Here is a 72,089-nt window from a genome sequence, read left to right on the forward strand (position 1 = left end):
GATGATTGAAGACAGAGACATAAAGATTCAAATCAACGAATACCAAAAGCTACTTGAAGATATCAAAGCAAAGAATATAGCCTTGCTTGATGAATTTGTGTCTGAACTACTGATCGAAAAACTTCCACTATCTTGGACTTACTATAAGTAATAACTGAAGCACATACATAAACAAATATCACTGTCAGATCTGATCACCCATATCATCATTGAAGACACCAACATAAAGGAGTATGATGTTGCAAGTTCTAAAGCGTTGTTTGCCAAGGCAAACATGGTTGAAGACAAACTAGTTCCAAAAAGGTACAAGAAAAATAATAATGATAATAAATTTTCTTGTCCCAATGGAACTAACCCCACCTTCAAGAAGAAAGGAAATTGTTTTGTTAGTGGAAGATTAGGTCACCATGCACCTCAGTGCAAACATAGGGTCAAGAATGAAAATTCTCCCAAGACAAATATAGTCACCATTGTTGTGATTGTTTCACAAGTGAACCTTGTGACCAATGTGAGTAAATAGGTAGTAAACTTTGGCGCTACTATGCAAACAAAAATTTGTTTACCTCCTACTCAAGTGTGGGGGATAGAACAGAAAAAGTTTATCTCGATGATTTCAGGACTACCTATCTTAGGAAGATGAAAGATTCTTCTAAAGCTCACATTTGGTAAGACTCTCGCTTTAATTGATGTGCTACATATGCCATTGATTAGAATTAATTTGATATTTGTAGCATTGTTGGAAAAAGTTAAGGTTAAAGTATCATTTAAATCTAACAAGATTATTATGACAAAAAATAATGTTTTTGTGGGGAGGGATATTGTGATCAAGGTCATGGTCATTTTGTATTGAACATTTCTAAAGTTAATAATAAATTTGAGTATTCTACATCACTACTATAAAATCATTAAATAGAAACCAATTTTTGAAAAAACAAATTAATTTCTATACTAACTAAATTAGATAATATTCTAGAGACGAAAAAAATTATTGGTATCTAAACCCTAAACCCTAAAAAATTCTTCAAAGCGGGTCAATAATGTTTTTTTAAATAATAATTTTTAAATGTTTATGTAAATTTTTTTCTTAAATAAAAAATTAAAATTATTTATCATTTTTAAAAATTGTTATTTTTGAATAATATTATTATATATTTTTGAATCTTAAACCTAAATATTAGTATATATTTCATTTTTATATGTATTTTGTTCCGGCTAAGGAGATGAGTCTTAGAGAATTATTGAAGGCTTCGTTTTCTTCCTTCCTTCGGGCAGGTTGTTAGGGTTTCACTGCGATCCTTCCAGTCTTCACACTACTCCTTTGGCTCTCAGTTTTGGGTTAATGTCAAATGTGGGAGGTGCCTGTAAAAGGCACTCTGATGCTTAAGTCAGTAAAGAGGGTATTCGACACTCGGATGTGTATACAGTAATAATGGCGTACCCTAGCAACCTGTCCGAAGGAAGGAAGAAGACGAAGCCTTTAATAGTTTTTTAGGTCTCATCTCCCTAGCAGAAACAATTGGCGCCCACAGTGGGACCCGAAGAGGCTCCTTAGCCTCTCAACTAGAGGGATCCATTCCCCTTAAACCTCGATTGGTGGGCTTGTTCCGGTATGCCAATATAGTCCCGCATCGCTCAGGAATTGAGGTCAATGGTAGTTTAAATACACCTTCTTCCATTCACCCTTTGAGACAGGGATGCGGTGATTCCCCTAGAGATGTTGCCCAACAGACTTGAGGTCAGAACATATTTTGAATGTTAAAAATTTATAAAATATTGTTTTTAATTTTCAGTATCATCAAGTTATAATAATGTATTTTCTCTAATACTATTTTATATATTATTTAATTAGTTGTATTACTTTATTGATATTAGTTTAACCAGTGATTCAACCATATCCAAATCAGTTTAATAACTAGTCCGTTTTGCAAAACATAACTATTTTGTTAAAAATTCGTACATGCAGAATGCTACCTCTTCGTAGTTACTCACAAACATGTCAAGGATGCAAAACATATTATATTGAGCGATGACAAAATACAATTTATAACAACTAAAAGTAAAAAGATATTAAGAGAATAAAATTTAAAAAAAAAAGTAACGAGTACAAAAAATTGTTTTAGAACATATACTAAATAATACAAGATAATTATTAAAAAAATCCAATTAATAAACAGTTTCGACAAACTAGAGGATACTTTTGTTGTATATAAATATTAAAACACATCCAATTATATATAAATAACTTTTATTGTAGATACCAATGTCACACAGCTCAAAAATCCTTGATAAACTAAATATTTTTCTATACAATTAAATATCTGTACACATAAACGATGAATAACAGTTCAATAATTTTCTGACTTTATGCTAAATCCTTGTGCTATGTTATCCTAGGATATAGTAAACTAAGTATTTTCGCATATTCCGTATTAAAAAAAATAACTTGAAAGGCTTGATCTGATTCAAAATTGCTTTATAGAGTGTGTATTGAGTTCGTTCTGTATTCAACTTTGGGTCTCTACCAAGAATAATCTGCCTGTACAAACTGTAACAAAAAATAATTTGAAAGAAATCATATCTTTGAGGAAAACACAAGAATGAATCACTTGTTTAACTGCTAAGCAAACCATGGTGCTACTCCATGATATGTAGCCACCACCAACCAAGGCCAAAGAGGAGTACAAAGTCAATCAAATAATACTCTGTACCTTCCAATCACGTCAATCCTTACCACCCAAAAGTAGGAAATTCTCACCTTAATTCAGGCTTCAGTGATCAACTCAGTTCATCTCAATATTTGTGCCTCTCACAAAAACAATTTACTTAAGCAAGACTCAAAAACTGCTTAACCAAATCATAATGTGAGTAAATTAAAAGCCTTCTTTTTTCCACTGTTGGAACTTGGAACTATCTAGGATCCCCGCACATAGTAAAATATCAGGAAGGTGAACACCAGGATGAATAGCTATTGTTCCGCAACTCGAGACAAGGAACAGGGAAAACCTCGGTTGCAAAACCAGAGATATATTCACAACGCCATCTTGTGGATAAGGCTACACCATGCAGGGTAATGTTTTTGAAGCATAAGCCTTCAAATGATGAACCCTCTACACCTTCCAAAACTGGGGCTTTTGTTGAATTTATACTGACCACATTACTTACCAAAATATCTTTGAATATAGGAACAGCTTTTGGATCCCACCCATCATCAGGATGGTCATTTGAACCTCTACTGAACCTAATGGGTATCTTGACTCTCTCCATTCTTATATCACTTATAGAAACATTAGCTACATAGCCTCCTCTGCCTTTGTCTGATTTTATCCGAACACCAGCTGCAGAATCCCACACATGCAAATTCTCAATTGTGATATTTGAAATTCCGCCAGACATTTCACTACCTATGCCTACTCCCGAACAAGTGGGGGTAGTGCCTGATATTCTCCTCACTATAATATTTGTGCAAGGATGTGCCACCGTGATTCCATATTGATCCCAACCACTCTTAATGGCAACGAGATCATCCCCACTTTCTATGTAGTTATCTTCAATACATACGTTTGAACTTGAGTCTGTATTATCAGAAAGGAAATTCATTAGCAAGGTGGTTTGAGTCTACCACTTGCTCCCTGTCAAGCATGATAGCAGAATGGAAGAAAAGAAGATAAAGAGTAACAATGGAATAAGACAAACCTGGGTCTATGCCATCAGTATTAGGAGCATTAAGGGGGGCCAAGATTGTCATCCCTTTGATCACAACATTTCTGAAAGAAAACATGGCAGATTATTTGATCTCATGAAGTTTTTGTGGTTAAAAAAGCTAAAAGCATAGTAGTGTTAACTAGACCTAGTTTCTTACATGTTCCTACAACTATGATTAGCTAGGATGTAATTGCCCACAATATAATCAATAAATTGAACTGAACTATGGGTTAACAGCTTCCAAAAGGCACGAAAGATGTGTTTGATTAGGTACTCAATTCAACGAGATCTTATCCCATTATAAAACTTATATCTTGAGTGCTTAAGACAGAGCAAAAATGCTGCAACTGAAGGGGGCTGATAAACACAACTATTCCTCTGACAAAATGTGATTTTTTTTCAAGGTATGCTATGAAGGAGTGTTATTTCTGAGTAAATTAAAAAAAAAATGTTTTTAGTTAAATGTCAATATGTCTAGGATTTTATTTTTTTTAAATTCACAGAAATAAAGATGAAGTAAAATATGGAATCACTACTTTTTGGGCTTGAGCAATATGTAGGGGAAAAAAACCCAAAGATTATATGAAACATGAAGATATTAACTTTCCAAGTTCACATTCCATGGAATGATTTTGTAAACTGTGAAAAAAGATCAAACCTGCAGTAAACAGGATGGATAGTCCAAAAAGGAGAATTTCGAAAGGTGAGGTTTGATATGAGAACATTATCCGAGTTCATTAGTTCAAGGAGGTGCCCTCTTGTATGCTCCAATGTTCTGTTCCACCAAAGTTCCCACCACATCTTTCCTTGACCATCAACTGTCCCATTTTGTCCTACAAACCCAATAAAAAAAATAATACTTTGTTAAACCGTGGCGTACAAATATAGCAAACTTGAATTAAACAATCTCGTCTTATTCCTTTCTAATGTAATCACTAACAGCGTTGAAATCTATAAAATAGTAGTTAAATGTGTAACCTAACCTCTTGTCAGGAGGAGTAGTCTCTTACTATAATTAATCCAAATTGACATATCGTCCTCATAAACTGTTTTTCTAACATTGTTCATGACTGGAGGAAATTTCTTTTCTAACATTTTTCTGACATTTCCTCCATTAATTTGTTGTTGCACCATATGAATTGAAGAAAAAGAAAAAAGCCCTCATGTTTTACCTGTAATAACAACATTACTAATGCCATTTCCATGAATAAGGCTAATATGCCTTCCTCCAAGCCTCTCTCTCCCTCTTCCATAAGATGGCAATGCCTCAATTATCGGCCATTCTTTCGGGTCCTGTGGATCAAAATTTAAATTAATTAATAAACAAAACAGCACTCTCGTCATATTTCAGAAGCGCAATCAACGTCAAGGCATTTACCAAATAAACCAGAATAAAAAAGTCATTAATCAAGCATGATTTGGTCGGTACCATGTGGTTGCTAATTCTACCATTTGTCGCCCCAGAAGTCAAAAAGCAATTTTTCACCTCTTTTCTGAAGAAAAACAACAATTTCTGATAAAAATAATAATGAAGGTGACTTTTAAAAGGTCCTACTCTATTTTTTTTTTCGTAAAACAGAAGAAAGAAAAAGACAAATGAAAAACCAGGAGCGGAACCCAACCGCATATTCCTCCTCAACCAAGCCGGTTATGATCAATCTTTATCGAAAAGAAACAATTCAATTCGCAAATTACTTATGAACCACAATAAAAACGGAATCCAAGAACAAAGAAAAATCGAGACCTGTGAAGCGAGAATAACGGCACCGTGTTGAAGAAAAAGCGTGAAATTACTGGTGAGATTGAAACTGCCGGTGAGCCAGGTTCCAGCGGGGATATTCAGCTGGCCCCCACCGCGGTTCTGGAAGCGCTGCATGTACAGAATCGCCCTCCGGAACGATTCAGTGTTGGAAGTGGTGCCGTCGCCGACGCCGCCGAAGTCCTGGATGGACCTGACGACCTTCCTGGGCGGCCCGTGGCGGAAGAAGGCGGCGCATGTTGTGGGATGGGGCGGAGGGTGGGGAGCCGCAAGGAGCCAAACGGGCCTGACGGGAAGGTGGAGGGAGAGAAAGGTGAGGAGGGTGAAGAGGAGGAAGATGAGGGCGAAGGAGGGTCGCTTGCAGGTGGCGAGAAGCAGAGCTGGAAAGGTTGTTTTGTGGGATTCCATGGGTGGATGACGGGTTTGATTTTGTTAAGGTTGGAAGAGATTGTGGTGGTAGGGTGTGGAGAGAAGGAGCATGGAGTGGTGGTGGTGTGATGTGATAGGTTGAGGTGAAGGTGGAAGGAAGTGCGTGTTGCACTACTATTTGCATATCGGTGGGCGCGTTTCACACCAGGGGAGGGTGGTGCCTGCAAGAAAGAGGAAAATTATAAATTAAGAAAATATTAAAGTAGGGTGGTGTGGGACCCAGTTTCCAAATTCAAAGATACTTGGATGTTCGTTTTGTTTTGTCTGGTGGTGTGTGCGTGTCAAACTCCCCCTAACACAAATCATGTGCGGCCGTTACTCGCGCTTCTGCTGCCTCCTCCACCCTATAAAAATATCTTTTTCTTTTTTCTTTACATATTTTCATATAAAAATTGAAAAAAAAATAAATTGATAAAGGTTTATTTATGTTTTTTATAATTTTCAGTGAATTTGTATTAAAATGTATTTCATTTTATCTAATATCCAAACTATTTTTATTATCTGTCAATTGAGTCTCTGTTCTGCCATCAATTAGAGTGGATAAAGTTTGGTTTTCAAACAAAATATCATAAATTTGGATAATACTGATTTCATTTATAAATTGAAATGATGCATTTTTTCAAAGATAATTATGATTTCAAAATTTTATTTTTTAATTGTTCGTCTGAGAAGTATTATGTATTTAAAAATAAAATAACATATATTTAATTAAAAATATATAAAAATTAAAGTATTATGTGATCAAAGACTATATAAAAATTATGAAGAGTCAAAACAATGAAAACTTTTATAAGAATTCAAATAAACTACTCAAATTTACAATAAATTTGTAATCAAATTAAGCTTAAATTTAATTATTATATTGTATGATTAAGTTAATTATTTGTGATAATTTTTTATGAAAATTGATTGTATTGATCTTATTTAATAGTGAATTTAATGCCAATAAATAGCAAAGAAATAGAGGTTAAAATGTATTGTAGTAGTTTTTATATTATAGTTTTTAAATTTTAGAATGAATCTGATTTCACTATCTTAAGATGCGTATTTATTAGTTTGTTTTTTAACTAACAATTAGGTGAAGCCACCGTCGCGTGCGGTGGAGTTGACATGGGGAATCAAAAAGCTGCCACCGTCACGTTCATATCTTTTTCGCCCATTTAAATTCTTGTTGTAGGACATGTACGATGTATCCATATTTTATGTGACATACCTTTTTCTGTACCTGGATGCAACTTTACACATGAATACACCGTTTGATAGGTGTACACTTATTTTATTTTTATTTTTTATTGGCTTCGTTTATTAAATTTGAATCTTATTTTAGACTTAGAAAAACTAAGTAATGTTCTTATTTAATTAAAATTATAGAATGTTATCAGATTATTTATAAGTGTTTATTAAATAAAAGGATGGAATGTACTGCATTCTGAAACATGCAACCACAATTTGAAAGTAGGATAAAATAAACAATGTATCAAGAGGAGATCCACTTTTGTTTCACGAAAGTAATATTTTGTTTGTATTTTTTTTATATGAATTTTTTTTACATGTCCTTATAAATAATTAATCCATTTTTCTTTCGGTATATCAGTCTCTTATTGTTGATTTGTGTTTTCAGTTACTGAATCATCTAGTTTAAACTCTGTTATATGGATTTTAGCTTGTTTTAGGCTACTGGATGTGGACCATCACTCAGCTATTGTATTTGATTCAACTCTCAACTTCTAAGTCCAGGATCACTCTTAGGTGGGTGTATACATGCAAGAAGCTCTGATGATAAAATGAGAATCAATATGTTGTTGAACAAGTCACCTATTTATAGTGATAGTTGTTGAGCTTTGACTTGACTGTGCCTTTTCTTTTCACACCTTGCAATTATTAAATATATTTTAAGTATTTTGAGCCTATTTATTGAACTTTGATACAATGTTCTCTTATTCTATTATTTATTTATATTATTTTAACTTTTAATATTTTGATGGTCTTTCGGCCTCTCGGCCTAGTCAGTAATGATTTTAGAAAATATTAAATCATTTTTATTTGTTGGTTAACATTTCTAAAGTTTTATTTAGGTGGAAGGATCTTTGCATCAAAATTAAGAGAGTATTTATAAAGTTTCAACTATTTTTTATATATAAAAAGAAAGTTATAAGCAAGAATACAAAGAAGAAGGATAGATAATTATATATATATATATATATATATATATATTAAAGTTCATAATAAGTTTATAAATTAATTTTGTTATGATCGTAGGAGTAATTGACCAATGATAACAATAATTTAAAAATAGCTATGGAGACACTCTTTCACGCTGAGGACATCAAGTATAAAAATTAAGAGTGTTGATGAGAGGTAATACGATAGTGACTATGATAAATTTTGAATAATTTTAATATCATATTAAAAAATAAATTTAAGTTTAACTCATTCTCACATACGACTAAATTGGTGAGTAGTGTGAGATTTGTCATCACTTATATATTATAAATTAAATTTGTGTGGGATATTTAACATAAATGATGTTCATTCTCCTCCTCTTTTCCATTTCCATTTTTCTCTCCTTCTCTTAAAGTCATGCCAACAATATATTAAAGCCATGTTTCTTTCTTCTCTCCTACCACTCTTTTGTTCCATTGTTCTCCTCTAGTGTCACTCCTCTAAGTTAGTATATATAATTAGACTTTTTTAAATATGTATTTTATTTTATTATAGCTATAATGTTACAAAGCATTTCTAAAATTAGTTAGGCTTAGGATTCAATTAGTTAACACTAAGATTTAATAACCTTTTTGTCCTTTTATGATCATTTTTTTCAATTTTGTCATAGTATTTACAATTCGATCCCACTTTTTTTAAAAAATAAGTCAATGTAATCCCTTCCATCAAATATATGATAAGGATGGCAAATAAACTCATCATGCATGTATTGTTTGAACTCATTTCGATTTTGATAAGAAACTTCTGCATTGATTAGGTACATGTATGAGTATAGCTAATATCCAATATTTAAATTCAATATGAAAAAGCGTAATACTATGCACATATCTTTTTGTCTCCATTTTAAATTACTAAAATACTCATAGTTTATTAAACAATTTAAAAATATTATATTCACTACTCATAATTTATCAAACAACTTAAAAAAACTTATATTCATAATTCTTTTGGTACTTAGTTTTATAACCATTTTTTTTTGTTACGCAACTTTTTTTTTCTTTCTCAATTGTTCAACTTATTTAAAACTCATTCATAAAGTTTACTTAAATCTCTAAGATATTTTTCCTATTATTACAATCTTGGTTATATATTATTTGTTTTATGTGATTTCATTCAAATGATATATTACATTTAAAGAAACATAAATTTTAATTTCATTAAATTAAATAGTTTTTAAGACATACATTTAATTATTATTTTTTTATATTTTTTATTTATTGTTATATTATCTTCTCATGAAAATGTTTGACTAAATTTTAATTGTACGTAAACCTTAGTTTACTGGCTAACTATAATGTGACTTGTCAGCGTTCCTCGCCACTTATGCTTTGTTTGGATTGAGGTGGAGATTTGTGGGGAGGGGACGGAGTGGATTAGAGAGGATTAGAGGGGAAACGTGAGGTTGTTTAGATTGATGGATGATAGAGTGAATTTATGAGGATGATTTATTGAAATGTATGAGTGATGTGATAGTTAGGAGATAATTTAGAAATTATTTTAAAGGTGTAAAATGTAAAATGTAAATTTACAAATTTATCCTTGTAATTAAAAAATATTTTAGTAATGAGTTATGGTATATTTTTTTTGTGTAAGATTGAGTTAATTATTTTTTTCTAATATATAATATTTATAATTACTCTTATTTAAAAAAAATTAAAAACTTACTTGAAGGTGAAGAGCACTGGAAAGAAGAAGCAATGTGATGAAGAAAATCTGGAAAAAAAAAACATAACAAAATCCAACATTTTTCTCACACAAGAGAAAATAGATTCTCCTTCTACCTTTAAAAGCCACAAAATCGATTCTCCCAGCAAACACAACTTCACTTTCACATTCACGGGGTCTACCATTTTGGTTAAGATGCTTCTGCAATTGATAGCACTGGACAGTCTAATGAAAAGAAAAGTCATTGGCTCATAACTGCACCAGTATAACAGTGTAAACTCATCAACATGTGCACAAAGTGTTTAAAAGGTACAAAAGTAAAATGCTATTTGTATCGTCTTTGCCACCTGTAATCCTTCCAAATCTTCTCACTTTTGTGAAGACGAAAAAAGTTTTACACTTCGCTCTCGCATTCACACCCACGCCTTCAAATATACGGATCCAAACAAATATGAATTCCACCCGCTCGTCCCTCCCTCTTCTTTGATCACACCCAAAAACAAAAAGTGCCTAAAAAAAATGGCTGCCACCTACAGCCATGACGAACATCAAGTTTTAATTATTCCACACTCACTTTCTTTTAATACTTTCAATGTTTTTATTGTTTAGTTAAACTTCTATTCGGATATAAAAAAATTACATTATACTTTTATAAAAAAAATTACATTGTAAATCGACAGTAACTATGTATATTTGAATTTTGAATAAATAGTACACACATAATAAATTTGTTGATTTTTTTAATAATTATCTTACAAATATACTAACAATGGATATAAATTAAAGTCAAAACATTTAATTTATCTTACTCATTATCAAACCATTAATTGATTATTTACTCTCTCTTTTTGTTAAATCTTCCAATTTATTTGTTCAATATTTATCATGCTAAAGGTGGGTAGTGATAGTGACAAAAATGAAATCTGAGAATAATGATAATGATTAGAAATAATTGAGTGTCTGAAGGGGAGAAAAAAAGAAAAAAGTGGAACTGGGACCTGGTAATTCGGACACAGTTCCGTTTTATTTTCCTTGTTATTATTGCTTCCTGAATTCCTCTGCTACCAATTCCTCTAGGATTTGATCCTGTTAATAATCTTGGGTATGCTAATTTCTCTCTCTTTTAATCACTATATTTTTATGTCAATACACGTTTTTCTTATCGATCAAATGAGTTTCAGAATCAAATGTACGTTTGATTATTTTGTTTTAAATTGCTATTTTATCATTGAATCAGTGCGATGGATTCAAGTTCATCCCCGGAATTCGAATATTTGTTTAAGTTGTTGATGATCGGGGACTCAGGTGTTGGCAAGAGTAGTCTCCTCCTCTGTTTCACCTCTGATTCCTTTGAAGATCTTTCTCCGACAATTGGTTTGTTTATATATATGTATACTATTTTTTTTTTTGTACATTGTTTTTTAATCAAGGGTTACGCATCTCATTTTCATTGTCACAGACCATAGAATTGTTAGTGCTACAGTTTGCTATTCAGTGTGAAATGTCACTGTTGTTCTTGTTTATGCTTAATGTTCTCTGATTATTTGAAAAAAAAAACAAGGTGATCTAGAGTTTCATGCTTTTTTGCCTTGTTTGTTTGATGTCTCAATGTAGGGGTTGATTTTAAGGTCAAGTATTTAAACATGGAAGGGAAAAAGCTGAAGCTTGCCATTTGGGACACAGGTGTTCACCTATGTCTATTTATTGATTGATTGATGTTCCACTTTATAAGATTAGGTTTCCGCAATTTTTGGTTTAGTAAAGTAGTGCTAAGTATGGATAATGATATGGTGTGATTTAATTATGCAGCTGGTCAAGAGAGATTCAGAACATTGACGAGTTCTTACTACCGAGGTGCACAAGGGATCATTATGGGTGAGTTTCAATTCTCTGTTTCCTCATTCACCACCCTCCTAGTCATATTTATTAATTGGGTGAAATGTTTTTGAATTTGCATGAGAAGTTGAAATATCACTTCAATATCATTGTCACAGTTGAAAACCATTCATGAGCCTACCTGTACATTGATGATAAATGATAAAGACATTGTTAAGTAAATAATAAAGGAAAAAAGTGTAAACAGCTAGCTCGAACTATACACCTTTTATCATTGAAGTCTTCAACTTTTACTTTGTCATGGTTAATCCTCAAACTCCTACTATTAGATGTCAATAGACCCTTTTGTTAACTTGGTTTAAGTCACTAACAGTAAATGAATCATGACCCTTTTGTCATTGGTTTATTTTTTTTATTTTTGTAGATCACATTGTCCAATGAATTATTTTTGAATTGAGAATATAAAGAAAAGTCATTGATAGTCCATTTTCAAGTTCATGCTCACAAAAAACCATATCAAGTAGCAATTTTAGTTTATCTCTTCATGGAACATATCAGACCAAGAGCAAACAAGTTTATCTCTTCATGGAACATATCCCCAAAAATTGCATACCTTACATACTGACCAATGATTGTTGAAACCACCAAACAGAAAAGTAAGTCTGTTTTACATTCCTTCATGGAATTCTCGATTTAATTTTGCTTTTTTACAATTTTTCTGAGAAAGTGATTTATAAAAATATAAATAAGTTAGTGTACATGATTTGTTTATCATAAGTGACTTAACTCCCAAGTTAACAAAAGGGGCTATCAATATAGGATTAATTTAGGGATGAAATGAAAGGTGAAGAAGGGTAAAGATACGCTTCTTTGTGTCCACGTTTCTATACTTGAAAAATAATTCCTACATATATCAAGCTTTGGGTTATTAAGTGAATTTAACTGTTGTTCGTGGGAAGAATGCATTGGTTTGGAAATAAAGAAATAGAACTCTCCAGGAGATATATTATTGAAATTTTACTGGATTTTATTTTTCTCAAACTGATGCAGCTTATGATGTAACTCGGCGGGAAACGTTTACGAATCTCGCTGATATATGGTCAAAGGAAATAGAACTTTATTCAACAAATTCGGAATGCATCAAAATGCTTGTTGGAAACAAAGTGGACAAGGTATCTTCTATTATGCAGAGTGTTTTAGTTACATCGTTATCGGTATCTTAATATGATGAGAGAAGTTATAAGTGATCTAAGACCACCATTTATCTATGATGTTAACTAATCTCAATATGATATGCGTTTAAAATTTCAATCTGTGAGAAAAAATAATAATATATGATTACATGTTTCATGGAGATTAAGCATATACACTAGCCATAAGACGTGCTACGTATCACTCTTGAGAAGAGATTCAACAAACTTGAGATTTACTCCCGTTTACACTTAAAAAAAAGAAAACACTGATAGGACATAGCTTCTTGGGCATTGTTCTACTGTGCGATGCTCTTGTTCTTCGCTCAACACCCACCTCAAAGAAAATGTTAGTTCTAAAACGAGGGTTTAGGTAGTGCTGAAACATTGTGTTGAAGATTTTTCTCAAATCATCCATAAGTTCTGTAAAAGCGTTTCTCAAAAGTTTTCTAAAACATTCTTATAAATGATTAAGAGAAACACGGTATGAGTAATAAAAGGAGACAATGAACACTTCAGTTTTTATATTGATTCACCTTTAACTTGGGCTACATTCAGTGCAAATTGCAAAGAGTTTCACCAAACAATCAAATGTTTACAAGTATTCTTGACTATCACTTTTGGCTTCCATGAGTACATAAAGTCTTTATAAGCTATCTACTAAACTCCCCTCGTTTAGTAGTGAGTACACAACATCTCTCCAATCAAACTAAGTACATAAAGTCTCTCCAAGCTGTATAGAATAAAGTTGTTTTTAGTGGTTTCACACTCAATTGAGTGAATATGAAATACAATCATTCATTGTCTAAAATATAATTTCGCAAACATGAAGGATATATAATGAAAGCATACTCTTTTACAAGTTGTCTAAGATACAAAGTTTGTCAAGCACTAGAAGCTTTAAAGAATGAAAGCATAAAAGCTTATGCACATAAATGAGTTTTTTGTGAATGTTTTGTCAAGTCTTTATGTGCGTAGCATGCTTTTATTTATAGGTCACAAAAAGATCCTAGTGACAGTGCTTACGTGTTGTCCTTGGTATTAGAACTTTTGAAAATATGTTTGACTTTTGACTAAGATTTCATTGTTATACTCTTTTTGCTGAGTAAAAGGACATGTTTTTTTAGCAACTATATTGATTGCACTTTAATGAACATATATTGCTCAGGAGGGTAGGTTGTGCATGTATGAGGATCTTTTTTAAAGTTTGTGAGTCTACTCCTTTAAAACTTGTAGACAATCTTCTTGAGTGTCCAATATGTAATTGGAGTCACCTATAGACATCTTGATTGTCGAACACTTCAATCTTCTAATGCTTCTTGACGAGTTGTCTATTGTTTCTTTGTATGACATCCACATTTGGGTAGTTTGGCGATAACTCATGAGACTTCTATTTCCTCTTTTTGCTTGTCATCCAGTCTCTGGTCATTTGTTGGTTTTATAAAAGACGTCCAACAAAATCTCTTTGGACTAGGAAGCAATCTTAGGTTGATTCACACTTGATAAACTTGTTAGATATACCGAATATTGATACTATTTGTTATCATCAAAACTTAGGTTACTTATTAGCAAATGTGTAGACTTGTGTCTTATCTCTTATGTCTTAAAAGTGCCCATCTCACCAACTATTATTTTCTATACTTTGAACTCAATATCACCTTTGTTCTGAACTTTTCTCTCTAGAGCACCTACCCTCACTTGTTTGTTTTGCTTAAAACCCACGACTTATTATTAACTATGAATGTCATGAATTCTTTTTACTTTTTAATTGTTTTTAACATTAGGCCAATGATATTAAGTGTTTTATATAGCTGACCTCATTGAGTAAAATAAAACTTATTAACGTACATACCATAATTTATTTAATCTCTATGTAAAAACTTATAATAGTAGTCATCCTATTATGCACTATACTACTATTAGTATTCTTAGGGCGAGCCAATATGCATTTGTTATTTGAGACTAATTGCTATGCATAACCATATGCTCCCTCTTCATCTTTCTAACTAATCTTCATTCATGTCAAAAAAGAATTTTGTGTACTAAGAAGCTTTATACACTTTTCTGGTTTTCAGTTTAGATGTATATAGGGATTGGGGAGCAGTTTTAAATGGGCTAATCTACTTGTCTTAGTTCTGTTTTGTTTTGCTTTGAGTTTTGATTTCTGAGTCTTCTTAATTCCTAACCTTGATTGCTTACCTTCTTTCCTCTAGGAGGATTCTTTATGTATTTATTTTGTTTTAAAGAAAGATAGGGAGGAAGGTTTGTTTGCATGGCTTGTTGTGTTTAGGTTGATCGAAATCTTGAACTAAATTGAGTCATCCGCTATAGGTTACCATTGGCACATGTGATTTTCAATTTGGTCCATCGGTATAAAAGACTATTTCAAATCTTGGATTTACCCTTTGGTGTGATATTAGAACCTATCACCATCACTAAATGATTTTTTCACGCTCTCCATTAGAGGACATGACATGCAGGTGGATAACATTTGCTTTTCAGGAGAGTGATAGAGTTGTGACCAAGAAAGAAGGAATAGACTTTGCCAGGGAATGTGGTTGCCTATTTATTGAATGCAGTGCTAAAACTCGAGTTAACGTACAACAATGCTTTGAAGAGCTTGTTCTGAAGGTATGTTGAGTAACATATATATAGATATGCCCATATACCGAGATTCCATAAAATGGGAAACTTGGAAGGGATTAGAATTGTATGAATCGTGAGAATCAGATGTTATATAATAGAAATTGGCTAACCTTTTTATTGATCTGTGTGTACACACCCAGATTCTGGATACACCTAGCCTCTTAGCAGAGGGCTCTAAGAGCAATAAAAAGAACATATTTAAGGACAAGCCATCCAACAATGCCACAAGTAGTTGTTGCTGATATTAAGAGGCCAGCTATTTCACTCCAAACAAACTGCATAGATAGATCTCCACGGGCACTGAATGCATTTTCAGAATCAGAGTTCTAACACTAGTTTATTGATTATTCATACCAGCTGCTGAAAAAGCCTACAAAAATGAATGTTCCTGATTTGACTTGAATGTTACATGTAACATGATCATGATGGTTGCTTATCTGCATCTTTTGGATTTTATTGTTTATCATTGAGTCACATTTTATTTCATATATAGACATGCAAGAATCGTTGGTATCATGTTACGGAAACCAGTTCAGATTGTACACTACAATTAAAAAAGAGAACAATTGTAGAGGAATACAGTTTTCGCCAATATATATATATATATATATATATATAAACTTCACTTCTTTAATTTTATATTTTTAATCCATCTAAAATGAATACATTTTATTTTTATCCTCTTCAATTTTTTTACTCCTTTAAAGTTTTAAACTATAAAGTAAGCAAAATTTGATTTTAATGTCTGTAACTTTTAAATCTTGATTCTTAAAAAAACGATTTTTTTTTGGGATGTAAATGAAACAAAAAATATATTTAAAGTCATTGAACATTCTTTAGATCTTATATCTAAGTAAGTTAATAGCATATTTTATTACTAATTTTTTACATATGGCAAATTTAACAAATGAACTTTAAATTTTGCGACTTTAATTATTTTGAATTTTCAAAATTATAGACATTTTATCTTTTAATTAATGGATGATCAAATCGGTATCATAGTAAAAAAAAAGCAAAATGAGATGTCTTATAGTTATGAGTGAAATTACATTATATTTTCAATTACATATTTTACCTCGAACTTGTGTACTTTTGCACACACAAAAATGATTGAAAGTGAATTTTAAGTGAGTTTTCAATTATGTTAATTTTATCATTTATATTTCAAAATTATACTCTCTTTTTCTTTTTTATCAATTTGATGTTAATTTATTAATGGTGTGATATTGTAACCCATAAATAATGTGAAAAAGAGAATTATGACAACGAATAAATTACGTAAAAATACCCCATTATATATTTATTAGAGACATATTAAACTATTTATTTAATATATCTATGTTTTATTATAAGGAACCTATTTAGAATTTTAAAACCTATATTTTGTTAAGTACATTCATATTTAATTCTATTTAGCTTATACTTTTAATAGTTCATATCCAAGTTGAAATCTGAGATAATGGTAAAATAATTAATGCATCCACAAAAATAATATAACAAGATGGGATGAGAAAATTATATAGAGAAATTTAACAATATACTCAGATAATAAATATAATACAATAATTAATAATAAATATGTGAATTTTTTAAGATTTTATTGAAGTAGTTTAAAATATCAAGACAGTTTTTTTGACATAACTAGTTGCAACTAGTTAAATAAAAAGTTTTAAAGAAAAAATATTTTGAAAAATTATAATTAAATTATTTTAAGCTAATGCAGGTTAGCTTAAATATAAAAGTTTAAAATTTGAAAAAATTAAATATATTCGACAAAAAGTAAATTTAACTGTTGATTAATGCTATTTTTGTGAAAAATAATTACTACCAAATACTCTATAAAAAGTATAAATAATGAAAAATATTTCTAAGGATTTATAAAAATACAAATTGTTTTGGTCTAATTATTTTGGTGTAAAAATTCTTCAATCTTACGTAGATTTTATCAATGTTACTGTCATTTTTAAAACCTTATTTCAAGTTTTGTTTCAGCGTGAAATCTTATAAGAACTATTTTTTATTTATATTTTAATTTTTCTAAATTAAAAAATTAATTTATTTTTTATTCCTAAGATTCAGCCTATTAAAAAACCCTAAATCTTAGAGTCATAATTTTCACTATGTTACGTTAATATATTTCAATAAAATTCTTAAAAAAAATTCAGTTTTTAAAAATTGAAAATCTTAACTAAAACTTATTCATTATAAATTGTTGTAGTGATTTGACAGTCAATTACTCTAATGATAAAATTAGAAAAAGAAAATGTAAAAGTTTAGTAGTTAAAAAAAGAAGAGAAACTACATAGAAATTTGGTGGGTTGTGCCGAGGAGAAAGAGGAAAATTGGTGAGCATTGATATGAATAGGGTTTTGAATTGATACAGACAGTTACAGAGTAGTGAATTGGGTGAGGTGTTGAGGAAGATTGAAAATTGAGAAATGGGTCGGAGTGTTTCACGTTCTCCTTCTCGCAGAAGAAGATATTCTCCTTCTCCCGTTTCTCATCGCCACTCTCGAACTTCCAGGTGCCAATTCATCTTCTTATTCTCTTTCATTTTTTTTCCTTTCTCACTTTAACACTTTTTCTCTGTTGTTTCAGGCGCCGCTCTCCTTCCCACAAACGTCGCCGAAGGCACAGAACCTCTTCTTCCCCCTCTCCTTCTCGCAGCCCAACTCCTAAGCTCAAGAAAGATCAAAAGAAAAGGTAAACCATCCCCATAACCATTCATTTTCTTCTCTTTCGATTTGCTTTGAATTGATCTTAACTTTAGGAAATTTCATTACTTGGTTTTGTAGTAAATGCACATATCATGACTATTGTATGGCATTTTTAAGCTTGTGGTTGCTTGCTACACTCTTCTTGCATTTCCTGCAATATTAAAAATATGTGTTGTTTGATAATAATAATAATAATGATAATAATAATATAAAAAAATGTTGCAATTACTATGTGCAGATTTTTAGCGTTTATGCGATTGTTCGCTTGTTGTTTTAAAGGAGGAAACAAAGACGGAATTTGTTTGAAGGTGGTCTTAGATAATTCAAATTCATGAATACAACTCATCTATGGCCTGTACTTAGAGTGTATATTATGCTACTGATGCGTTAGATCTAATTAAAATTCTCTTTACTTATCAAAATAAAAAATGATTGCAACTAATCTATATGAGAGTTTAGAACAACTTGTTAGTCTATTCACTTGGTTTCTATATTTTTCTCCTTTTATAGGTTTAGTCCGTATGTGAGAAAGCTATAAGTTGTTGTCTTGTCTCTACACGTGGATGTTTGCCTAGTTTTGGTTTTTCTTGCTAATACCAGGGAATACTTTCTGGCAGCTGTGGGGATAATAAACCACTACGAAAAACTGTATAGGAACTAAAATTTAATAGTTTTCTTGTACAGGGATTAACTCTTAAAATGGAGACTATGTGGACCAAATTAATAGTTTCACCAAAATAGTGCTAATACCTCTTATTGTCTAGGATTATTCTTTTTAAGAATGCAAGGATTTTGGTACTACACTTAACCTTATATGAGTTAGAGACCGTTTGAACATCAGGTCTCTAGCTAGATGCTTATGAATCAATTCCCGTCTATACTCAAGATAAGTGATGTAATTTTAAAATGCAACAGGTTAATTTCATTCTTCACTGGCTTTTCTGAAGGAAGTTCAACTTGTTAAATATGATGAACAATGGCTGCTTCCATTATCTCTCCTCTTGCACTAGAAACTTCATTTGTTATGGATCAGAAACTTGCTAGAGAGGTATGCCTTGTAAGCATAACAAGCTCATATTTCCCATGTCAATGGATGAAATGGCTAGATAAATAATAAACAAATTTGAAAAAACATTGATTTTACATATTTATCAAATTTTCTTGTGTAGAAATTAGTATGACTTGCTCAGTGCTTGTGCATCTTTATTTTTTTCATCAATGACAATTAGTTTATGTTTTCCAACTTCAAACATTGGGCACAGGCGTCAGCATGAGGAAGAATTGAAACTGTTGGAAGAAGAAACTGCAAGAAGACTGGAAGAAGCAATTCGAAAAAATGTTGAGGAGAAGCTTAACTCAGAGGAAGTCAAGTTAGAAATAGAAAGGCGTGTAGCTGAGGGAGTGAAGAAATTGTTTGATGATGTTGAAGCTCAACTTGAAAAAGAAAAGGAAGATGCTCTTACTGAAGCTAGAAGGAAAGAAGTAAGTATTCTCACTGGAACTTCGTTTTTTTTTTTTTTTGTTGTTTTTTTTTTTTTTTTTTTTTTTTTTTGTTTTTTTTTTTTTTTTTTTTTTTTTTTATTTTTTTTTTTTTTTTTTTTTTTTTTTTTTTTTTGTTTTTTTTTTTTTTTTTTTTTTTTTTTTTTGTTTTTTTTTTTTTTTTTTTTTTTTTTTTTTTTTTTTTTTTTTTTTTTTGTTTTTTTTTTTTTTTTTTTTTTTTTTTTTTTTTTTTTTTTTTTTTTGTTTTTTTTTGTTTTTTTTTTTTTTTTTTTTTTTTTTTTTTTTTTTTTTTTTTTTTTTTTTTTTTTTTTTTTTTTTTTTTTTTTTTTTTTTTTTTTTTTTTTTTTTTTTTTTCCACTTTTCCCCTTTTCCTCTGAAGAAAAGAATCACGGGAAAGGTATTTATCATTCTCTGAATAAATTACATGAAAATGTTGGATGGATTTCAAGTTATTATTAATTGTATCATATTTTCAGAAATTGATAAATTTAGTGTTGAAAATTATGCTGGTCTTTGTGATACCTTTCAATCATGTTTTGTCTGGTAAACACTGTCACCCTGCCCGAATCCAAGATCCTAAAATTAGCTCAGCCCTTCAGTGTCAAAATATTTATCAGATCATAATAATCTGTCTGTCAAATATTAATCTGATTATATCAACGTTCTCGGATGTGTATACAATTTCCACATCTGATTTAGTATCTATATTTTGCACCAATTGCTTTTTCTTTTGGGATCTTCGTTCTTTAGCACTATAAATCATCAGGTAACAGTGTTGAATGCGTCTTTCCCTGGGAAGCCTAACAAATAAGCTATTTGTGTCTAAAAATAAGCACACTACCTTTAAGTTGTGAGCATGGTTATCACGAGTATAGTACAATTTGCGATGATGCGGTTTTTCAGCTTGCAATATGAATTGTATTGATTTTGTGTTTGCATCATGCATGAACTGTTCAATCACACATGAATTGTAATCATGTGAATCGCATCTTACATGCGAATCATGTAATTCTTCTGCGGTGGGCTGCAACACTTTGCTGTCCTAGGGCCATCTTGTCCCACCTGTCTGTTGTGGCTGGAGTAGTGATTTTTTTGCAGCCAAACTTGCAAAAAAGGCCAATGGAGTGGGAAAATCATGCTGCATTGAAGTTCTACATTTTCTATTCTAGTCGTGGCTGCACTTGCTGCTAGTGGGTTGAGAAGAGACATGATCCAATTCACAGCCCTAAACCTAAACAGTAGCGTTGTGTGTTTTTTTAAGAAAAATTGTGTTTTAGTTACAAGACAAGTGACCTTCTGACTTTTGGCCTTCGATTATCTATTGGACTCTTTTGTTCATATAGGACTTTCTAATACATAATCAAAATTTAGAAACAAAATGAAAAGTAAAATCTAGATTCACCATGTTTTATTTTCTAATTAAATTTAAATAATGATACTTTCTATTCACATATTTTGGAAAGTAAAATAAGAATAATGAGGCTTACATGTCACTTTATATTTGACTTCATAATTCTAATATATATGTTATGTTTTATTATTGATCATAAATCTTATGATTCCATTTGCGTTTTGGAAATGCACACTCCGATTAGCCATTTTTGTATTCTGATTCAACTACGATGTTTGTAACCTCTAGGAGAATATGGTGAAGTCTTAATTGGGTTTCTTTTTCTTTTCGTGGTCTCGTCTAATGTCTTTTGGGAATTTTGATTCGGTGTTGTCATCCTACAGGAACAAGCTCGTAAAGAAAGAGAAGAGCTGGATAAGATGCTTGAAGAGAATAGAAGGAGAGTGGAAGAAGCTCAGAGAAGAGAAGCACTTGAACTGCAAAGAAAGGAGGAGGAACGACAAAGGGAATTAGAGGTGATTCATAGACAGAAAGAAGAGGCTGCTCGGAGAAAGAAGCTGGAGGAGGAGGAAGAGCATGCGAATCGAATTAATTCTTTGGGTAAGAACAAATCTAGGCCTAAGTCTTATGGTTTCTAATTATATGATATCAATTGTACCCCTACTCATCTTTACCCTTGTGTGAAACCATGATCTTGAATGAAAGATTTGATACTCCTATAAATGCAACCTATTTTGTTAAAAGATATAAGAAATTAAAAATGTAATTTTCTCTTGAAGTTACTATTATGTTGAGGTTTATTTGCTTTATATATGGCGAAACGGCTACCTGCCTGTGCCTGTGTGCACTGGGTTTAGAACTTCTCAGTTAGAATGCAGTGAGTCAATGATCAATAAAATAATTATAGGTCTTATTGTAGTACACGAGCTGGTGTAAGTTGTAATCCCGCATCATGCCGTGGAGGACTGCTATAGAGATGATCTTATTTATCTCTCGCCTGTAAGGGATTCGTCCCATAGAGGCCTATACTGCTCTCTCTCGAGAAATACTGACGAAAGACAGTTTTTCAATAATTTAAAAAAAATCGATTTGAGTAAAAAATTTCTTTATGGATATGTTATAATCCTGTCATGCATTACCAATTCATTATAAAATGTTGATCTCAATATTTTTTTCCAGTACTTTTTAGCGAGTTATAAACATTATTGGATGACAATACGTTAAAAACGCTTCTAAGAGCATCAGATTCAAAGCTATTTTGATTGTGGTTCTGACCATAGGTGTTGTGCTTGTGATAACTAGTTAGTTTTCGATGATCAACAAGGATGATTGGTAGAAAATTTGCATCTGTCAAAAACACAAGTCGCAGTATTTGTTGCCGCTGTCATAGTTTGGTACTGTTATGATATCACCACTTTATCTACCAAAAGTAGGAAAAACAGAGGAAAACTTGTCTCATAATAGAAAGCGATAATTATTATGTTTAAACGCAGATAATTAAAACCTAATGGTTTTCTAGAAGAGCCTCCCTGCTCTTTTCTATTTATTAGGTGGGAATGACTAATATGTGTGAATTTATTTTCTAATATATTATGACAAAAAAAAAAGGCTGACCACAGTTTTACACATGCAATCACCGATCATAATATTGGCAACTTTTCACTTTTACAATAATTATCTTAAAAGTCATACAAATGGTAATCAGACAAACTATTTTACACTCAGTATAATATAACTATTAAACTCATTATACGTATTAAATTTATTTACATCATTTTTTGATGAGATAAACTTCATTTATTTTATTTGTTTAATAAATAAATATAATTTTTGCATGGGTACTTTTACAATAAATTGTCACATTTACTTTATTTGTTTCCCTTATTAACCATCACATTCTCGCAATTGTCTGTATTCTGCTCTCTGGGAATGTATTCTTAGAACTCATTTATTAATGGAGCTGAAAAGCAATCCATTTTTCCCTTTTACTAAATTTATTTATTTATTGAAAAGAAAACAAAGTAAATTAGTCTGAAACTCATTGAGAGTCTTTTGGATTTTGCACATAATACCTATTTTTAGGTCTATGAATAGGGATAGCAGTTGAATGGGGTCCCTGCAAGTTTTATTTTCTCATCCTCTTTATTGAAATAAAAATTCATTATCGTCTCCATCCTTAACTTAATTGATACGATTTTTTTTTTGTCTCATCTCCATTATTATATTCGTATCCATCTTTTTATAGTTTCAAATATCAATTTAATAATATTTAACAAAAGAAATAAGAATCATAACAAAAAAAAATTATTATCAAATATTTAATGTTAAAATATTTTTTAATATTAAATATGAAGAAAAAAAATTATAATCACATAAATCTCAAATTAAAATTATAGAAAAAAAATATAAATGATGAAATGTCTTAAAAGTAAATTATAAAATTAGAACAAAAAGTGATTTTTCAACTATGATGGGGTTATTTTTTTTTGTTTTTTACTAAAATGGGGTCTGTTTAAAAAAATTACAAATTTAGGCTGACACGACTTCATATGCACAAATCGTTCCAATTTGACATGACTATGTCATGTCATACTGAAGTCGTGCCAACTTGGCACGACTTCTACCATGTCATACTGAAGTCGTGTCAACTTGGCATGACTTCTGCCACGTCATATTTTTATTATTTTTTTAATTTTATTGTTTATATATTGGGTAGTAAGTTGTGTAATTTTAAAAAACTAATTTGATACATAACTTTCTAAGAGTGTTAGTTTTAAGGAACAAAAAATTGGATAATCGTGTATGGATTATGTTCGGTGCAATTAAATATCAAAATATCAAAAAATTTGCATACATGAGACATTAAATATCAAAATATACTTTTTGGCTAGTGGGAAACCATGTATGGCGGCAATGTCCTCAAGATTAATGATTCAAAGTTTGAATAAGTTGATTATCCAAACATGTTCCATACATGATTATCCAATTTTTTGTTCCTTAAAACTAACACTCTAAAAAATTATGTATCAAATTAATTTTTAACATTACATAACTTACTATATATAAACAATAAAAATAATATATATATATATATATATATATATATATATGACGTGGCAGAAATCGTGTCAAGTTTGCACGACTTCAGTATGACATGGCATAAGTCGTGTCAAGTTGGCACGACTTCAATATGACATGGCAGAAGTCGTGTCTAATTGGAACGACTTGTGCATATGAAGTCGTGTCAAATTAACACGATTTGCCTAAATTTGTAATGTTTTTTAAACGAACCTCATTTTGGTAAAAAGCAAAAAAAAAAAACCCATCATAGTCAAAATCCCACAAAAAGTTGATATAATTTTTTAGATTATCTAAGAAACTAAAGATGTTTTAATAAGTTAAAACAGAAATGTATACCCTATGTAGCACAGACATGGACATTGATACGAAACAGACATGAATATACGTATAATATCTAAAATGTAGGACACAAGAACACAAATCTATATATTATATAATTATGAATTATATAAATTGACAATAAAGATTTATGTGCACAAGTATGTTCCAGATTATTTTTTGGAGTAGAAAGATGTTTTTCATGACTGGTTCAAAAAGATGTGTTTCTTATTTTTATAATCATAATAAAAATTTACACAATAAATTTGAGTTTTTAAAAATTAATGTATTTTTGCTTTTTAAAATTGTGTTAGAACTGTATTAAAACTGTCAGAAATCCAACAAATATTTTTTGAATTGGACACTTCACAGATACGTGTCCTACAAGTGTCATACAGTGTTGGTGTCCGATATGAATATCTGACACCGACACGCCATTTAAGAGAAGTGTCTGAGCTTCATAGTGTATACCCCATTCTCATAGTCTCGGATATTACCTTTGAACTATGTTCATTTATAATTTCAATCATTTTCATTAAGAATGTATTTTATAAGTAATAAAAAATGAGATATGGAGCTAAATCTATTAAAGTAGAAGAGAGACTAGTATAATTTACTCAAAAAAATTATGTGTTACAATGATGTTGATCAATTTACGAAAGACAAGGAAACAACTTTAGTGTTTGATGTTTAGATTTTAAATGAATGGAGATAATAAAAGTGAATTTGTTAAATGAATTTCATATTTGATAAATTACCTTTTGGTTTTTGAGTTGAGACATATTTGGGGTTAATGGAGAAAAAACAGAAGCAGTAAATAGTGATTAAGTGTAATTTGTTATCCCAGTATCTGACTGAGTGAATGAAAGTGTAATTTACACCTTGATAGCAAAAAGTATGAAATTAAGTGATTATAAGAGAAGCCAAATAATTGGCCCCCACCCAGAAGTGAATGAGAAGGTTGCAGCATCACAGTCACAAAAGAAGAGGATACGAAACAACACACTTTCACGATTCAACGGCAAAAAATAAAAAAAATACAGGATTTAACGTGATTCGGTAGCTAATCTACAATTTATGTTCACGGACAACTAATTAAGTTTTCATTCTGTTTGTTACGATTTTATTACAAACACAAAGATCTCTTAAATAGAAATTATAAATGAGATACAATAATTAAGTTCACTTACTAAACATGTTTAATTGGTCATAAATGAGATACAATAATTAAGTTCACTTACTAAACATGTTCAATTGGTCATAACTTTACACTCAACATGTTGAGTTCAACCCTGACTAAAGGAAGGAGTGAGAGATGGTAGCCACCACCAATTATCATGCTACAATTGAGTAGGACGTAGCTTTACTCAAAGGGAACACCTCAAATATCACCCTGGACCACCCTCCTTTTTTACCCTTTTTTTATTTATTTTTTATTTGTGTTTGGGTTAATGTAGGTGATCTTCCTAAACCTATCACTGCTTTTGGATTTTTTCATTTCAAATCAAATCTACACCTGTTAACTAAAAACATATGTAACAAGTTATATTTGAGAAAAAAAGGAAAAGTTAATAAAACGATTTTTTCATAGGCTTTTTCTTTCTTTTATTACAATCAAGTAGCATTTCAAGCATAATCTCATCAATTACATATATTTTGAGCTGTCTGGGGACTTTAAGCATTATATTATCGTTAACAATGGTTATAATACTGCTGGTCGCAATACAAGCCACGCCTTCTTACCAATTATTATGATCATTTGGTTTCCAATTTCGACTACAATATTCCTTTTTAATTCCTAAGCTTTATTGTTTAAAATGCTGTACGTGAATGAGAATCCTACAAATCATGAATTGGTATTAAGAATGCATCAAAATATGGTGTGAAGAAAATATCAAACGTTTTGACCAATGTTATGGCAAGTTACAAGGCACAATATCTTTGTCTCTAAGGCCTTCTACCTAACCAAAAAAGGATCATCAACCAACCTTTTTTTCCCCTTGGATGCGTGGAATTGAAACAAACCTCAGTTTCCACTCTTTGGAGCAATTAGTAACCAGTTTGTCCACCCAACCTATCCATCCAATCCAGTCACTCCACAACTTAAACATAAAAATCAAATGACCAAACACAAAAAAGATATGAACTAGGAATATGTTTTATATTTTATAGGAGTTTAATGATTTATATAAATGGTGTATTTCCAATTCGTTGTTGATATCGAGTAAACATTTCATAATATATCACTAAACATTAATATATAAATAAGTGATTAAGCTCAAAAATAGGTATTGTAAGTGACAAAATAGTCATGTTACAATTCATTAAGATTTAGATTCGGCCATTATCGCTTTGATTGAAAGAAAATAAAAAAGAAAAAAAATTTCAAAAAAAGATAGTTTAAATTACAAATACAAATATATGATTTCAAAGGTAAGCCACACCTCTTCAAAACAATCCAAAAACTCTACATGTTATTTGGGTTGTGACTAGAATGTTGCCTTAGATACGTTTTGGAAGTAAAATCTTTACCAACCTGAACGCAAGACTCGGTACTTAATTGTTGCGACACAACGCTGATATCTCAACCTCCATTCATCATCAAACGCACGACCTCTCTCTCTTTACACCAAAACAAACTTCTCTCTCTCATTCTCACTCTTGCAACTCTTTTGTTTTTTCCCAAAGAAGAAGGAAAAAACTTACAAGTTAAAACTCCTCTCGGCCTTCTTCCCTTAATCATCTCCACCACATTCGAAGGGAACGTTACAAAACTCACCAATTTTTCTCATGTGTCCAGCAAGCTAAGATAAGATAAGATCTTTCCATTACCACAGTTCCCATCACTCTTGTCTTTCACTCATTTACTTTATATAATTCCCTCCACATTGTGCACCCTCATGATCATGGCTACATTGAAACACCCTTCAGTGTTTGTCACATTGGTGGCACTTTTAGTGGTGGCTCTTTTCGTGGCTCCAACATCCTCCACGTCCAGAAAAACCCTCAAGCACCACCCTTGTCCAACAAATGGGTTCCGAGTGATGCTTCGCCACGTTGACTCGGGGAAAAACCTCACCAAACTAGAGCGTGTGCAACACGGGATCAAGCGTGGAAAGAGTAGGCTTCAGAGGCTGAACGCAATGGTGTTGGCAGCTTCAACCACGCCGAATTCTGATGAGCTGGAAGCCCCTATCCATGCAGGGAATGGAGAGTACTTGATGGAGTTAGCCATAGGAACTCCACCGGTGTCTTACCCTGCAGTTTTGGACACTGGCAGTGACCTCATATGGACACAGTGTAGGCCTTGCACACGATGTTACAAGCAACCAACACCCATTTTTGACCCCAAGAAGTCCTCTTCGTTTTCCAAGGTCTCATGTGGTAGCAGCTTATGCAGTGCTTTGCCTTCATCTACATGCAGTGATGGGTGTGAGTATGTGTATTCATACGGTGATTATTCAGTTACACAAGGGGTGTTGGGCACTGAGACCTTCACTTTTGGAAAGTCTAAGAAGAAAGTTTCGGTTGACAACATTGGTTTTGGTTGTGGGGAGGATAACGAAGGTGATGGCTTTGAACAAGCCTCGGGGTTGGTCGGGCTTGGACGTGGTCCTTTGTCTTTGGTTTCTCAACTGAATGAACCCAGATTTTCTTATTGTTTGACCTCAATAGATGACACAAAAAAGAGTGTTTTGTTGCTGGGGTCTTCAGAAAAGGTGAAAGATGCAACAGAAGGGGTGACAACCCCTCTTCTCAAAAACCCTTTGCAACCTTCTTTTTACTACCTTTCTCTTGAAGGTATCTCTGTGGGGGACACTAGATTGGCCATTGAGAAGTCCACTTTTGAAGTGGGGAATGATGGGAGTGGAGGTGCGATCATAGACTCTGGCACCACAATTACCTACCTTGAACAAAAGGCCTTTGATGAACTAAAGAAAGAGTTCATTTCTCAAACCAAGCTTCCTGTGGACAAAACTAGCTCAACTGGGTTGGATCTTTGTTTCTCTCTGCCATCAGATGCAACAGAAGTGGAAATTCCGAAGCTGATTTTCCACTTCACTGGTGGGGATTTGGAGCTTCCTGCTGAGAACTACATGATTGGTGACTCCAGCTTGGGAGTGGCTTGCTTGGCCATGGGTGCTGCCAGTGGAATGTCTATATTCGGGAATGTTCAACAGCAGAACATTTTGGTGAACCATGATCTCCAAAAAGATACCATTTCTTTCATCCCTACGTCCTGTGATAAGTTGTGAGCTTGTGATGTATATACACTGCATATTAGTACATGCTTTTATTGCTTTCTTTCTTTGTTTAATCTTCTGTCGCCAAACTCCTATTGGTATGATTGAATTTCTTAGTTTTTACATAATATCAACATTGTTATTGTTTCTCCAATTCATCATACAAAAGTTAATAGCTTTGCATTGCATTGCATTGCATAGATCTTCGGTGGATACTATGGCTTAAACATTCAAATGATTAAGAAGCTCAACCACCCACCCACCCAAAAATTAAAAACAACTGTTCCACCAATTGTTACCTCTCTATTACTTAACAACTACGAACAATTATAGACTCTTATTATGTTCATGCCATGCTGCTATAAAAAAGCATCCTAAAAAACCCTACAACTTTCTAACTTACACAAATCCTACTCATTTTATCTTTTAAGAATAACACATGGCATTTGTAACTTTCATCAGTTTTTTTTATTTTTATTTTATATATTAACAATACTTATCCTCTGTATAATTTTAAATAATTTTATTTTAATATGACTTTAAGGTTCCATTCAAATTAATTTTTCCTTTTTCTCATGATTTTTAATTATATCAAATAAAAAAATCTGCAGCTAACAAAAAGTACTCACAGTTAATATTATATATATAATGAACCTATAATTAGAATAGACCTTTTCTACACTACTATTTAGTTATAGATTGTCATATATAATAATATTGTGATAATCATGGTCCAAACTTGAGTTTTTACATGCTATATTTAGCCTAACCTTTAAATAATTAAGTTTAGTTTTATCTGAAAAGTTAAGATCTATTTTATATCAAAGCGTTTAAATAAGTGGTTAATGAATTTATCTTTAAGCAACTCAATAGTTTTGAAATAGCTTTTACAACTAAATCTTGCTAACCAGTACTCTTGGAAGAATATTTTTTTTTAAAACAAAACATTAAAATCATGGAGGATGCATTATTACATTTGCCTTTCTTTTTAAGAGAAGTGTTAATAATACACTTTTTAGTCTCTTACATTTTTTCTAATACACTGTTTTATTAAGAGTTAAATTTATTAAAAATTACAAAATTAAAAGTGAGAGTCATTAAATAAAGAGTGATTCACACAATTTAAAAAGGCATATTACTAAATATTTTCCTTTTTTGTTGATCCTTATTCGAAGGGTCATATCTCTTGTCATGCAATGTATCACTAAATCAGTAAAGGACAATTTCTTCCTGCACCATATCAATTTTCACCTGCACCCTATCATTTTTACAAAATTCCAAAAACTACCCTTATTCCGGATTTGAAATTCCGAAATAGTAAATAAAATTCAAAAATAAATAAAAAATACATTACGGATAAAAAAAATCCAGAACACAAAATTAAAAATGTATTAAAAATTTCCAGAATTCAGAAATGTGCTCTGGATATCAAAATCCGAAATTTCTGGATAAAAGGTTCTGGAAGTGATTTTATTTACACCCTCCTTTTGTGCAAGGTTATTTTTTTCATTTATGAAAGGTATTTTTATCATTTTCAATAGTGGATTGGGTGCATGTTGTAATTGATATGGTGCAGGGAGAAATTACGTCAGTAAAGACAGACTGAAGATAATTTCAGGCCTTAGCCCAAAACACAGAAAAGCCTTTTCAACCCATAAAAATAAGGCAAATGCTTCCTACACCCAATCATTTTTAACCTGCACCCAACATATTTTTTTAATTTTCAAAAATGCCCTTAATTCTGGAAATAAAAATCCAGAATTGAAAATAATATATTCCGAAAAAATAAATCTGGAAGTGATTATTGAGTTTCGGAAATAAAAATCCAGAAACAAAAATTAAAATTGGACAAAAAAATCTGGAATTGAAAAATAATACATTCCAGAAAAAAAAATCCATAAAAGAAATTATTGTATTTCGGAAATGAAAATCTGGAAACAAAAATAAAAAACCCATTCTGAATAAAAAATTCCATAATATAAAATTTCGTTCTGAAAAAAAAAAATCCAAAACACATATTTCGGAAATTTTCTTTAAGGACAGTTTCGTCTTTTCCGTTAGAAATCGGGTGCATGATATGGTGCAGGAAGCAATTGCCTAAATATAAAATCTTTGTCCATTCAGTAATATACCTAACTTTACGCTATTTCGTTTTGCACCCCTATCTCCTCCTACGCCTCTAGTCTACGCCTCTAAATCTATTTTGTATTACACCATCTAAAGTCATTTTCATAAAAAAAGTTAAACTTTTATATTATATAATTTAAAATACAATATTAATTTTGGGATCACATAATCTAAAAATCAAAATTAATTTTCAAACTATTATTTTAAATTATATAATCGGATATAGTTTTTTTAAGTTCTCGATAACACAATTCAGGAAATTTTATATTGCACGGTGCAAAATGAACTTTAAAACAAAAGGTAAAGTGAAGATTTAAATATTTAAAATGATGTAAGTGCAAAAAAAATAAAAATCCTAAATTCATCTGCCCTGTTCATCTTCCGAATTTCTGGATAAGATGAAAATTCACCATCCATATATCCCCCTTTCTGTCAAAACAAATAAATAAATTGGTGGTGTTATACTCGAATCTATGTATCTATTTTCAGAAGAAAAAATCTGCATAAAAAGCAAAGACAGAGATAAGAGTTTAATGAAGAGGATTTATTAGAATAAAAGATTTAATATTAAAAATTAAAATTTGTTTAAATTTTAAAATGTTGATTATCAAAACTAGTAAATTTAAAAGGATAGGTTAATACAGTGATTAAATATCCAAACATACATGTTCACGATCGAGATTATTTATTTGTTTAGTAGATTAGGAAAAAAACCATGATGAGACGACAAAAATCAACATATATATATATATATTGGGTAGAGTTAATATTTTAAACATCTCAAAGGTCAAAAGTGTTTATTTTTATATTGTTATTTAATTAAAATTATATATATATATATATATATATATATGTATGGTGTCAATTATTATATCATGGAGTAACTATCGTTCCAATTTCTTTCTAAAAAAAATAATTTAATTTAACGATTTAATGGGGGTATGAATCCATATAATTCAATGTGTATGGACAAAACTGTTGAGATAAATCTATTTTAACGAGAATCTAATCAAATGAATCTCATTTAATCGTTTGAAATTTTTTTGGAATCATGTTAAATTTTAAAAAAAAATTATTAAAAAGTAAAAAGGAAAATTAACCATCTCTCCACTTTTTTTTTCTGACATGGAATTATCTCCCTGTCTCTGGTTCCCTTTCGCAGTCAACACCATCGTTTTTGGTTTTTATGTCTCTCCCTTTTTGGCACCTGCTTTTTCTCAGATGAATAATGCACTCTAGCTCTTGAATAAGGCGAGACATGAAGAAAATGAAGTTTTGTGTTTAGTTTTATGCATAGTGGGTTACTCTGATATGTCATATTTGTTGCTCTCATTTTCTTCCATCATTGTACGTTGTTGTGAACAAAATTACCATTAATAACTCAGTATTGTTGGAAGCTTCACATGGTTACTGAAGCCTCTTCACGACATATAGTTTTCTAATTCTGGCTGTTTTGTTTTGTGATGAGTGTGGTTCATTTCGTTGTACTATTTGTGCTGTGTTTTGTACCACTCTCTTTCCAAACTTGGCAAATGTTTTTGGATTTCAGTTAATAATAGTTATAAAAAAAACTTGCAATGTCTAAGATGCGGCATGTAAAAGAACTCTATATTTTTTGGGAAAATGTTACATATTAATATTATACTTAAGATATAAATAAATGATGTATGAAGAAATTAGAAAAGTGGAGTGAGAAAGTACATTGAAAAGCATAGTAAGCCGTACAAGGCGGTGGAGTGGGTGGTCCGATGGTCGGTCACATCCGGTGGTTCCAATGTCTCTGACATTTGCATCACTAAAGTTCCTTTGCTAAAAAGATAATGAAGGACGATTCCGATCAAAACCCATTCACTGTTGTACCATGTTATGCAGAATTTAGTTGTGTTGTGCATGCTAAAACAGTACTCTTACCCTGTTGACTTTGAAGATGGCACGAGGACTATAATATTTGCACCACAATTATTTTCTTTCAAAACTTCACAATAATTCCTAACCAACCATCTTCAATCATTGAGATATGAAACAGTGCGTTGACTTGTGTATGTTTAATTTCCAATACCGAGAGAGATAAGAGTCACATGATTCTGTTCTTGAGGCTTCTGCTGCTTTTGACCTATTTTTTGTAGACGTGTTGGTTTACACAAACTTTAAGCTGACTAAAAAATATCTGGCCTCAGTGATAGGAAAAGGGATAATTTCAAAACATTAATCATTTGGATCGGAGGATGTATTTGATGGAAATGAAAAAAAATTGATTGATTCGAAAGAAAATTGAACTTGTTTGAATTAAGATGAATAAAATGTAAATTGAATTTAAAATTTATGATAGTTTATGAGTGATATGTTAAGTGTGATTAAAATTTTAATTTTTTAATTGATAAAAAAATAAGATTATAAATTTATTTTTGTGTTTAAAAATTATTAAAAAAATGTAATTTATTTATTTGTGTGTTTTAATTGTTTGTAATTAAAATATTGTTTCTAATACCGTGGAAGAACTATAACTTTGAAAAAATACAAATTTTGTAAGATTTTCATAACATGAAAAAAATGTTATAGCATTTCTCCTAATGAGTTTGTGCAGGTATTCTGGACTATTAACATGCTTTTTAAAATTATTAGAGGAGGTAATGTGACTTACAAAGTTGATATTTATAAAACATTTGACACTATGAGTAGGAAGTTCTTATTGTTAGTTTTGACACAATTTGGTTTTCATCCATCATTTGTCGGTTGGGTTAGTATGTACAATCCTTCATTTATCTATGTTTTCTATTAGGTTAAATGACATTTTGATGATTTTTTTTCTTATAGTAGAGGTGTGAGACAAGGTGGTCTATTATAGTTGATTTATAGTTGATGTTCAAACTAATTAGGTGATTAAGTTTTATGAAGTTATATATGCTATTGAAGAAGATCAAAAGATGGGTCTTACTAATTTATGGTTTGATTGTGATTCTGCCTTGATTTGTGCTGCATTTACTGCTAGAACTAAATGTTTCGTAACAAGTGGAACACTTGTCTTAATTACTGTGGAAAAATCAGATTTAGGGTTTCTCACAATATTTTTCATGAATGAAATGTTTGTGCTGATAAACTTGCTAACTTAGGATTTATTTATAAAGAACATGAGAACATTTTCATTGGTACAATAAGTTTCCATCTAATCTTTTCTTAAAGTTCTTTCTGAATAGGTATAGACTACCTATGTATCGTTTTTGTTAATATATGAGTTTTGATCTAGTCCTCCCATATTTACTTCTATTTCCTTTTTTTTCTTTTAATATTTTTTTTTCATGTGGTGCCACATGATTCCTGTTACTTGAGTTATCAACTTAGATAAAATGTCAAATTTCATAGTGATGCTTAACGTGAGAACTTTTATAAAAACAAGTACTAGTATAATGAAAACATTTCATACTCTTAAATTACAATTAATTACAACAAAATCATTAAATAAAAACTAAATTCAGAGATAAAAAATAATTAATTATTAAATCTTAATAAATAATTAAATATCAATTTAAAATTATTTATTAATAATAAAAATTACTTTATAATAATATTTTATTATTTAAAATAATATCTAATTTAAACAGTAATTAATTATTATTGCTTTTAAAATTAATTTTTATTTGATAAATTTTTTGTAATTAATAATTCACTCACCTAACATCTAGGTTTATTGATTAAAATTTTATTTAGATTAATTAAAGACAAGGTATTGATTATTACGTTCCCTTTTTTATTTTACAACACATAAGAAGGGAAAAGAACTCCCAAGAAAAGAAAGTCATACAAAAGTAATTAGTAACTTTTTAAGCACGTCATTGTTGGAACATAAACGATGCATAAATTCACTTAAATTTTTGTTCAAAAATTATATAGCAATTAAACTCTACATCAGCTGACAATAAATATCTTAATAAATATAAATTAATATCTACAATAATTGAAAATGTGTCTTGAAATTTGAGTTTCATGTCATAACCAGCTATTTTATTGAAAATATGTGGAGAAACATTACACAAACAAAAAGGACTGAGTTACTTAATATTTCTATAAAACCATATACAAATATAATTAAAGTAACTTCCAAAACAATTTTGGATAAGTGGAGAGGGACTGTTAGTATACAGTACCTATATAATATTATAATATAGAGTATCTTGTACCCAAAATTTATAAAATCATTTTTTTGTTGACAATAATAAAAGTAAACAAAAATGAATGTTCCTTTATTTTTTTAGTTTAACTCTTTTAACAAGTCAAAATGCTCCACCATTTTAATATTATGTTCTATTTTCTAAACAAATATATATATATATATATAATATTTAATTAATTGTTCCACTTCTACCAACCTTTTTACAAGCACAACATATAAGACATGATTTACAAAAGCCTATAAATTCTATATTATTTCATATATTTATAACCATGCATGTTTTATTTTCTCCATAAACGGTACATTTCATATTACACAATAACAAAATATCAATAAATATGGCCCCTTATGGTAATTCTAATTATGTTAATCTATTTTTAGTTTGTGTAAAAGAAATGTTCAAACACATGCGAAAATTGGCTTCATGGCAGTGTAATTCTAATTCATTATTTTTTTTTAGATAAAGAAATTAAAAAATGAAGGTCAAACTATTTTTCCATATTTTTATTTGTTTAGTCTAATAGAGTAATTTTATTAATTAAAAGTAATTTTAATTTCATAATTTATAAAATTACACCAACAAATGTTTTTCTAGCTTCTAGCTAGCTTATTAGCAGTGAAGTTTAATTCATAACTCATAATCAATCCCTCAGTCTATTATAATTTTATATCATGAACTCAAAATTTCATAATATCACTCAACTGTTAACATAAATGGTTAAGCATCAAAGCATGTCACTTAAGTGAGGGAGAGACTCAAATAATCCTTTACCGTCTAGGTTAAGTGACATTTAAAATATCATAGCTCTCTCGAGCATGTGTTTTGAAATATTTGAGACCATGTAATTACGTGTTAACGTTTAGAAAAAAAAATGTAGTCACTTTAACATTGAGGAAGCAATGTGCATGATGTTTCTTGAATATGTTGAATTATACAACAAGTAATATCGTTCAAGCGATGAACGCTTAAGTGATGAGTAATGAATATTTGAACGAAGGAGGGTCAAATCAACTCTATTCTCTAGAGTTGATATTGTTAAATTGATGTGAGATTACATATTCAAGAGAGGAAGTCTTCCTCTGTCTAAGGAAGCAGATCGCTCAAGTGTGAAGAGTTTATTTAAATTATGTATGGTGATATGCATGTGTGATGAAAACTATATATTTATATTATTGATGATAATGAGATGTATGTATTTATGTGATATACATATTGTATCTGGTTTATATATAATAACTCTTTCTATAGATGTGTGACCATTTATGAATGTATTATGATCTTCTTATAAGTGTCTTGAAAGAGTATATGAGATGCTATCATGGTATTAATAAATTAGCATTAACACAAAAATCATTAAGAGAGAAATATCATATGTTTAACTAAACCCTAAATTTTACTAGGTAGAACATGGTTTTTTTGACCATGATGGGGTTATTTTTTTTTTTTGTTTTTACCAAAATGGGGTCCGTTTAAAAAAATTACAAATTTAGGCAAGTCGTGCCTAATTGGGACGACTTCATATGCAGAAGTCGTCCCAATTAGGCACGACTTCTGCCATGTCATACTAAATTCGTGCCAACTTGGTACGACTTCTGCCCTGTCATATTGAAATCATGCCAACTTGGCACGACTTCTGCCCTGCCATATTGAAGTCGTGCCAACTTTTAATTTTGTACCCAACTTATAATATAGAGTATCTTGTACCCAACTTGGCACGACTTCTGTCCTGCCATACTGTCATATGTTAAAAATTAATTTCTTCTCATTACTTGTTCTGTAAAATCATTACTTCTCAAGCTATTTATTTTGCAAATTCACAATAATAATTCTCTATTTATTTTCCAAATATAATAATTTTTCATTTATCTATTTATTTCCAAATTCAATAACAATTTTCTTTATTTTTTAATTAATCAAATAATCAAGTTATTGTATTACATTACCGTCAAACATGATCCATACACGATTATCCAATTTTTTGTTCCTTAAAACTAACACTCTTAGAAAATTATGTATCAAATTAATTTTTAACATTACATAACTTACTATCCAATATATAAACAATAAAATTAAAAAATATATATATATATGACGTGGCAGGGCACGACTTCAATATGACGGGGCAGAAGTCATGCCAAGTTGGCACGACTTCAGTATGACATGGCAGAAATCGTGCCTAATTGGAACGATTTCTGCATATGAAGTCGTGCCGAATTGACACAACTTGCCTAAATTTGTAATTTTTTTTTAAACGGACCCTTTTTAGTAAAAAAAAAAAAAAAAATAACCCATTATGATAAAAAAACCTAGAACATGTTTAATCATTGGAATGTAGTTACAAATTTTTATATTATATATAAAAAGTAGTTTAGGGAACTTAGGATTGTAATGAGTTGTATATTAGATATAGATGTAGCGTTATAGTGGATGTGAGTTTGTAGATTAGTTATAGAACCGACAAGGCATATTAAATAAAAAGAAATAGAAATGGAAGGCTCGAGTGACGAATTGTTTGTTAGATGCAAGGAATGAGCGGGATTTATGTGAGGGAGGGGCAATCCAGAAAAAAATGTTGCGGAGAGTGCGCCACGAAGAGCCGGCCAATGACAGATAGTCACAAATTCCTCTTCAACTCATTCATTGCCATTATCACAAACATCATTGCAAGAAGGACCATAAAGCTATGACCTAGCTGGGAGACTCTATGCCATGGTCCCATATATCCTTTTATAAATATGCTTTCAAATCTTCTCCTATCAATATGCTTCATTTCTTGACAGAGACACCTTCTTGCATCACTTCCTTTCTCTAACTTCCATCTAATACTAATCAATTATTCATTACTCCATTCATTTTGCCTCCTACACACAAAGATCACGGGCTGTCGGTAAACCCAAAAACGCTAATCAAACTTTTTTTATTCAATTCTCTTTTATAAACCAACATCACTTATAAAACAACATCGGATTCACTTTTTTCTAATACAAATCGTTCCAAAACATTCTCATTGTGTATTCAAAAAGTTCCAAAAATCTTCAAGAACTTACATAAAAGTTCATACACCATCTTAAAAAATTACTTTCAAAGTAATATCATTGACTAAATATTGAGACCGAGACTACTCTCATAACAAAAATACACTCTATTAATCTTTAATCATTTCAGTTCCACAACTTACTAGATTAACTGGTAGCTCCATATCAAGATAAAGCTGAAGTTATTGAGTTGTATTTACTTTAATAAAAATACATATTCTAGATTGAAACCTAGCTCAAATTTTCTCAACTTTATGTTTACTAAAAAATTTACATAGGATCAATAAACAACATTTTTGTCAAACTCCTTTACACAGTTATTTTCCTAATACGATTCGTATCTAATTTGATGGAAATTATCGTTGACCGAACTTGTTAAGCACAGAGTGCTTATTAAAGTATTGATGGTTAACACTATTAGTGACTCTAACAAACAACTTTTAAGTATATAAATAATATTTACGTAGTAAAAATGTAGAAATATAATTTGTTGTTGGTTAAACATAGTTAAATGTAAGAATGTGACGGCCACCAGTGATAATTTAAAAAAAAAAACTCTAAAATTGTAAAGTGATGATTTAAACGTTTTCCATAAACTAAAGTCGCTTGCGTGGTTACATTTTATAGAATCTTTCTCATCCAACTTCGTTAAAACAATGAGATGAATAAATCGTTTTTCGTTTAAAGAAAAAACTCAACTGATTTTCTTTTAATATAAATATTTATGAGAATTTTTATCAAACAAGGCCTAAGTATTCTCAACTATTTTTTTTGTTTGTTTATTATTATTTAACATAACTTTCTTGCTAGTAGTTCATTTTTTTTATAATGCTTAAAACATCAATATTAACCAAAATCTATATAGAGAACCACAGAATTATTTAAATTTTAGAAACTTACTCATAATTATGCCCTTTCTTACTAATTAATAAAAAATGTTAAAAAAAATGTTAGAATAGCATGTTAACATTTCTATTCTTAGGATGGTTCGTTGTCCTTTACTACATTTTCTGTATTTTTTTTATCAGAAAACAAAGTTATATGTAGAATAGACATGTAGAAGGAGTTATGTTGTAATTATGCATACCTATAAGCTACCAAATTGTAGCTGAACAAGTTGATTTGGTTGAAAATAATCGTTGATGTGCCCAAATTAGACAGTGGGTTAGATAAAGGTCTAAGTACAGAAATGAAGTGTTGATTTGTCCAAATTGGAGTGTTGTTTTTAGATGAAGGAAGGTCTTAGTGACTATGTTGTGTGATGAGTTACTAGTGAATAATTTGACTGATTCTATGGTGAAACTGAAGCTCAGTGAGAAATGGGTGGACAGAAACAAAAGGTGTTTGACACCTAATTAGTGACAATTCATTAAGAATGGTGATGCGTTTTGAATTACTTGAGATGATTTACTTTGGAAAACCTGTTTGGGAGATTGATTGACGATTAAACAGAAAGTTGTTTTGAACAATCGATAATCCACTACTGTTGGAAAAACGAGGAACCCCACAGCTTGATGATGACAAGGGATAGTAGGCACTAAAACAAATACAGTTCAACTTGAACAAAACCCTTTTGAAGGATTGAACGTGAGATGGAGTTGGCATTATAATAGAAGCATTTAAGAAAAAAAGAAAAAAAAAAGTGTGGAGTGTTGTGGTTGGGCCATAGTTTGAGCACATGCTATGGTTTGGAGCTTAAGACGGGAAGGTTTATCTATCAACATTATTCATTCTCCTTAAATTCCACCTTTCTGATGCGACCACTCACTTTCATAGAAAGAGAGCCTAGTCAGCGATGGATGACACAGGGAATTCAAATTAAACTTCTAATGGAATGAATCTTGGCCTTATTCAAATGTTTCACCTCACACTCGTATATCTCTGTCACTATGTATACATCTGCAACAGTTTGGTTCCTTTCGGTCGCTTCTTTTCAACCGTAACACAACACGTGTACTCTAGTTAGGCCTCAAGCATACACCACTTTTATGCCTCCTTTTCTTTTCCTTTCAATTTCTTCAAAAATGTTCTTACCCAAAACAACCAGGAGAGTACTGAAGTGGAGAAACAAGTAGCTCCTCTTGTGAACTGGGTTTTGCCCTTGTTTGATCACTAAAGAGGGAAAGGAAGTTCACTTGCATAAGATTCTCAAATACTTGAGTCAATTATGATATTAAGAGCTCGGTTACTGAATATTGATCGTTATGTTAAGTTTTAAATATTTTCGATTACATTACCGATAGATACAAAATTAACCATCTTTTCTAAATTATAATTTTTAAATATATATATATATAATTTTTTCATATTATACACAATTCTTCTCTTTACTCTCTCCATTGTATATACATACTTTTATAACGTTATGTAGCTCACACAATTTTTTTTTTTTATTTTAAAAAGCTTTAATTTTACATAATATATTTTTTCCAAGAAATACAAATTTATTATTTAATAAAATTAAAAAAAGACTCCACAATAGCCTAAACAAACCAATAACTTTAGCTCAATCACATAGAAATAAATAAACTCATATTAGGTAGTTTTCGCTCTAAATATATTCTATAAATTTATAGAAAAAGAATGAGGTGTAACCCTCTATGAATTGTATTTTTCGGATATTCTCCTTTGTCTCTTTTTTGAGTTGTATATATTTTGAGCATTGTTTTCGTAATAGAATCTAACAAACTTTTTCATAATTTTGTTGCTCTGAAGTCTTTCCCATTTTTACATTCTTTTCTCACATGGTATCAGGGCTCCTTTTGGAGCTCGACAAATACATTTTCCATGTCCAACGTTCACTCTCAAACTGATCCTACAATTTCCCTTCACAATAGGATTACATATCCTAATCTTCATCCCTCCAACCCTTATTACATTCATTCCAGGGAAGAACCCAATTTCGTAACCATTACCCCTATGTTAACTAGCTTAAGTTATCATTCGTGGTCCCGTGCCATTCGTATGACTTTAATCTCTAAAAATAAAATGGGTTTTTTCACTACGGCTATCACTGAACCTACACGCTACTTGGGAACAATGTAATGCCTTAATCTTGTTTTGACTTCTCAACTTTCTGTCTCAACCTATTTCTCAAAGTGTTATTTTCTTTGAGACTGTTGTAACTATCTGGAATGACCTCAAATAATGCTTTTCTCATAGTGATCTTCTTCGTATTTCACAGCTCGAAGAAACTATGACTTAAAATAAGACTCTCATTTTGTCTCAAAGTACTACTTCTCCCTCAAATCTTTATGGGAAGAGCTTGATAATTGTTATCCTTTCTTAGAATGTGAATATTCAGTCACGATATATCACCAACAAGATTTCGTCATTCACTTTCTTAAAGGATTAGAGGATAAATTTTTTGTCATTTGTTTCCAAATCCTCCTTATGTACCCCTTGCCACAGGTTTCCCATGTATTCTCCATGATTGTGCAACAAGAGCATCAACAATCTCTCCCCCCGTCAAAGCAAAACCTAACTTTTTCATTAATTCAAGTTTCACCCCTTTCGATAAGGGGCATAACAACACCAACCGACCTCCTAAGCCTCATCCAAGAAACAATATTTGTTACAGTTCCAACAAAAGATGTGTCTATTGCCATTGCATTGGCCACACTATCGAGACATGTTATACCAAACACGGCTACCCATCAAGTCAACCCCAATACTTGGACTATTTGGAGGATCTTTTAGAGGATGTTTATATGGTGATTCCTCCTGGACTATTCGGTTATCCTTCTAATCATTGTTGCAAGCTCAAAAAATTTCTCTACGACCTGAAACAAGCAATTCGTACATGATATGATAAATATGATCTCTTTTATTGTTATCTTCAGGACATGCCAAGTCCATGCTGATCAAAGTTTTTTTTTATCAAAAGTATTGGTTCTACTTTCATTGCTCTATTTGTTTACGTTGATGATATTGTGCTTAATGGAAATTGTGCTTCTGAAATCACTAAGATTAAAGCCACTCTCCATTCTCACTTCCATATAAAGGATCTTGGTTTGTTGAAATATTTTTTGGAAATAGAATTGCTCACTCCAACAAAGGACTTGATTAAGGATTTTGGTATCATGGGTAGCAAACCCTTTTCCACTCATTTGGATGACTTCATGCGTTTTCATTGAGACTCTAGTGAACCTTTATATGATCCATTATCATATAGGCGATTGGTAGGATGTCTCATCTATTTAACCAACATTATACCTGATATAGCCTTCGTGACCCAACAGTTCAGTTAATTCATGGTCACACCAATTCAGAGTCATCTTCAAGTTGTCTTGAGAGTAATTTGATATTTGAAAGGATGTTTTGAAAGGGGTTATTTTTCAGTCACATGTTATCAACACAATTTTGTGGATTTAGTGATGTTGATTCCTGACGTTCCATCACTGGTTACCTTTTTTATTGGCAATTCTTTGGTGTCCTAGAAAGCTAAGAAGCAATATATTGTTTCTCAATCTTTTGCAAAAACTAAGTACAAGGCCCTTGCCTCTGCCACTTGCGACCTTTAATGGCTTTCCTTCCTTCTTGATGATTTGAGAATTCCTATTTCTAAGTTTCATGTCCTCTATTGTGATAGTCAAAACACATTATACATTGTTGACAATCCGATCTTTCATGAAAGAAGAAAACATTTAAAGATTGATTGTCACATGATTCGTGAAAAGTTGCTTATTGAACTCATCATTTTCTACCAATCTTTTCATTACATCAGTTAGCAAATATCCTCACAAAAACTCCTCCACCACAATTGTTTTCCTCCAATTTATCCAAAGTAAAGCTTATTGACATCTTCAAACTTCCACTTGTGAAGGGCCAAAAAAAATACTTTACCTAGCCCAAACAAACCAATAACTTCAGCCAAATCACATACAAAAATATAAGTTCATATTATGTAGTGTTAATAATAAATATACGCTAAAAATTTCTAGAATAAAAGTGAGATATGTATTTTTGTGTTATTCTCCTTTGTTTTATTTTTTTTATTTAGTTGTATAATTGAATGTTTCCTATTTTTACCTTTTTTCTCAAAAAAAACTAATGTAATTATATTCTTTTACCTCACTTTTTATATTTAGTAACTAGTTTATCAACTAGAGTAAAAACTTCAAATGTAATAATTGATCAACTTGAAATTATAAACTAAAATATTATTAACTATTTGCCGGGTATCTGACGAGGCAGTTTTATCTTTTTTAATTAATTTTTTAGTTTTATATGAGCATGAACAATGATTGATCTAAAATTTAAAATAAATATAGCAGAAGCGTGCAAGAAGAGATGAGCAATGATGACTGAGATGAAATAATGCAAAGGTGGAAGAGCAATCTCTTCCTTCAAGTTAAAGGCTAAGCTTTTATTTTTCAGGGGATCCAATTAAAAAAACTTATCTACCGTTTTTATTAAAATATGATAGTTTTAAATTTTTAACTTTCTGTTTACCATGACTCAATTTTTTATTATTTATTTAATATATTTTGTATTTTCTTCTAGATAATTATATCTACATTGTTTGTAGTAAATAAAATAATGTAATTATTGAAGAATGAAGTTATTTTTAAAATAATTTTTTCAATAAATATTTTTTATTTATTTTGGTTCTTATTTTATCTAAAAATAAATAAATTGTAGTTAATTTGAGACTAAAAAGTAATATATGAAATTTAATATGTACAAAATGTTTATAGTTACATAATTTAGAACGTTAATTACATCAGTAGTAATATATCAAAATGTGAAAAAAATACGTAAAGAAAATAAATTTTGTTATAAATGTGTCTATTAAAAAATTAAGATATTTCTTTAAAGTTTTGTAGGAGAATAATAAACTTCACAGATTTATAATAAAATTTGACATACAAATGAGTAATTAAAGCATTCAATATTAGTATATGTCTTAATTAGTCTCATTTTAGTAAATAGTATTTAATTTTCAAATCTATAATAAGATTAATGTAAAAGAAATATTAATACAAATATTTAGTTGTAAAGACAAGCATTTATAAATTCAAACTAATAATACCAAATTTTTAAAAGGATAAATATATGAAAAATAATATTTTTACCACCATTGTGGTATATATAAAAAAGTGAATAGTCAACTTATCATTATTCTAAATATATTTCAATTAGTTTCTCCCAATGATAATTATCTTCACAGCAGAGATAAAGAAAATAAAATCAAATATTTATATAAAAGATAAAATAACATCACAATATTTATAATAAAAAAAATAAAAATTAACACTTAAAATATTATTTTTATATCATATATTTACTTTAATAACATTCCTTTCTTATTTTCCTTTCATTCCTCAACAAACATGAATCCTGCAAAATGTTATTTGACAGAAAAAAAAACATTAAAAAAGCTAAAGAAGTGCCCCCAATTCTTCCATTCATTCATCTTTATTCTCTAACTGCAACATTCGTTTGAATAAATTCCCAAAGATGCAACTCACAATGCCACACTTGTAAAGCTACTTTCTCTATTGATATTTTTTTTTTAAAAGTCACCATCTTAAACATGTATCTTAATTTTAATACTCTTTTTATTATATATGTATGTATATCTTAAATTTAAGACCTTTATTAAGTCTCTCCACTAAATACTTTTAAAGTTATTACTTAAACCTTCTCACATTAATAATATAATATAAATAACTTATATTTGATCAGCTTATAATTTAAAACAAAAATAACTCTGATGAAGTGGGACCAAAGTAATATCTACGCGCCTGGAGACACCATTTTTGCATACTTTTGTTTTACTTTTTTTATATATTTAATTAAGGTTGTAAAAGTATTTAGGAAAAAATTATAAATATTTTTTTGAAAATTATATAAAACTATAATTAACATGTATATGAATTAATTTTTAACTGCTAAAAAGGAATATTTTTTTTTTAAATATTTATAGTTTCTCTTATCAAATTTGATTTGACTGGTGCAAGACAAATTTTGTTGTCCATATTGTCAAAATGGAATAGCAAGTGGTGGAACTATCATACCGAAAATACCGAACTCTTGTCCTTGTTGTTTTGTTCTTTGAGCTCTCTTATTCCACAACAGGGACAGAGCAATCTATGTTTATTATCTACAAAAAATTGTATTATTTAATTAATATTTTGCATGTATCAAAATAGGGTCATTAACCACATGGCTGCTTTATAATCATACATATCATGATCATTGATTATCTTACCGTGAGTGATAAATTTGTTCAATCGATAATGAGAGAATAGACATTATCTATTGATGAAGAGTTAAATATCAATTTCATCTCTATACTATATTATAATTTAAAACTGATTTTTTTATTTATTCTAAATTTTATATTTTCTAAATATTTATAGTAAAAAAAATATTTAAATATATTATTATTAAATTTTTATATAATAAATAAATTTTTAACGTAAATTATATTATAATATTGTAACATTCATATCAATAATAATTTAATTTAAATATATTTAATTATTTATGTAACTATGAATATTGATCAGTTAAGAGTTAATACGATTTTTAGCATAGCAAACAAGGAGTTTACAGTTGACACTGATTATAACTCTATTTATTAATATTAAGAGTTAAGAATATAAGAATTTTTGTTAACTAGCTTTATAGTTCTTTTTCACTTGTTCTAATATTATTAAACATGATACTATCATTTATTTAAATGATATGTATAAGATTAATTCATGTTGGTCAAAACTATTCTTATTTTTTTCATTTTTTATTCAAATCAAATACTTATATTTTAACATGAAGATATATACTAAAAAAATTACGTCGGACTCCACTTTGATAAAGTTATTAAAATTAATTTGCAAGCCAAATTTTAAACACCCAACCTGATTTTTTTTAATGTGTTTTATTTGAAAGTCAAACTTTAAATTTATTAAAATAAACACCTTCTAACATATGTTATTTTATACTTGTAAAACATTAAATGGAAATTAAGTTATATAAATAATGACTTTTATTTCCTAATAAAATTATGTTTTTTTTTTCTTTAATTCGTGAAAGAAAAGCCTCCTATACTAGGTGAATATTGATTTAGGTAATATTATTTTATTTATCTTTGTTTTATATTGTCTACATTAAGAGACATTACATGAATTATGTTACAAGGTTACTGAAATTAAAACTATAGTAAAGTATTATGATAATATAATTAGTTATGTATATAATCATAATCGATTATTTAATATTTTTTAAACTTAATCAATTATGATCAGAATTGATTTGATTATTTGATTTATCTCTTTTTAAGCATAATTAATTATGTAAGATGCTATAATCGATTTTGATTTTTTATATTGTTGAAAATTGTTTTTATTTTTTTTGTTGTGACTATTTATTTATGACCTTACCAATCCATGGACTCCAAGTTGTGTCTGCTTAATTTATCCTACATTGTTATTAATTGAAAGCTTTTAATATGTGTTTTACTAAGTCAAAAACATAGACTACGTGCTAATAAATTATGGTTGCAAGATTACTGTTTAAGAACTTTAAAAACTACTGAAGAGGTTTTTTTTTTTACTAGTGTGTAGTCCATTGGAAAAATAACATATACAATGTCTAGGGCTCATACATACACAATATATTCTCTAACTAAGTTTGGATTTTCACTTAAAATATTTAACACATTACTTAAATTTCAAATTTAATTGTACTGTTGTAATTAATGCATAAATGAAACTTATAGGAACTATTTAGTTGCTATTTTCAGTTTGTTATTTAATTTGGAACATTTTCTAAAAAAATGCAATAATTTAAATTATGATTGAGGGTATTTCACTTTTAAGACAGGAAGAATTTAATTATTTTATAAATATATCAATTACAACAAATTATTTTATAATATTTGTTAAATTTTACGTTCTTTTTTCTTGTTCCAAACACACATTTTTCTTTTTCCACAATTTTATTTTAATTCCTCTCTTCAAACAAAACTTTAAAGAAAATATTGAAACTATCATTCACTACAAGAAAATCATTAGAAACTAATTTTTAGAGACCAAAATAATTAGTTGCAATAGTAACTAAATTAGACACCATCTTAGAAATTTAAAAAAAATTGGTTTCTAAATTACTTTTTATTATTGTTAAATGGTTTTTAAATTAGTATCTAATTAGCAACCAATATTTTAACTACCAATTATTTAGATTCTAAATTTGGTAGAAAAACCTTGGTTTCTAATGAGATACTAATTTAGAAACCATTTAAAAATAATAAAAACTAATTTAGAAACAAAAAATTTATTAAGTCCCTAAAATGTCTAATTTAGTCACTATAGCAATTAATTATTTTTTGTCTCTAAAATTTCTTTTTATTCCATGATTTTCTTGTAGTGATTCTTTTAAAGATTACACTTGAAAAATACAAAAGAAAATATAATGGAAAAAACATTATAAAAAAAACTAGTTATCTAATTGTGTGTTTGCATCAAGATTAGAAGAGAACAAGGAAAGTTTAAAAAATAGATAATAAAATATAAAAAATATAAAAAAATAAGATAATTTCAACGTTTTAAATTTTATTAGTAATAATGAAAAATTTTACAAAGATATTTATTCATAATTGATTATGTCCTAAAACCTAATCTACGTGTCAATTTTAAATAAATTTTTTTCCTAAAAAAATATACAGGGAAATTAGAAAAAAAACGTCAATTGACAAAATTAAAAAAGAGTCAATTGACACTGAAACAAAGCTAAAAAAAATTAAATTGAAAGTATTGAATTTATAACTCTTATACACTAAAAACAAAATCATTAACCATAAATCAATTTATTTTTTTAAATTAAATAATTATTACATTAATTAAATTAGATATAATTTTATAAATTAAAATAATTATTAGTATCAAATAGTTTTTCTTATTAATAGAATTTATAAACTAATTTTTAAATAGGTATCAATTAGTTATAAAAAAAAATATGTTTTCAAGGTTTCTTTCCTCCACTACGGGACTAATTTTATTAATACTTTATAATTATCTTTTATTTTATTTTAATTTTAATTTATATTTCTAATTTATTTCTTCATATTGATTTTTTTTATAATTTTCTTATTTTATCACATCAATTAAATCATCTATTTTTTCATTCAAATTCATTGATTTTGTCTACGTTGAAATAATTTCACAATGTACTCTCTTTCCTTTCCCCTGCTTTACTCCCATTTTCAATCTCATTTAATCAAAACAAAGCCTAAAATATTCATTTTGAATTTCATGTGCGAAAGAATTGTTGGAAAGATTTTCACCATGCAAATATGTAAGTAATTGACTCAAACAAAATTATTTTTCATAAAAGTTTATGTAATATAAATATAATAAATTGAGATGAAACTGGCAATGCATATTTTATTCTAGTCTCCTATTGTTTTGTCTTTGAGGTTTTTTTTTTTACAATAAATAATGAATCATTTTAGAGGTGGTTATAAAATAGCTAAATCACTCCATCTTAAAACGCAAATTACATATGATTAAAAAATATCTTTAACTTTACTCTAAATCAAACACCCTAAAAACAAGAATCTTTACTCAAGAATATATCAAGAAATCATCCTTGTAGAGATAATAGGTGTTCCGGTGTAAGCAGAGTTCAATTGTCCTTTACCACCATAAGCTATATAGTTTGGTGGATAAGCAGGTGCTGTTTTGAAGGCAGAGGTTCTAGGGTGACAAGAATAGCAATGGAGATTTTTGAAAATGCAAGTCCTTGATCGTTGTTCACATGCTGAATTGTGAGGGTGTGGGTAGAAGTGGGAGTAGAAACCGAAAGTTGATTGTGTGGAAAATGAAAGTAGATGGTGCAGTGTCACGTCATGCATGTGGCTTATGAGGAATGGGAAGCATAATTAGATAGGACAAACGTGGGAAGAAGCAAGATGATGCAGCTATCCAACCTACTTCCTCATCTCACACTCACACTTCCTTTTGTCAGACGCCACAACACATAAAGCCTAAAGGCTACGTCTCTGATTAGGACCTACCCTTTTCTAGTTATTCTTTCACAAACGCCAATGGATGGAACTCTACTTTCACTATGAACGCCCCCATTTAGGTTTAAATCTACTTCACCACTTTCATTTTCATAAGGGTTGTTGTAACACGGGATGCTCGCATCCTCCTCTCGCCATAAGTAACATAAATTATAAGATAGCCTAAAACGTTATTAGTCAATAACACATCAAATTATTTGTAAAACATGATTAAGATGTGATTGGGCCCTTTTTTAGGTCTTACGTGTGGGTCCATAACATTAAGGATCCAACCGGAAAGTATAAATAGGAAAGACACCCAAGAATCACAGGTAATTTTTAACTCTCACACTTATAGATTGTATTCAGACTAACTTGAATATCGGAGTATCTTTGCAGGTATCTCCATCATTGGTAGAAGTTGAATGACTAAAAGACAAAAGGACTTTAGCACTTAGAAGCTGAAAAGACTAGAAGTTGACAGAGAAAAAGTCACTCTTGGAAGAATCTAGCCTTGTAAGAACAGTTTTGGTAGAATTGGAAGGACTGAAAGGCGGAATGAGTGTAGCACTGATAAGTGCCTAATTTCAGTCATATTTCATATTAAAATATATGCACTTATGAGTATTAATTGCTAAAATAAATATAAAATAATCCATAATTTATAAATTTATATCTTTTTGTATATTTTATGATCTTTATTTGAATAAGATCATTTTATTTTCAAAATTGGTGTTAATTTCATATTTTTAGGGAAGAATGGAGATGATTGGGCTAAAGAAGAATACCATAAGCGAAAAGGAGAAAGTTGGAAGACCCTGGAACGCACAAAATCACAAAAATTCCAACTCAGCAACAGAGAATCTCACTCAAGCGAGCTGAGCAAGAATAATTCAGAAGCATTGGAAAAATTGACGCTTTACTCAGTCAAGCGAGAAAACGCCAGATATATTGGACCTTTTTATGTTTCAAATGAGTCCATCATTGCAGCGTAAGAAGTCACCTAACCCTAGCAAATTAGGTTAAATAGGGGGCTTGAGGCTCAACCCTAGTGTGCAAGATTGAGATGAAAACATCATTGAGTGACTTGTAACCCGATTGTGATAATACAAGGTGCTAGAAGATGTGTGACTAATTCTACCCTATGGATTTGAGAGTAATATGTTCGAACTCTTATGTATTGAGGTGATATTTGAATATAATATTTTGTTCTTGATTGATTATTGGTATTATTGTTTTGTTTTTAGTTCTTGGTCTAGAATCTTCAATCTAACTGGAAAGTATTTTTATGGTTATAACCTAAACAATAATACTTAACATGTTTGAGTGTTAGGAATAGACTTGAAATGTTAATCGTTATCAACGTCTAAGCTTGATTCTAAGTTGTTTTTATAAATATATGAAGAATCGATATTTAGGAAGCATCTTAATAATTTTATATGCGAAGAATTGATATAAATGAATTTTATACTGGCATCAATATCAATCAAAGGACATAATGTTACCATGCTAATCAAAATACATAAGAGTGAGAAAGATGAAACTTAATCCCTATTTTTCCAATTGAAGCAACAACTTTTTGCCTTGTTTTCTTGTTAATCATTGTCATCACAACAAATTCCAACAAACCTTTATTATTCTGTTTTATATTTAGTGAATATTTTACTTGATTATTCAATTGTTCATTGTGGATTCGATATCCGTCCTTAGGGACACATTATTACTTCTGACAACGCAGTGCACTTGTCATAAAATGTCATCAAGCACCTAGTAGCCTAGAAGACTAGAAGTTGGTTGAAAAGAAGTCACTCTTGGATAAATTCGACCTTGTAAGAATAGTTGCATTTCCATTTTTTTTCTGTAAATATTTATACAGAAATAAACTAACGATATAAATCTTCAAGTTTAAGAGAAATTTTAGAATTTAGTTAGAACATTAAAAAATAAGTTGAATTGTTTTTTTGAGATTTTAGATAGTTATTTATAGGTGGATGAATTATTATAATTCAATGCTTTTCTTAGTGAAATGTGTATGTGGTCATTGTTTCCGACCTTGCAAGCCATCGAGATTCAAAATCTAAGTGTCCTACTTATTGGTTTGCTACTAATTACTAACCTCAACTAATAAGGTACATTAATTTTGTAAACTCCGCGCACAATTAACCTTGCAAAACTTTGAACTCCTAAATAGAAAGATTGGTATAAGGATGAGATCTTTTATATATATATATATATATATATATATATATATATCTTTAGTAAATTATCAATAATGTTAGACTTCATACACAATTGTTAATTAATTCAACAGATTTACTCAACAATCAACTTAAAACTTAAAAATGTTTAATCTAACTTTATTAGCCAAGTGAAAGTGGAGGTTAAAGTCGTAAGTTAATAGTTCATGGAAAGACATTATACAATCTAAAGTATGGTAATATGACACTATTGGAGGAAAGGGAAATGTGTAGGGTCAAGGTCGTGACATGATATCAACAATATAGGAAAAATAAGAAACAAAAATTGGTATGGTGAAAACAGTGTCTGGGATGTGGAAAATGTCAAAATATATTGTTTTGGGAGGAAGTATGGCTAATAGAGAAACCTCTTAAGGATTTGTTTCCTCGACTATTTAGGAATGTTGTATACAAGAACATTAATGTAGCAGAAGCAAATCTTTGGAATAGAGAAAATTAGGTGTGACAAATTGCATGGAGGAGATGATGGTTTGAATGGAAAAAACCCATAATCAATAGGTCAATGCAGGATCTTCAAAAAAATACATATATATAGGGATAGAAATGATAAGATGATTTACAAAGTAGGTGAAAATCAAGAATTGTTTGTTAAATTAGCTTATGATGTTCTCCTCAATTATAGGCTAGGAGAAAAGGACGAAACATTTCCTGACTGTGGAAAGTCAAGACACTACCAAGTGCAAAACATTTTGCTTGGCAGGTTCTCATAGATAGAGTTGCAACAAAAGTTAACTTGTACAGGAGGGGAGTTCAATTTAGTAACAATTTATGCCCTATGTGTAATGCTAAACCTAAATATACTTTACACTCTTTATTAGAGTGTGAGTTTGCACACCTTGTTTGGTGCATGTGCCAATTATGGATGGGCATGTCTTTTGTTAAACATAATAGATCAAAGGAAAATTTCAATCAGTTTGAAATAATGATGTTCAACTTTGGACAAAATTTGATTTGGAAAAGGGTGTGGATAACAGTAGTGTGAACTATATGGAAAGAAAGAAACTTGGTTATTTCTCAAAACAAAAAATGTGGATGCTCAACAGGTTCTTTATGTTGTACAAGCGAAGGTATGAGCTTGAATAAGAAACAAATTTCCAAAATCATAATTCACTTTTTCATATTGGTATCTTAATCCCAATTTTTTTGTATTAAAACTTTGTTTTAAAATGAGACACTTTAAAATCTTATGGCTATATTTTTTGTTCCACACAACCTATTATATCTACATTTGATTACAACTTTTTGGCCAGAGTTAGGTATTATGTGTAGGTATGCATGTAAAAAGAAGGATTCCAAAGACATTCAACTAATGGAAACGAATCTGCAGTTGACAGTGAATCAAAAGGCTGTGAGTTTAAAATGAGAAGATAAGTTGTTTTCTTTGCAAAAGGAGGGACGCTTTGAAGAAACACTTTAATGGGTCATATTAATCTCTTGATGCAACCTAACACCATTCAAGAACTGCAATAGTACTTTTTTGGGCCATCTCTAAATCTAGCTATATGTTCCACTCAAAGATACTAGTTTTCATATTCATTGAAAAGACTGGAAAGGGAAGGCAAGTGATCGAGAGCAAGAAACTATATAGGAGTAGCGATTCATTCATTTGTAGGTTGGTATAGCAAGCATCACAAATTGTAAAAATCCTTTGTTGTTTGGTGTTTTTTGGTCTACAACATTGATAATTGTACTCATATCATCTAACACATGTCTCTTATGTCTTACTTATAATGCAATAAGTAGTAGCAGTTACCAATCACCCATTTTTCGTTACGTTGTGTTTGTATCAACAAATGTATTGTTGATGACGACGAATTTGCAGGAGAGGTTGTATTTGGATCAACGAATTTGCGAAGATTTGAAGGCACAAAAAGGGGTAGAGTGCTATAAGTAGACCGTATAGATGAAGAGATTTGATATGAAATCCATGTCAATAATGTCATTTTTCGTGTTTTCCCCTAAAAATGAATTGTGCATGAAGCATGGAATGTGGGCATAATGTACTTTCTGTAGAGATTCCATGTAGAGTGACATTTGTTGTTTCATGTTGGTGAGGTTGGGCTAGATTGTGGTGTAGAAATGCGTTGTCGTTGCTTGTGGGATCCGTTGAAAGGTGCATGAAGGTGTACGAAGAAGTGAAGCCATTTCCAAACCTCCATAACACACACAAAGGAAGCACAACAAGGAGATAATCAATTTTTCCTTTCACATAATCAATTACAAGCTAAAATTTAGTGCATTATCGATTATGCTTAAAGAAAAACTACACACATAATCGATTATGTGTATAAAAAAAATAGGGATAATCGATTCTGCTTGAATTATAACTACTCACATAATCGATTTTGCTTAAATTACAACTACTCACATAATCGATTACGTGTATAAAAAAAATTAAGGATAATTGATTATGCTTGAATTATACAACTAGTCACATAATCGATTATGTGTATAAAAAACCGGTGGTGTGCTTAGTTGCTACTGAAGTGTGGTTAATAAATGTAGGTGGTGTGCTTAGTAACTGTTAGAGTGTAGTTAATATCTGTTGGAATGTCCTTACAATTAATAATATTATTTAAATTCAATACAAATTAATTTAATAATTATATTTTATAAAATTATGAATATTCAATTTATTTATTTGAATTTCAAAATTTAAAATGTTTAATAATTTTCCACCTTTACAATTATGAAAAGTTCAATTTTTATTTTCAATACAAACACAACTTTTTGATAAATTTTTATTTTTTTGACAAATTGACATAAGTTGGATTTTGTTCCAAAGTCACTTTCAACATAGTTACAAAAATAATGTTTTAATTAAAAAAAACTAAAATCTACAAAATAAATAATCATTTTTTTTAATTATGTTCGTATAAATATATTTTGTGTATTATTTTTATGATAACTTTCCATGTTCTGACAATGTTAACTTAGAAAATATTAATTCAACAGTATCGGAAATAATTTAGAAAAATTTAATTAACTTAAATAACACAATTTTCTCATATTTCATTATTTTTAAATTTTTAACTATAAGGATAAATTTGTAAACATACATTTAACACTTTTTTTAAAAATAAAATAATTCACTAACAACTATCACATCACTCATAAATTTCAATAAATTTTTCTTACAAATTCATACTAACATACATCAATCCAAGTACATTCATTTTCTTCACACTTTTCTCTTAAATCCTCACTCATCCATTTTCTCAAATTCTCACAAATCCTCTCTATAGTCCAAACACAACGTTAATCTTTATATTTCCTTCTTCATTCGTTTCACCTAGCTTATTGATGTCGAAATTATCTTTTACCTCAATAATCTCATGGTTTATAATATGATATGGAACTTTATATCTTCCATTCTACTTTAAACTTTCTTCTAACTTTACATCATAATGATTTTATGTTGAATCCTTCCGAATTTTATAGTTCATGTGTTTGTATTCTCGATTGATTTTAATTCATCACACACACATATAATTTTATTATATTATAAAGTGGAAAAGAAAAACACGATTTTTTTTGTCAAATAAGAAAAGTGTGAGTATTAAAGCTATACAATGTGAGATATCTGCTTTAGAGTCAAATCAAACTTGGGAGACTGCTCTTCTGCCTAAGAACAAAGCTGCCATAGGTTGCAAATGGGTATTCAAAATAAAATACAAGGCTGATGGAACAATTGAAAGGTATAAAGCAAGGTTAGTGGCAAAGGGATATACACAAACAAAAGGCATTGACTACCTTGATACTTTCTCTCCAGTAGCAAAGATGACCACCATAAGGTTGCTTCTTTCTTTAGCTTCTATTTATAATTGGGAATTGAAACAATTAAACATAAACAATGCCTTTTTACATGGAGATTTGAAAGAAGATGTATACATGGTTGCTCCTCCTGGATTGACTTCTATTCCACCAGGAAAAGTTTGTAAACTAAAAAAGGCTTTATATGGCCTTAAGCAAGCCAGCAGAGAATGGTTTTCCAAACTGCCATCATTTTTGCTTTCTATGGGATATACTCAATCTATGAATGATCATTCATTGTTCATTAATTCTTCTGAAGGATCTTTTACAGCATTATTGGTATATGTGGATGATATAATATTGGCAGGAAATGATAAAGAAGAGATTGCTCGAATCAAACAAGCCTTGAATCAAACATTCAAGATTAAAGATCTTGGAAATTTAAGATATTTTCTTGGTTTAGAAGTAGCACTAGTGCAAAAAGATTAAAAGAATACTCCTTATTAAGTGTGGGTTTGCGCTTAAACGCATTTGTAAAAAACGCGGTGGCATTTTTGAAATTAATTTGATTTACAAATGCGGTTCTAGAGTAAAACCGCATTTGTAAATCAATGCCAATGATTTACAAATGCGGTTATATGAAAAACCGCATTTGTATAATTTGTATTTTTTAAATTTATATTATATATTTAGTTAGTTGTTTATTACGTTTTAATAAAAGTTTTATGTTATGTTAGTTGTTACTTTTAGAATAGAATTATCGTGTTTGGATTGAGTCCGGGGGTGTTCGACCCTCGGCAAATGTGTGAGATAGAATACTAATTATTAGAAAATCCTAACTATTCCATAATATATAATGGATCGAGGTTGGATTAATGTTGTTCGTATAAGTGATGAGTACGAAAGAGGAGTAGAAGAATTTATACAATTTGTGCAGCGTAACGCGATTATTAGTGGTCATGATGGAGCAAAGATCAGGTGTCCGTGCGTTAACTGTTTGAATGGAAGGATACTGGATGTGAATATCATGAGGGAACACCTGCTATGTGATGGGTTTCTTCGATTTTAAACAACTTGGACATGGCATGGTGAATTATTAAATTTACCACGTGTTTCCGTAACTGAAGAATATGTGGGTTCTACCATGGATTAAGCAGTACACGATGATGGAGATAATGATCGATTGGAGGACATGATTCGTGATGTGGGAGCTGAGTGTTTTGCAAAAGCGCATGGATATGGAAGTATGTCAAGAGATGCAGAGACTCCTTTGTATCCTGGATCAACTAACTTCACACGGTTGTCGGCGGTGTTAAGATTGATGAATTTGAAGGCAATAAACGGATGGACTGATAAAAGCTTCACGGAATTGCTCCAGCTATTGAAGGATATGCTTCCAGAGGGGAATACTGTACCTAATCGTAATTACGAGGCCAAAAAAGATTCTTTGTCCAATGGGTATGGAGTACAAAAAGATACATGCATGTCCTAATGATTTTATATTATACCGGAAAGATTTTGAATTGTTGAAAAGTTGTCCGAGGTGTGGGTTATCACGTTATAAGTTGAAACAAAAAGATGATGATTCTATTGATGAGATGGAAAAGCATGGACCCCCAATGAAGGTTATGTGGTATCTTCCCATCATTCCAAGGATGAAGCGTTTGTTTGCAAACCCAGACGATGCTAAGAATCTTAGATGGCATGCAGATGAGAGGAAATGCAATGGCATGTACCGACATCCAGCTAATTCTATTCAGTGGAAGAAATTTGATGATGACTTTCCAGAGTTTGGTAAAGAATCAAGAAATATCCAACTTGGTTTAGCTACAGACGGAATGAATCTGTTTGGTAATATGAGTACAAATCACAGTTCATGGCATGTATTACTAGTTATTTACAACTTACCTCCTGGATTGTGCATGAAGCGAAAATACATGATGTTGTCTATGATGATATCCGGTCCGAAATAGCCAGGGAATGATATTGATGTTTATCTAAGTCCCCTAATTGAAGATTTGAAGTTAATGTGGGACCAGGGTGTTGAAGTATTTGACGAATTTGCTAATGAAACTTTCAAGCTTCATGCCATGTTATTTTGCACCATCAATGACTTTCCGGCATATGGTAACTTATCATGTTATAGTGTTAAGGGCCACAAAGCATGTCCAATATGTGAAGAAGACACTGCTTCTCAACAATTGAAACATGGAAGGAAAACAGTATATCTTCGGCATCGAAGGTTTCTTAGAAGTCATCATCCTTACCGGAGGTTGAAAAAAACCTTTAATGGACACCAAGAGGGTAGTGGTCCACCAACTCCATTAACCGGTGTTGAGGTTTACGAAAAGGTAAATAACATAGACCACACCTTCGGTAAGTAAAAAAAAAAGTCATATGTGACAAATATTTGGAAGAAGAAATCAATCTTCTTTGATCTTCCGTACTGGTCGAGGTTAGAAGTCAGACATTGTATAGATGTAATGCATGTTGAGAAGAATGTGTGTGATAGCTTAATTGGTACACTTCTTAACATTAACGGGAAGACGAAGGTGTTGGGTTTAATAGTGCCAAAGTTCAAGAGGGGGGGTGAATTGACCTTTTAAAACTTTCTCGCAGAAACAGTGTTTAGCACAGTTTTACAGAAAATAAATCGATTTATGTGAAAATGAACAGATTTATTTCAGCACTGTTTTTCTGTTTGAAACGCTTTTAATTCAGCAAGGTTAATCACAAGATTATGCAGTAAGAATTTCCAGATGCACACACACAGATATCAGATTTGAAAAACAGTGAAACACAAAACAACAACCTTTAATTTCAAGCAAGTGATTAAGGTTCAGTTGATAGCATGCTAATTAATTGAGTGACCTTTGCAGACAAGCTGTTCCAGTGGCTTTTACCAGACTATGAGTGTTCTTCTTGATGTCAAGCAATTTTCCAGAAATTAAGAACAATGAATCACAGAACAGCAAGCTTCAACTTTAAGCAATTTGTTTAAGGTTCAATTAATAGCTTTGACAGTTTCTTGAGCAGCCTATCACAGTCAATCTGTTCCAATGGTTTTTAGCAGATTATATATGTTCTTATCAGATTCAAGCACCTTTTTCAGAAATCAAGAACAGTATGCACAGTGCCCAGAAAGAACAGATTTATTTTCAATTGAACAGATTTATTTCTTTGCTGTTTTATCAATTATGCAGAAACGAAATTGCAGAGAGAGAGAGAGAATGAACACAAGCAATTATACTGGTTCACTCAACCTGAGCTACATCCAGTCTTCACCAACAACAGGTGGAAATCACTAACACACAGTACAACCAAGTACAATTCCCACTGTTCTTGAAACCTACAAGAACTTAGGTACTCTTGCTGAAAAAACCTATTTCAGCATACACACACACCCACTCTTCAAGAACACCTATCAAGAAGAGTGTTCAACCAAACTATTACAAGAAAGAGATGTGAAACGACTACACCTGATTGAGGATACACAGATCTGCCTTAAACCAGTAGGCAAGATTGCTAGAACAGTAGCTGCACCTCACACCAAGCTTTTGGAACCAAACCAAGAACAAGCACCTTTTGATTTTTGAAATCTTTGAAGAACAAATGCTAATCCTTTTGAAAACACTTAACTCTCTGCTGTCAAAACTTGTTTTTGCAAATGTATGAACTGTTTGAATCGTTATTAAACTCAGAAACAAGTTTGCATTTTATAGAAAGCCAGCTTATAACAGAATTTTGAAAAACAGTTAAAGTTGTTATAAAATGAACAGATTGAAAATAAAATGAACTGATTTATTTTCAAAAGCAGTTAGAGAATTTGTTAAGTGAGGAGACTTAGTCAACCATTCTGGTGCTGAGATAAAATTGAAAAACGTTTAAGCTTGACATGGCACCAGAGGCAAAAAGAATCTATTCATTTACAGATGAACAGATTTATTTTTCAAAACGAAAACAGAGAAGGTTTAATTATTTAAAACTCAGTCGTTTTGAAAAGAAGAAGACTTAGTCAAAATACCTGATGCACAAAATCAAATTTTTACAAGACTTTAGCCAAGGCATCAGTGAAGAAAATGAATCTGTTTATTTAGAAAAGAACAGATTTATTTTTATGCAGTAAAACGTGTTTTTGTGTAAAACATGTGAAAAACAGTTTAAGAAAACTTATGCTTGTTCTTAACACATGGCCAGTGGTTATGAGGTGAGTTACTCAACAAAAAGCTACTCTTAGACAACCTCTAAGCACTAACTAAGACATACTTAAAGCAAAGCAAAAATACATGAAAAGTACATAAAAGTCTTCATTAAACACTACATATAGGTCTTCATCAAACACAATCTTGAAGGGGCAGCAACCATCTTCAACAGAAGGATGGTCTAAATGCTCGTTTAGATTTGATTGAGATGAACATACGCGACGAGTTGGCACCCATAGAAATGGGTAAGCGTACATATTTGCCCCCAGCCTGTTACACAATGTCAAAAGATGAAAAAATTAGTTTTTTTCAATGTCTAAAAGGTGTGAAAGTGCCACAAGGACATTCCTCAAATGTGAAGAGCCTAGTGTCAATGCAAGATTTGAAGTTAATTGGGTTGAAGTTTCCTGATTGTCACATCTTGATGCAACAGTTGTTGACGGTAGCTATCCGCGGGATCTTACCAAAAAATGTTAGACATACCATAACCCGTTTGTGCTCATTCTTCTCTTCCATTTGTTGTAAAGTCATTGATCCCTCAAAACTAGATGAACTTCAAAATGAAATTGTTGTTATCTTGTGTGAATTGGAGATGTTTTTTCCTCCGTCTTTTTTTGACATCATGGTTCATCTAGTGGTGCATCTGGTAAGAGAGGTTAGATTGTGTGGACCAGTGTACTTAAGATGGATGTATCCTGTTGAAAGGTATATGAAAATTTTGAAAGGTTATGTGAAAAATCATTATCGTCCAGAGGCTTCAATGATTGAAAGGTACATAGCTGAAGAAAGTATTGAATTTTGTTCAGAGTACATGACAAAAGCAAATCCAATAGGTGTTCCAGCTAATTCATGGCACCACATGCGTTCTACAAGTAAATGTTTACGTGGTGTGAATATTGTAACTAAATCTCGATCAGAAGTCTTGCAAGCACATTTGTACATATTGAATAACACAGATGAAGTTGTACCTTACATAGAAGCTCATAAAGCCATTGTGAAGGCAAATAACCCAAGACAAGCAGAGAAATGGGTCTTGATGGAACATAATAGAACTTTCATGCCTTGGTTTAAAGACGAGGTGTTTAAGGATTCAACGGCATCAGAGACCTTGACCTGGTTGGCTGCTGGATTGAAGTTTGATGTCATCTCATGTACAGCATACGAAGTGAATAATTGTATATTTTACACGAAGTCCATGGATGAAAAGAGTACAGTTCAAAATTCTGGTGTTACTCTTGAAGCCGAGTCAATGCAGTTTTCGACTTCGAAAGATACAAATCCAGTACTTGGATCAATGGCATACTATGGGTTTATAGAAGAGATATGGGAGATTGACTACACTAAGTTTTTCGTTCCAATTTTCAAGTGTAAATGGGTTAACAATAAAAGTGGGGTTAAAATTGATGATTCAGGATTCACACTAGTGGACTTTCGAAAGATAGGGTATCGAGATGAGCCATTTATAATGGTTCAACAAGCATCTCAAGTTTTCTACGTGAAAGATCCTACGCCAGAACATTGGTATGTCGTTTTACACGGCAAAAAACAAGGGGAGACATAGATGATATTGAAAATGGTGACCCCTGTTCATTCACACCAAAGATAATTAATAAAGATGACGATGTAGTTGATGATGTACATGCAACTCGTGAAGACCACAGTGAAGGAATTTACATATGAACTTTCAACCCCCATGCAACCAGTAAATAAGCATTTTAGATTTAGATTTTTATGTATTATTTTTATAAGATTTTAATTCGATGCAGATTAACTAATGTTTGTTACCTAATTTTTTTAACAGAGACATGGATGACGATCAGACCCCACTCAAACCTCGATCCGGACGAGGCAGCAGAGCACCTACTAGATTGAAGCATCTAGCATTGAGACGTGCTACTGGTGAGAAGACACGTGTTGACATTGACGTCAACACTGGAGTGGCTTTTGGTCCTAAGGCAGATGAGTTTATGAGCTATCTTGGAGTTGTTTCTCGTGAGAGGCTCTCCATTCAGATTAATTCATGGGATGAGGTGTCAGAGGTCGACCGAAACATGATCTGGGAGGATGTTCTGGTAAGCTTTACATTTTGATATAATGCTTTTTAATATTCATTGATTAATTTTAATTTGCTGATGTTATTTTGCAGGCAAACTTTGAAATTCTTGATGTGGAACCACTTCGATCAAAGATTATATCCAATATCGGACTCAAATTTCGTACCTTTAAGTCAAGACTGACTTCGAGATACATTTTTGGCGACCTTAAAGACGAAAATCCATGTTTAAAGTACAAACATATTGATGAAGAGACATGACGTCTTTTTAAAGAAAGCCGTCAAAATGAGGCTTGGATGGTAAGTGAAGTAACTTAACTTTTTTTGTTTATATAACATTAATAAGTTTATCTTATTTACTTCAGTTTGTTTATTTCAATTATGACAGGATTGTCGGAAGAAAGCTCAAGAGATAGCTTTGAAGAATCTTACCCCGCACGTTATGTCTCGTTCGGGGTATCGAAAACTTGAGCAAGCACTGATGGTGGAAAAGGAGAAATCTAAACAGGGGACGTTGTCTGAGAATGTGGAAACAGGGGTCACTTCTCCTCCATCACCACCTTTTCGCCATGTAAAATGGAAGAGGACCCGAATTAAAAAGTCGGGTGCACCAAGTTCTGAGCAATCCGGGATTATCATCAAAAAAATTGTAAGTTATTTTAAAGCATTAATTATATTAATGCTTGAAAATATAATTTTTGTGTACTCTTGCAGGATTCCTTGGAATCTGACGGTAAATTTGTTGTTGAAGGTCGTCACGATATCCTGGTTGAAGCAATTGGACGACCTGAGCACTCTGGTCGTGTTCGTGCAGCTGGACAAGGGGTCAGAATTAAACTATATTTTGGAGTTTCAGAACGACAGTCATCCTCCTCCTCCAAAGAGAACGAAACTCAAATGAAGACTAAGATACGTGAAGAATTAATGGAGGAGATGAGAAAGGAGACTGATTTGATGTGGCTAGAGATGAAAAAGGAGAATGATCGAATGCGACAAGAGTTTCTATCGCAACAAGTTTGTGTTGAGCCGATTGAACCCCTTGTTAGTCCCACTCCCAAGAGCACAAAGGGGAGTTGTGCGGCTCCTCCAACATCAGGGGATTATATCAATGGACAGACGGAGGATTGTGAGCTACTGGTAGTGGGCGGCAAACTTCCTCGGGTGGTGGCCCTTGGAAAAGTCTATCAAAACGCCACCACCTTACATAACGTTCCTCTCTCCCCTGATGTGGCGAAGGTAACAGTTGAAAAAGTACGATTTCCTTATGCTTGTGTTCCACTACCTTCAGATGAGGTAACCACTGTGGCCGATGCATTTCAGACATTCGTTGCCTAGCCCAGAGAGCTCATTCGATCTATGCCCAAACCTCATGTAATAATTTCATTTCATTATATTATTTTTTATTTATATTTATATATTACATATAATTTAATACAAATGTTGTTTATCTTGTAGAAACCTTTTCGGCCACCAAGTCCGGAAAAGAAGCATGAGGTTCCAATTGACGATCCTATAGCTTCCTTACGTCTCATTGCTAGTCAGATTGGCAATGAACCTTTTCCAGTTTCGTGGGATGATACATTTTTTAAAATATACACTGAACTGCCACTGTTGATGTACAACACAGATTTATCAGAATTTATATCTGGGAATCAGGAGCTCAATATAAGTATAATTCAATTTTTTATGAGGTAAGTATCTTTACCTATTATTCAATTTACTTTATGTTAAATTATTATTGATTATGCTTTAACTAAAAACTTTTAGGTTTTTGCATAGAGTCTGTATCACTGAGGGGAAGGAAAATATGTATGGATTCTTAGATCCTGCATATACTAATCCCGTTGGACCAAACTCATCTGAGACTCAAGCATACATCACTAACACCCTGGAAAAAGAGGGAAAACAAATTTATTTATGCCCTTATATTAATGAGTAAGTTTAATTATATGTCATCAATTATTATTATTTCATGTTTTAAATATTTACTAACTCTTTTCATGGATGATATAGGCATCATTGGCAGTTACTTGTCTTATCAATGGTTGATAAGACTGCTGTGTGGTTCTGTTCCCTACACAAGAAAATTCCCACAAAATTTAAGGATATCATTGATACGTAAGTACATTATAAACTTAACTTTGTATATGTTACTAATTAACCATCTACTAACGAGGTTTTTTGTATTAACCAGTCCATGGCGTGGATATAACATCCTAAAAGGTCGATCCAGTTCAAATAATTTGAACTGGATAAGAATAAAGGTTTGTAATTTTTTTTCTTTCTCTATTATCATTGTTTATCAATATACTAACATATTACTTTTTAGTGAATTATAGTGTAATAAACAACCACGAAGCTATGAGTGTGGCTATTACATTATGCAATGGATGATTACCATTATAAGACTAGGTGTTAAAACTGGTTGGAAAGAGGTACTATATGTTAAATCATTTTTATAATTCTTGAACATATATATATATATATATCTAAAAACTAATTTATGTCAACTATATTTTGCAATGCAGTTATTCACAGAAGAAACACCAATGAATTCAGAAGGCATTTCATATGTTAGAGAATCTTGGTCCACATATTTCATAAATTTTTATAACTCTAGCATAGGTAATCAATAGTGGTTTTATTATATGTAATTTGATTACTTGGAAATGTACATTTTGATGCTCTCAAATTTATATCTATATTTCTGTATTTGTCTGGCTGGGTTTGATCATTATGCAGGTTAATTTATATGGTTTAGGGACAATACAGATTGCACTTTAAAAAAAAACACTATTTACAAATGCGGTTATTTACCAAAGCCGCATTTGTAAATAAAAAATAAGATTTACAAATGCGGCTATTACCAAAGCCGCATTTGTAAATGTGATTTACGAATGCGGTTATTACCAGAGCCGCATTCGTAAATCTTAAACCCCTAAACCCTAAACCCGCATTCAGAAGAAGATACAAATGCGGTTATTTTAAATAATCGCATTTGTAAATCTAATTTACAAATGCGGTTCTATGGCCGCATTTGTATCTCTCTGATTTACGAATGCGTGCTGATCAAATGCGGTTCTATAGCTGCATTTGTAAATGTAAAATAGCCGCATTTATTTTACATTTCTGCACTAGTGTAGCAAGAAGTAAGATAGGAATAATGGTAGATCAAAGGAAATATGCATTGGAATTATTAACAGATGCGGGTCTTTTAGGCTGCAAACCTGCACCCACTACTATTGATAATCATGAGAAATTCTCTTCTACTGAAAGTGTTCCTTTCACAGATATTCAAGCCTACAGAAGATTGATTGGAAGGCTTATGTATCTCAAAGCCTTTTGTGATAGTGATTGGGGCACCTGCAGTGATTCAAGACAATCAATGACTGGTTTTAGTGTGTATCTTGGGAATTCTCTCATATCTTGGAAATGAAAGAAGCAAGGAACAATATCAAAGAGTTATTGTGAAGCTGAATACAGGGCAATGGCCACGGTTACATGTGAAATTTCAATGGCTAACTTATGTTCTTCAAGATTTCAAAGTTCATTTTGAGCAACCATCTCTTTTATACTGTGACAATGACTCAGCAAGATACATTGCAGCAAAAATCCAGTGTTTCACGAGCGTACAAAACAAAACATATAGAAATAGATTGTCACGTGGTCCGGGAAAAAATAAAGAAGGGTCTCATCCATTTGCTTCCCATTTCCACCACAGAGCAACTGGTTGATATTTATACCAAAGTTTGAAGTCCTCAATCTTTTAAGAATATTTGTTCCAAGCTGGGTCTCATCAATATTTACTCCCCAGCCTTGTGGCGGGGTATTAAAGGATACGGATATCAGAGTTATAGAATAGAAAGATCCTAATATTAATTGTGTGTCTTTTTCTAATTATCCGTTGTTTCTCTTCATAGAAGAGAATAATTTGGTGTCTTTTCTAATTATCAGTTGTTTCTCTTTGTATGTCTTTGTGTGTTATGATTCTAGTATTTAATTATTGATTCTTTCCTTCTTTAAACCTTGAATGGGTGTACTACTTGTATATATTCAGACCATTTGTTTTGATTTGAATAATAAGAAAGAAGAGATAGTCATTCTCACTCATATTCATTGCCTTCAGTTTACTCTTTTGTTCATCTCTGTTCCCTTTTGATCATCTTTGTTGTTCTATTTTGTAATAGTGAGAAACTTACCAGTGACTTATAGGAGTTAAAAGATAAAGATGTTAGAAATAATTTCCTATCAAATAGGTAATTATACTATAACTACATAAGAATAATGTTTTATCAATTTTCTTTCTTAATGATAGATCTTTCTCGTGAGTCCATGGTTAATTTTTATAAATTTTTACAAGTATTTTTAAAAATAAACAAAGTACTCAAAATATAATTTATTTGAGATTGTAAAGAAAATAGTATAAAAATATATAAAATAGGTCTAGTACAATATTGAAATTGTTGTAAAAAATAAAATATAGGAAAATAAAGGAAAGTAATAGAGTATTTAAAGTAAAAAAAATAGATAAAATGGTATAATATAAATAAGGCTTATTAAATTTTAAGTCTCTTTTTAGTTATTTTAAATTCAATTTTTATAGAACAAATTATTCTATTGAATACTCAAAAAATTTATATTTTTAATTAAGTATATGTTTTTTATGTTTTAAATATTTTATAAATTTAAGTATTTTTAATTGAGTTTTTATTGAATATCAAAATTTAAGTACACAATTAAGTGTTTCTATTAAATTTAGTCATTTTGAAATTGTCGTTAAGTAAAGTCACGTCATCGTTTAATTTTGTAATTGTAAGTACAATACCACGAAATTAGATAAAACCAAATCTCTAGAATGTAATTATTTTGATAAAGAATGACATTGTTTTTTTTTTCTAAATTAAATTTAAAACAAAATCAATCCAACCATGTGATGATATGAAAGAATATAATTTGATAAAGAAAATTAAGGTTCAAGAATTATTATTTTTTTATTATGAGTTTATAATGCTACGTTTGAGTTGTAAAATTATTGCAAAGTGAACTTCAAGTCCAACTCAATCTCATAAAACCGGCTCATGAGGTGAGGTTTGCACCCACTTATATACTATGAAATTTCTTAATTTCTAATCGATGTGTGATATCCAACACACACCCCTCACGTCGAGCATGACAGTTCGTGCATGAAATAACATATTATGGGTGGTTCAATAACGGTCCAATAGCGAGTGGTACGATAAGTCAAACAAACATTCATTAGAATAGACTTTAAAGGACTCTGATACCATATTATGAAGTGGACTTTAAATCTAATTCAACCCCATAAAACTGGTTCAGTGTTGGAGATTCAACTAAAGATGAAAATATGTCATTGTATATAAGTGGGTACAAACCTCACTCCATGAGGCAGTTTTAAAGGGTTGAGTTAAGCTTAAAGTCCACTTCATAATAAAAATAAAACAATCATGTTACCTCAATTGATTGTAAAGACTTACTTAAAAAAAATAGATATTTAATAAAATAATTATTTTAATAAAAATTCAACTAGAAATATTAAAATTTATGATAAACTTAAAATTTAATTCTATTGTGTTTTTATGTGAAGGCAAGTAAGTAGTGACAATAAAAAATAATATCATGTCAAGCCACTTAATAACAAGATCAAACAGTAGAAATTTAATTGAAAATTATAAAAATTTAGTAAAAATTTAATTAAAAATACACAAATTTATGTGAAGCTTAAAATTTAACTAAATTTATAAAAAAAATAAAAATTTAAACCTTATAATATTAATAATGGTGTTGATCTTGGATTTCTTTGGTTATGTAAATATTTTATGATAAGACTTTGATAAATCAACAAAAAGAGAGGATTATATTAATATTTTTTAGACAAGTAAGATTCTTTTATATTTTTTAATATGATAATGTTGAAGTGCGCAAAGATATTGTGGTCACTGGAACTGAAAGATGAATCAAAGTATGAAACGGCACAAATCTTACAAAAGCATATATCTTCACCATGTCCACCTGCACTGCACAAGAACAACTTCATCTCCTCGAAAATGACTCATACCAATATTACTTTTATTTTTCCAATATATTCCACCAAATCAAACAAGATTACAAATCTCCAACATTCTTACATTATTCCTACCTTTCCACCAAACTCTTCTGTTATACATCTTTTCAAGTATATTTCATAATGTTCATTCTTATTATATTCTAAAGTGTTGATTTGTTGAGAATTATATCTCAAATTATAATTGAAAATTAAAAGAAAAAATATTTTTTTCGCTCAAACGTGAATCAGTAAAGAGATGGAGTATTTTTGAAATTATATTATATCATATTCATTGTAAATTGTATCGTATCATAATTATAAACTATCATATTAAAAAAAATTATTTAATTATTTTAAAAAAATTATTTAATTCATTCATTATTGAGAAAAAAAATCAATTATTATACTTCATCCATAGACTGTGCTAAGCAAAACAAAGTATCCAGCTATTTAAATTGATATTTAATCCACAATTATCATATTTAAATGTCTTTATCAACTAATGTCATGCACTAGTTTTAATATTTCAAACACTCGGGTTGATTCTTTCGAGGGAAATAAAAAAAATTATAATTTTTTATATATATTATTCATCTTACCTATTTCTTCTATATTTAATATGTGATTTTACCCTTCAAATCTAACACGTACTATTAAATTTTATAAAATGTACCGATATATGTTTTAAAGCAAAGTATTAATATGTATGTATTATATTATATTATATTATATCAAAATTTATTTATAAAGTAATAAAAGTATTGTTAATGCATAATTGTTTAATAAAACTTATTTTTTCTTAAAAAATAATAAAACTCGTCCTTAATGTCAAATCTTAAGACCTAAACTTGTGAAACTTAACTTAAAAGCCGGGGTTACTTGGATTTTAATTTTCCTCCTTGAATTTGTAGTACGCATGCATGTAAAAGTATGAACCATTCCGTGTACTTCACATTGTTCCAACATTTTTATTTTGTACAAACTCAACGAATATAAAATGAGTTTTATTATTAAGAGATTAGTTTTAAGTTCAGTTTAATAAGATTTGTAAACAAAGTATGATAAAATATTTTTATTTTTAATTGATTAGAATCTTTAACACATCTTTTAAGTTGAATCTGTCAATTATAAATAATTTCTTAGTTCCTAATTATATATATATAAAAAAATTCTTGATGGTCTTCATGTTATTTATGGGAATACTTATAAAAGAGAAAAAGAAAAAGAAAATCATAACCTAAATATTGCTTATAAGTCTAAAATTAACATATGCATAAATTAATTTTATAGATTTTTTTTATATAATTTCATTAAATTTTGTTTTTTAATTTATAAAGAAGTACATTTATATTTTTCTTCTTTTTCTCTTTTATAAATGTTTACGGGAAAATTTATTCAAATAAACCTTAAAATAAATGAAATTTCAATAGAAGGGGATAAAAATAGAAAAAAAAATAGAAAAAAATAAATATATATATATAATCATCTCCATAATCTTGATTAACATGTTAGTCAATATTGAAATATTAAATACTTTGCATCTCATCACAGTTATTTAATTTTATTTGTAGTTACCATTATAATATGGATTTTTATTTTTTTAATGAAACCTTGAGATATTTCCATAAATTTCCAATTGGGATAAATCCTCTATCTCAATTTTGGATGCACTCAAAGCTCTTCACTTCCTTCATTTATGATATGTTCTGTGAGGAGGATCAGTGCCTGAAATATAAAGTTTTAATAATTAATATGGTCTAATATTAAAAAACAGTTATGTTAGCTATTTATCATTAATGAACTTTACTTTGTATTATTCCAAGTCAATTTTGATGTGCACATTTTACTTGTTTATTAAGCAAGTGGTTCAAGATTTAAATTAGGAGAGGGGTATTTATCACATTTGAATAAGACTTGCAACTTTTTTTAAGTTTTAATATTGATATATACTTTGTTTAATTTTTAAATGAATATTTACTCACCTTGTACTTTTTAATAAATAACGTTTATCTCTTTTATATTTTAAAGAAAGTGACATTCATTTGTATCGATTTATTAAAATAAAATTTTTAAAAAAATATATGAACATTTAAGAAAGTGACATTCATTTTTATCGATTTATTAAAATAAAATTTAAAAACATATCAACATTTACGGTTTAAAATCTAAAGATCGCATAACTTTTTTATATGAAAAAAATTAATAATTTAATTGTAGGGAAATTACACTTATTTATAATGTCTTCTTAAATTATTATTTTTATTAATAGAATAAATAGATGTGGTATCCCAATCCTATTACACAAACAAAAACAGTTGTGTATATGCATAATCCTTAATAAAGACCCCAAAACATATTATAATAATTACTCCAAAACATATTATAATAATCACTCACAAAAAAAATTACCCTCACCAACATCCACCCTACACAAGAGAACTTGTCGAGTTGTATGACTGACAACAAACAAAATCCTACCCATATACATAACATTCCAACAGCAAAAGCAAGGGGGGAAATTGGGAAAAAGATCTTAACAAGAATTAAGATTTAGCATGCATCATGGTTGTTGCACCTAAACAAGATAAACAGACATGTTTGAGAAGTTCCCATCAAAAGTTGTCCTATAAACCAGTTTCTCAAAGAAATTAGTGTACTTAGAAAGGTCTCCAAGTTGTGAAATTTTAATAGAGGTTTCAGACTTTGCTTTAACTGCATCATGGTTGTTGAACCAGAGGTTAAGCTTGCCATCACTTTGATTCAACCAAAACCTACCCACACTAGGATACCATAGAGCCAAGGTATCTCTACCCCAAGTCCAACTGTGACACCAACTTAAAAAAACACGTGCAAACAACAACAATAATTATTGCATATCCGCGTGTAAGGTTTCCTAGAGACAGCACCATCAATTTCCTAGAGGCAGCCATCAACTGCTATGTTAAAACCCTACTTGGCTAAAGTGGTCTTAGCTACAAGCATATTCTGCTATGCTTCAACGCACTCCTATAAAACAGACAAACACATATCATTCGCAATCATAATATAGAGATCAAGATATATCATAGTAGCCAAAAAGACACAGACAAAACGAAAAAAGGGATATCATTCATTACAGGTTATCTAAGTTGCACTTACAACTTAACAATATGCTTTCAAGCACAAAATAGAGTTCATAACCCAATCAGAATAAGCAAAATTAAATGCATGTAACTTTGTTTTCATCCACAATCAAGTCTTAAGTTAAGCCATGAGAAAATTTTCTACATCATTCACCTTCACTTGTTTAAATAAAACTCTATTGCTATGATCCCAAATACTCCAACTAACTGCAACCCAAAGACCTTTACAAAGCAAAATTTTGTTTTTATTAACATGAAGCAGATTAAATTGTTCCACACCTTGTTTGCAATCTTATATCCTACAAATATGTTTCACAAATTCATCCAATAACTGGCAAATAGGACATATAGATGTTCTTACATTTACATTTTTTCTTACTAGGTTCACTCTAGTGGAAATTCTACTAAAGAGAACCTCCAAAACAAGGGTTAGAATGCTAGAGAGTGCTTTGACAAGCCACAAGTAACCTATGAAAACATTTATTCTAATACTTAGAAATCAAACCCAAGTTTTTTCTTTTCAAGAACTTTTTTCACTACAAGAAAATCATTAAAGAGAAACCAATTTTAGAAACAAAAAATAATTAGTTGTTATATTGAATAAATTAGATATTATTTTAGAAACTAAAAAAATTATTGATATCTAAATTAGTTTCTAAATTGGTATTTAATTAGCTACCAAGGTTTTTAGCCACCAACTTTAGAATCTAAATAATTGTAGATAATTAGATACCAATTTAGAAATTAATTTAGATATCAATAAATTTTTTAGTATCTAAAATAATATCTAGTTTAATCAATATAATAACTAATTATTTTTTATTTTTAAAATTAATTTTATTTAATAATTTTCTAATAACTTTTGTCTATGCATTGTTCTCGGAAAGGTAGACTCGTCAAGAATAGTAAAATAAAAATTAACATCTAACATAAAACTCAAATATTTTTTGACAGATTTAAGTGTGTTGCTATATGAATACACCCTTGCCGCTTTAAAAAACTTAAGACATAATACTCCTGAATTTTAAATGGAATCTGCACAATCACTATAACACCATAGTTAAAAAATAGTGACTCAACGGTTTTTAAATGGCCATCAATAGAGTTGTTATTAAAAAATAATATTTAATGACGATTCAAACCATTGTCATATAAGCACATAACGATGATAATTAATTAGAAAAACTGTCTTGATTATAAGCCCTTTTTTACATTAGCATCCAATTAAATTGCATTTAGGGTTTTTGGTAAACTGAACTTGGTTTCAGGCTTTGAAGTTTAGAGTAATGTTAAAATCCTAGATCCACGTACTATAGATAATAAAAGACTAATCTTAAATATTAATAATAATTAATTACTATATTAACTAAATTAAAAAAATTATTAATATTTAAAATAGTTTTATTATTAATAAATTCTTTTTTTAAATTAATAACGGAGACCAGAGAAACGTCTGAATATAAAGAATTTGACAACATAGCTATGAGGCTCAAACACTTCTTTTAAATGATGTATATGTGTCGACACTCCTAGGACACTTATCAGTGGAGTGTTCAATTCAAACAATATTTGTTGGATTTTTCTAACATGGTTCTAACACAATTTTAAAAAATATAAATACAATAATTTTCTAAAAA

The 72,089-nt window shown here is 30.3% G+C and overlaps 4 protein-coding genes across 6 annotated transcripts; 3 read left to right on the forward strand and 1 right to left on the reverse strand.

The window, feature by feature from the left end:
• Positions 1 to 2,452: 2,452 nt before the first annotated feature.
• On the reverse strand, positions 2,453 to 6,159 carry LOC137821551 (Pectin lyase-like superfamily protein). Of its 2 annotated transcripts, none has more exons than XM_068626196.2 (5): positions 5,447 to 6,159; positions 4,875 to 4,995; positions 4,361 to 4,535; positions 3,694 to 3,764; positions 2,453 to 3,572 (listed from the first exon to the last, which is right to left on the reverse strand). In XM_068626196.2, the coding sequence occupies exons 1-5, from the start codon at positions 5,867 to 5,869 to the stop codon at positions 2,938 to 2,940; spliced, it is 1,425 nt and encodes a 474-aa protein (XP_068482297.1). In that variant the 5' UTR covers positions 5,870 to 6,159; the 3' UTR covers positions 2,453 to 2,937. The 2 variants fall into 2 exon arrangements, with proteins under 2 accessions (XP_068482297.1, XP_090151751.1); XM_090295625.1 differs by having other exon boundaries at positions 5,132 to 6,037.
• A 4,542-nt stretch (positions 6,160 to 10,701) lies between these two features.
• LOC137821683 (ras-related protein RABC1) lies at positions 10,702 to 15,913 on the forward strand. Of its 2 annotated transcripts, XM_068626394.1 has the most exons (7): positions 10,702 to 10,880; positions 11,016 to 11,152; positions 11,393 to 11,461; positions 11,588 to 11,653; positions 12,665 to 12,786; positions 15,307 to 15,435; positions 15,591 to 15,913. In XM_068626394.1, exons 2-7 carry the CDS (start codon positions 11,020 to 11,022, stop codon positions 15,690 to 15,692), a joined length of 621 nt encoding a protein of 206 aa, XP_068482495.1. In that variant the 5' UTR covers positions 10,702 to 10,880; positions 11,016 to 11,019; the 3' UTR covers positions 15,693 to 15,913. The 2 variants fall into 2 exon arrangements, with proteins under 2 accessions (XP_068482495.1, XP_090152024.1); XM_090295898.1 differs by lacking the exons at positions 10,702 to 10,880; positions 11,016 to 11,152; positions 11,393 to 11,461; positions 11,588 to 11,653 and adding an exon at positions 12,129 to 12,270.
• Positions 15,914 to 17,736: 1,823 nt separating this feature from the next.
• LOC137821806 (arginine/glutamate-rich 1 protein) lies at positions 17,737 to 21,796 on the forward strand. Its single transcript, XM_068626562.1, has 4 exons — positions 17,737 to 17,974; positions 18,049 to 18,153; positions 19,430 to 19,649; positions 21,402 to 21,796. The coding sequence occupies exons 1-4, from the start codon at positions 17,889 to 17,891 to the stop codon at positions 21,654 to 21,656; spliced, it is 666 nt and encodes a 221-aa protein (XP_068482663.1). The 5' UTR covers positions 17,737 to 17,888; the 3' UTR covers positions 21,657 to 21,796.
• A 5,068-nt stretch (positions 21,797 to 26,864) lies between these two features.
• Positions 26,865 to 28,815, forward strand: LOC137821985 (Eukaryotic aspartyl protease family protein). The gene has a single exon (XM_068626824.1). The coding sequence runs from the start codon at positions 27,318 to 27,320 to the stop codon at positions 28,671 to 28,673; it is 1,356 nt and encodes a 451-aa protein (XP_068482925.1). The 5' UTR covers positions 26,865 to 27,317; the 3' UTR covers positions 28,674 to 28,815.
• The last annotated feature ends 43,274 nt before the right edge of the window (positions 28,816 to 72,089 follow it).

Source organism: Phaseolus vulgaris, chromosome 9, assembly GCF_051622355.1.
Source record: "Phaseolus vulgaris cultivar YP4 chromosome 9, ASM5162235v1, whole genome shotgun sequence".
Lineage (NCBI taxonomy): Eukaryota > Viridiplantae > Streptophyta > Magnoliopsida > Fabales > Fabaceae > Phaseolus > Phaseolus vulgaris.

What these genes read in the sequence shown, in the direction of transcription:
- LOC137821551 (XM_068626196.2), bottom strand. Translation starts at nt 5,869, where the DNA reads ATGGAATCCCACAAAACAACCTTTCCAGCTCTGCTTCTCGCCACCTGC. An exon ending in ATCCATCCTGTTTACTGCAG is followed by an intron (nt 3,765 to 4,360) that starts GTTTGATCTTTT and finishes GTTTTCTTTCAG; the next exon opens with AAATGTTGTGATCAAAGGGA. An exon ending in TACTGATGGCATAGACCCAG is followed by an intron (nt 3,573 to 3,693) that starts GTTTGTCTTATT and finishes CTGATAATACAG; the next exon opens with ACTCAAGTTCAAACGTATGT.
- LOC137821683 (XM_068626394.1), top strand. Translation starts at nt 11,020, where the DNA reads ATGGATTCAAGTTCATCCCCGGAATTCGAATATTTGTTTAAGTTGTTG. An exon ending in AGATCTTTCTCCGACAATTG is followed by an intron (nt 11,153 to 11,392) that starts GTTTGTTTATAT and finishes GTCTCAATGTAG; the next exon opens with GGGTTGATTTTAAGGTCAAG. An exon ending in TTGGAAACAAAGTGGACAAG is followed by an intron (nt 12,787 to 15,306) that starts GTATCTTCTATT and finishes TTTGCTTTTCAG; the next exon opens with GAGAGTGATAGAGTTGTGAC.
- LOC137821806 (XM_068626562.1), top strand. Translation starts at nt 17,889, where the DNA reads ATGGGTCGGAGTGTTTCACGTTCTCCTTCTCGCAGAAGAAGATATTCT. An exon ending in CGCCACTCTCGAACTTCCAG is followed by an intron (nt 17,975 to 18,048) that starts GTGCCAATTCAT and finishes CTGTTGTTTCAG; the next exon opens with GCGCCGCTCTCCTTCCCACA. An exon ending in AAGAAAGATCAAAAGAAAAG is followed by an intron (nt 18,154 to 19,429) that starts GTAAACCATCCC and finishes CATTGGGCACAG; the next exon opens with GCGTCAGCATGAGGAAGAAT.
- LOC137821985 (XM_068626824.1), top strand. Translation starts at nt 27,318, where the DNA reads ATGATCATGGCTACATTGAAACACCCTTCAGTGTTTGTCACATTGGTG.